This window comes from Lipophrys pholis (genome assembly GCF_963383615.2).
Source record: "Lipophrys pholis genome assembly, chromosome: 22".
In the NCBI taxonomy this organism is placed as follows: Eukaryota; Metazoa; Chordata; class Actinopteri; order Blenniiformes; family Blenniidae; genus Lipophrys; species Lipophrys pholis.
The window spans coordinates 19,850,281-19,905,369 of NC_137644.1; the positions used below are offsets into that span (position 1 = coordinate 19,850,281).

At 44.4% G+C, this 55,089-nt stretch overlaps 1 protein-coding gene across 1 annotated transcript; it reads right to left on the bottom strand.

Moving 5' to 3' along the window:
• Positions 1-2,966: 2,966 nt before the first annotated feature.
• Positions 2,967-45,168, bottom strand: arid2 (AT-rich interactive domain 2). Its single transcript, XM_080492045.1, has 21 exons — positions 43,444-45,168; positions 43,204-43,297; positions 42,245-42,342; positions 26,480-26,613; positions 18,545-18,763; positions 17,553-17,620; positions 16,407-16,476; positions 16,021-16,271; positions 14,440-14,536; positions 14,144-14,353; positions 13,900-14,064; positions 11,611-11,689; positions 11,365-11,499; positions 10,837-11,045; positions 8,242-10,568; positions 6,872-7,026; positions 6,634-6,772; positions 6,434-6,519; positions 5,064-5,187; positions 4,888-4,979; positions 2,967-4,591 (listed from the first exon to the last, which is right to left on the bottom strand). Exons 1-21 carry the CDS (start codon positions 43,533-43,535, stop codon positions 4,480-4,482), a joined length of 4,956 nt encoding a protein of 1,651 aa, XP_080348171.1. The 5' UTR covers positions 43,536-45,168; the 3' UTR covers positions 2,967-4,479.
• Between the last annotated feature and the right edge of the window lie 9,921 nt (positions 45,169-55,089).

Genomic DNA, 55,089 nt, shown 5'->3' on the forward strand with positions numbered 1-55,089 from the left:
TATTATATTAAGACATAGTGTGTGATGAAAACTTGGAAATAAATTTAAAAAATGTTGATAAAGAATATAGAATAAATATAATATTACGTTTTGACAGTATGTGTTGTTTTTTAATAAATATGAGTCAAATTTTCAACATTTACTTGAGTAAATGATCAACTGTGCGTGTAATTTGTACTTTTTGTGGCGATGTTTGATATTATTTCGTTTGGCAGCAAATGATTTGAAATTCGCTCCAAATCCCGCCACGATCCCGCCAAGCTGCTGCTCTCGCGAGACTCCTCACGTCGACAGCCGGATGTGAAATGACGTAACAGGAAGCGGCCGCTTCGCCCGTGTTCATAGTGCGGGATCTTTTGAAAACAATAACGAGTCGTCAAATTGTGTAAATAGGTCGAGTGAAACCAGCGTTTTGATGAATAATAATCTGTTGTTTTCCCACACAACGTGGTCGCGTTTGTTGCGCATTTACATTAAAATTCAGTGATTCTGTGTGAAAGTGCCGAGAAGAAACAAACAGCTGGACGTTTTTGAGAGGCGGACCAAGAGATAAACAACAACACGAAAAGTTAGTTCTGATCGATCTGTGACTTTTAGAGTTTCGATCACATCGATAGTGCGGTTTGTTTCGTCTGTAGTGACTTTCTGATATCTGCCTGTTAACAAGATATTTAAAAAACTAATTCTTATCTTGTGTTCTTTCAAATTAAAACCACGTGATAACCAAACTAATATATGAATAAAGGCTGGATGTGGAACATGTTTAATTCTCTGTGTCCACGTTGACCCTTGGCGGAGGTCAGATTGCTCATGTTGTTTTGTGTGTCACCAGTGCGGCGGCGCATGGATGTGGAGAACAGAGAACAGATGTAGGAGGATGAGGATGGTCCGGCTTTACTGTTATCAAAAGAAGAGGAGCGGCTTGTTACTCGGAGGAGCAGACGCCGCGGCCCGGACGCAAGGTCCAGGTCTCCTCTGGCTCGGGCAGCAGAACCAAACCTCTGCTGCAAGACCTGCAAGAAATAGGAGGAGGAGGAGGATGTCTTCCAGGGTGAAAAACCCTTTGTGAGAGAGGAAGATGTCCTCCAGGTTTCTGTGAAGGAAGAGGAGGACGTCTTCCAGGGTTCTGTGGTGAAAGAGGAGGACACTGACTCCGCCTACCAGGGTTCTGAGCCTCCACTCAGCGCTGAGCCCTGTATTAAAGAGGAAGAGGAGGATGTCCTCCAGATTTCTGTGAAGGAAGAGGAAGAGGAGGCTGTCCTCAAGGGTTCTATAGAGGAAGAGGAGGCTGTCCTCCAGGGTTCTGAGCCGACTGTGTCCCAGGCGTGACCAGACTCCAGCCACGGAGAACGCCGGCCGTCCACATCGATCCGTCCCCCCAACAGCCCAACATACGTTTTCCTCTTGTTCTTCAGCTCTGACTCGGTTGCAACGATCTGCAGAAACACCAACAGGAACGCTGCGAGACACGAAGGCGACTGGACGGACGTTGACGCGGAGGAGCTGCACAGGTTCCTTGGCCTCCTGTGCTACATGTCGCTGGTGTCGCTGCCGAGCCTCCAGGATTACTCGAGGGAGGATCACATCCTGTCCGTGTCTGTCCCCGCCGCCGTGATGAGCAGATGCCGCTTCCAGTCCATTCTTCTGAGCCTCCACCTCAGTGACCCCGAAGAGGCGGCAAAAAACAACCACGACGGACCGTTCCGACTGCGGTCGCTGTACGACGACATCCTGGCCGCCTGCCAGGCCAATCGGCGCCCGGCGAGGAACACCTGAAGGCCGGGAAAAGTAAAGGGGCTGAAACTTTGTGTGTCGACTGAGCCGAGCAGCGGCTACGTCGTCTCCTTCAACATCCACACGAGGAAGACGGTGCTGCCGCACTTCCTGGACTTCGCCACAACGAATGCTTTCGTCCTGCACCGGCGGGGGGGGCGAAGACAAGCCAATGACGCACAAACAGTTCATGGCGGAGCTGGTGTGTGACCTCTGAGGCCTGGACAAGGGGGGAATGCCCCAGCGCTACAGCATCGACCACGTTCCCGTCGCCAATCGCCAAGGAAACGCCCCGGAACTCCAACAAGGGCAGGCGGTGGTGTAAACACCGCCTGCGAGAGAACGGCGCCCGGCGAGACACATCCCGGAGGTGTCAGGACTGCGACACGCCGCTCGGCGTCATGGTGGACAGGAACTGCTTCTTAGAGTGGCACAAATAACCCACCTCACTGTAGGACTGAATACTTTACTGGATTTATGTTGAAATTTCAAGTTGTACTCTAAGTTATAATAAAATGACTTTTTCCTACTCAAATTGTTTCTTCTTAATTTTACCTCCAGTGTTCAAATGTGTAAATAATTGGAGAATCACACCGTTGTGCTGAAAAAAAAAAAAAGATGCCAAGCCAGGCCAGGTAAAAACTGAAATATAAAGTTAAACATTACAATTATTTATACTTTCAAAGCCCCCAGCTTACTTTTATAACAAAGCTGTAAGTTTTGCTTCTTTCTTATCGAATAAAATCCTTGAAACTGAATTTTTCAGTTTGTCATACTTGGTGGAAAAAACAAACTACAAGAGTCAAAGTAATACCATCTCGATGTTTTAGTTGGAACAGAAACTTGTTTTGCATGTAGTTACCACATGTGGCCACAAGAGGGCAGAACAGCTGTACATGGATTAAATCCAGGTTGTTTTTGTTCCCGTGAGCAGTTTGCACGTTCTACCTGATGTGAGGTTTATTCTGGAACAAAGTATGAAACTTGTTTTAGTCCAGTTCGATCCAGTCAGGCACCATAATGCAAATCCAAAACGCATCAACCACAGCATACTAGAGAAATACTTTATATTTAAATATTATAGTACTGTATTTTTCTACCTCTTGTGCAACATGGTGAGATTTAGTTCCCCTGAAAGTGAAAAGAACGAATGAAAAAAAACCAAAACAAGAAACGAGTATAAAACCAAAGCAAAATGTTCAGTGTTTTATTTAAAAACTATAAACAGTCACCAAAGTAAATAAAGCCAATCTCTAACAGACTGTTAGGTCTATGTATAGTCACACATCCTACTGACACCGCAGAAATGAGGATGGGTCGGATGCGAATACGACAGGCAGTCAGAAATGTTACACAACACACAGTGGAGGACAGTCTGAGGACGTGAGCCGGAATGTGGCATGGTATTAAGAATGAAAAAATAGTACAATAAAACTCCACACTATATTAAGATAGAAAAAAGTAGTGAAGAAAATATCATACCTGCACGTAAAGCAAAGAACACAGGAGAAAACCTGTATAAAAACTCCATGTATTTAAACCAATTTACAAATACAAAAAAATCTCGGTACGCGCACCGCGGCCGTACAATGACAGAACGCTTACAGTGGATATATGTTACTTGTGTGTGTGTTTGTGTGTGTGTGTGTGTGTGTGTTTGTGTGTGTTGGAGGGGGAGGATGTGCGCGGGAAGAGAGGAAGGGGAAGAGAATACCTTCAATATTTTTTTTTCTTCTTCTACAAAATGACATGAGATATATTATTCCATACTCTTTCAGCCAGCAAAATGAGTTCTACAAGGTATTATAATACAAAAAATGTCACAGTTCCACAAAAAACTGTTTCCCCCTCCCTAAGCTTTACAGCATCAGTACCTTTGCAGAATTATTTACAGGTTTTTAAGTACATTCATCCACTGCTGAGTATAGAATCACATTAGATACAAGTGACCAGGGATCATAGAAAAGCAAAAAAAACAAAAACACAAAGAAAAAAACAAGACTACTTTATTCAATCCTGCCAAAGTAATGCTTCTATTACTCCACAGAGCAAGTTCTCCAGTGGCTGCATCGGCATGAAAGAGGATCTTCTTTATATATATATTCACAAAGTATTTACAGGATTCTTTTTTATTAATTGTAATGGTATTCATTTCAATAATAAATAAGTGAAAATATATTGACTCAAGTAAGAAAACCAAGCTACCAAGTTTCTAAAGAAAAAAACACAAAAAAAACAAAAAGTCTCTGCCAGTTGCCGACTGAGTTTCCTCCTCTGACCCGGTGGGACGCCATCGCTGGCCCCGCCCACCCAGACTCTTCAGTCCAGCGCCACGCTCACCAACGCACACGTCTGTTCACGGGACTCCAGGGAAACAATAGAAGACTACAAAAAACAAAACAAAGGAAATGTGCTCGTGTTCGGGGTCTCGTTGTGGAGTCCCTCAGGGAAGCAGTCTGAGTGCTCCCCCTGGTGGGCAGCTGGTGGAAGACCCCATGGCAGTTTGTTTGTTTTTTTCTCTCCATCTTCCTCGAGTGTTGGTGGAGGAGCGTCAGGGGTTTGAACGCAGGTTGGCAAGGAGGCCGGCGGGGGATGGGCGTCCCGTTCCTCTGCTCCCCGCCGCCGAACCCGCTACGGCTCGCCGGCGGCTGGCTCCGCCCACGAAGAGGGACGGGGGCGCGGCTTCTCCAGGTTGTCCTTTTGGCGTTAAGCCTGGAGCGAGCGTGTCAGTTCGTAAAGGCATTTGGCGAGCGTGGTGGAGACCTCCATGTTACTGAGCGCCAGCACCGACAGGTGCGTCTCATGCCGCTTTACCAACCTGACGGGGGGAGAAGAGAGTCAACGTCCCGTTTCCATGACAACAAAAATGGGTGTAATCACAAAACTCTCTTCTCTTTTGGCGCTCGGATCCACTGCAGCCGAGACTTTTTCAAATATTCTATATCGATGTGTTCATCGTGACGACACGTTTCTGAAAGCCTCGGACATTTCTCCACAGTCAACATTTATTAACGTCTTATTGTCCATTTACTGGGAATGTCTGAACGGTAATACTGCATAAAATACTATCAGCAGACTAAACACCTTCGCCGGGAGCTCGGCGTGGATACTTACATGCGACCGCAGTCCGAGTGCTTGGCGACGTTCTTTAACGTTAAGGCAGCAGTTAGTCGTATGTGTTTGGTCACTGGTCCTTCTTTCTCGTCCTGGAAAACAAAAACCTTCGTCAATCACAGAGACACACCAGGCTGAAGTACCAGCTGAAGAACTGTGTGTGTGTGTGTGCTCACAGTGAAGTCCCTGAAGACCAGGTTTCGAGAGCCTCTGCGAAGAGCCATGAGAGCTGCGCTTGGATGATTGACGATTGCTTTCGGTGCTCGTGGTGCCGGAGTGCTGCCTGCCGCCGGCGGAGTCCTACAGACAGACAGACAGACAGACAGACAGACAGACAGACAGACAGACAGACAGACAGACAGACAGACAGACAGACAGACAGACAGACAGACAGACAGACAGACAGACAGACAGACAGACAGACAGACAGACAGACAGTTAGTTAATATCGGTGTGGAAACTGAAAATAAAGTGTAAAAGCATCGGTTTGTGTTTTTAAGAAAACTTTACACGGCTGCAGAGCAACAAGTCCAGGAGAACCAGGACCAGGACCTGGACCAGGACCAGGACCAGGACCAGGACCAGGTCAATGTTCAGAAAAGACGGTCGAAAAACCAGCGGACGTGTTTCTTAAAGCCTCTAAAACATAAAATGTCCATCTCTGCTTGTCATCCTCAAATTTTGCCTAAATTCATGTTTTTTTCTCCAAAATATAGTAAATTATTGTCTCAAGTAAACAACTCATGACTGACCTCCAGTTTGTATTACGTCCAGTAACGAGCAACGTGATTGGTCAATTCATACCATGCGGTCTAGACCTTTGGAAAGGCGGCTTCTGATTGGTTCATAATTCTGTGAGTCATACTGACACGGGAGGAATACTGAGGAATTATATTATTATAGAATATCTATTGATCTATGATCAATCGAACTTTTCATTTCCATAATGTGACACGTTTGATTAACTGCACAACATTCATGCTTTTCATTGAAGAATAAAATCTAATATTCTTTGGAAATGCTGATTCTGATATAAGTATTGACAAACCCCCCCGGACAGATTTCTGCCTAAAACCTGGAGGCAAACAAAGTTATTGTCCAGCGAACGAAGAACTAAAGGTACATTACAAAATAAAAGTCAGAATATGAAACTAATATTTCCTTGATCCATTACAGATCCAAATACATGAATATTTCAAGCCTTAATATTTCTTGAAATTTGGACGATTGTGGCTCAGATAACATTAAATTCACTCTCAAAGAAATTGACTATTGGATAAAGTCAACAACAAAAAATTATTTATATCGTCAATAATGGTGGTGTGGAGATGGTGGAGGAGTCCACGATCTGGAACATTTTCAAAAAGTGATTCTGACCAGAGTCGTGATGTAAACGGTAACAAAAGCTTGAATTTTAACTTGTGAACATCGTCGTGTGGACGAGGCCTCAGCTGAGTGGTGCAGCAGTATGGCGGTACGGCAGTATGGCGGTACGGCAGTATGGCGGTACGGCAGTATGGCGGTACGGCAGTATGGCGGTACGTACTGGGAAGAAGTGTGATTGGGACTCTGCGCCTGCTGCTCCTCCAGTTTGAGTCCAGCCAGCAAAGCCTCTCGAGAACAGTGCTTATCCTGAGAACACAAAGAGACCAAACTATTCAGACTGATCACAACGATGGACGATGTTTAAAACATTAATACCAGAAAGGTGATGGAGGGGGAGGGGGAGGGGGAGGGGGGGGTTACCTGTAGGTGTGTGATGAAGGACAGTCTCTGTCGGGGGAAAGGTTCACACCCCTCCCACTGACACTGGCCTCCGTACACCTCCTTCCCACCGTGCTGCGTCGCTGCGTGGTAGAACACCTGAGTCGGCGTCTCGAACCATCTGGGGGAGGGAGGGGGGGGGGGGGGGGGGGGGACTCCATGTGAGCTTGGCGTTGACACAGAAAGACGATGCGGTGGTGGCGGACGTGGCGTTCCTTACCGTTTACACGACTGCCACAGACACTTGAAGTTCTGCCCTGCTTTCCTGCTCTGCTCCGGCGCCGCGGTGGAGGTTTGCTGTGCTGGGGGGTGGGGGCTGCGGCTGCGGCTGCCCGCCAGCTGGGGGGCGGGCGGCGGGGACGGGGTAACAGTGGGCTGTGGAGGAGACGCAGAGCGATGTCAGGCGGCGGCGAGTGACGGCGGTACATTGACAGTCAGAGAAGTGATGAAGTTGTTGGCTGAGATGTAACTCAGGCCTGACTGCTGGCAGGAGCTGTTCTCTCAGCCGATTGGCTGTCGGAGGCAGGTATCGGCGAGAGCCAGATGGTCTGGACTGGCTCCACCTTCTTAACCTCCAAACTTCATCCCACACATTCAGGTTTAGGTTTGAGATGTTGCTTCATTTCACAATTCAACCGTTTCTCCTTCCACACACCGATTCTTTCCTGTTTCACAAGAACATTCTAATCTAAACTCGCTCAGGTGAGATCCGTCTGGTTTCCTCCCCTCGTTCTCAACCCTGGGGTTTGGGTTAGGGTTAACATAACCCCAACCCTTTCGTTAACTGGTTTTAACTTGCATTCATGAAAATCACCAACCACATTGCTTATTTAAATAAACTAGAGCTGCACTCGGTAGAGCGCAGACTTTCACTAACACCACATTTGGCGGAACCGAGTTACCTGCATGATAGCCATTAGCTCATATCGATGCTAACGAGCCTTTCAGGTAGCTACATCACTGTGAAAGACTAAGCAGGGAGCGTCTCCATGGCAACAGACGCTGATCTCCATTGACCTCCTCCATCAGAAGCCTCTCATCCACTTCGTATCAGTTTTTTGGGATTTATTCAGAAACAGTCGTTAACGTCCCAAAATCTAACGGATTGGTCCTCGGATGATGATAAATCACCCCTGAAGAGTTCATGCAATTCAGGTGAGTAGTTTTTGTGAAAAGTTGGTCAAATACATACATACAAAGCATTAAATACCCGCAGTGGAAACCGTGATGTATGTAACGACACAGTACAATGACGCGATGATGAACATGAGGATTCGCCTCTCATTGCTCCGGCAGAATGAACACAGACGTTAACGTAAAGCACTGAAACTGAGCTTCAGTCGGACGCACCAAAAGCTTTTTCAGTTCATGAACAAAATACTTTGCATCTCGTGTCAATTTGAGGATCTCAACCACAAAATGCAGTTTTACTTTTTTTAGTTTGCTTTTCGATCGTAGAAGACTTTGACCAACAGAAGAAACACAAAACGTCTCACACTGGTTCTGTAAATGCTTGTAAGATATTCCCTGGCAGACCCGACAAGTCGCACTACGAGTGGCCGGAGCGTCGGAAGGCGCTCAGTGACTCACCGTAGTTGCAGCTGCCTGTGTGGGCGAGCAGTTCCTCTGCTGAGCGGCGTTCTCTATTGCTACTTTGGCTACTGTGCTTGGGTCTGTTCCTGCCGGCACCGCCACCATGGTGGCGCTGCTGCCGGCGTTGTTGGGGTCGCTGATGGTGATGATCCGCACGCCCACCTTGTTGGGGATCCCCGAGGGCGCCGCAGACGAGCCGCGCTCTTCGCTCTCGGCCGGCCTCTTCAGGCCCCGCCCCTCGGAGGCGACCCCGTTGGCCGGAGAGGCGGCGGGACTCTGGGAGGTAACAGTAACGGTGGGGGGGCAGGGGGAGTTGGGGAGCAGTTGCTGTCTCAGCACAGGCGTGGCGTGGCCCGGCCCTAAAGGTCCGTTAGTTAGTTCCGAGGGAGGTCGGTTGCCTGCTGCCTGGGGTCCATTGGCCAGGCGCTCGGCCTGCTGGGCTTTGGCAGTGTCCTGCTGGGGAGGAGGGGGGCTCGGGAGGGGGGGGTCGAAGCTGCGGCTCCTCTCAGAAGGACCCACCTCCCCGTTCCCCAAGAACTGTTTGGAAGCAATGTGATTTGGAATGTTTTTGTTAAAGTTTCCACCGCTGTCGACCCGGTCAAAGTCACACACCCCGTTGACCAGAGTCTTTTTGGGGTCGGGGTTCACCTCCGCCGGGGCGTTGGCGCCTGGAGAGAGGGCCTGCTTCCCATTAGCAGGGTGACTCTCACTAGCTGGGCCATTGAGTGCTCCCTGGCTGTTCCCTGAGTGGTATGGAGGTAGATTAGACTCCATGCACTTCCGACCGTTTAGCAGCTTGGCCCCCGCCGCCACATCGCCGTTACTGGTTTTGCCGTTGGAGGAATCTCCATCTGCCAAGGAAGAGTTCTCCATCACCTCGATCTTCCTCTCGTGGATATGCAGCCCCGTGGCGTCCTTGGCCTCCTCCTCCTTTTGACAAATGATCTTGTCTCCTCGGAGGGGGGCTGGCAGTGGTGGAGGTGGAGGTGGTGGGGGAGGGGGGGCTGCCGGGGCGTGGTGGGGTACTGTCCCGGTAGAGAACGGAGGAGACACGGCTCCCTGACTGACCGCAGCCACAGCAGCCGTGGAGGAGGTGAAGCCAGTGTTGGGGACCACGGTGAAGGTGACCTGTCCCGACGCTACGGGGCTCTGGATGATGGTGGCGCCTCCCGGGCTACTGGTGGAGATGAGCTGGCCCGGCAGGAGCTGAACCGTCTGCAGCGCCGGGGCGGCTGCAGCCGGGAGCTGGCCTGGCACCAGCTGGACGTTGAGCTGTGGAGGCTGAGGGGAAGGGTTCTGGTTGGTGTAGCCCGTCTGGTAGATGACCTGTGGACTCTGGGGTATCGTGTTGTTTGGGGGGGGCACCTGGGGAGCCGGAAGGATGAGCTTTCCTCCCGGCGTTGAAGGCCCTCGCTTTGGAAGCAGTAGCTGTTTGATCAAGCTGGACTCGGTGGAGGTAGGCTGAGCGGGGGGAGGCTGGGACAGGAGCTGCAGCGGCGGCTGTTGGTGGCGTTTGATGGACAGAGCATGGCTGACAGTCTGGTTGGGCTGGACCTGCGTGCTGGAGTGAGAGGAAGGAGGCGGGCAGGGACTGGAAGCAGCTCCAGGCTGCCCCGCTATCTGGATAGTCTGGGCACCCGGCATGGCGGAAGGGTTGGCAAGAACGATCTGGTGTATGGCGGGGGAGTAGGCGGGGTTCTGCTGGGGGCTGGGACTGACGATGACCACACTCTGCGCCTGCTGCTGAGCCTGCTGGTTGGTCGGCGCTATTGTGGCTGCTGGGCCGCCTGACTGGCTTGGCGCTGGTTTGGGAGCGATATTCTGAAATGTGACACGCGACGACGCTTGGGGGTTGGGCGCCTGAGCGGAGGAGGATGGCGCAGACTCTGCCTGGGTGGCTCCAGACAGGGGCGGGGTTTGAGGCAGGGGCGGGTGCTGGGTGATTGGAGGGCACACCCCTTGTACCCTGGCGGTGAGGATGTGGCCCTGCGGTACCTGCTGAAATAGCGTGACAGGCGTCCCCATGGGGAGCATTGGGGAGTGCTGCTGCTGCGCCGCCGCCGGGTTCTGAGGGCTGTGGTTCTGCGTGGCCGCGGCAGATGTTGGAATCTGGACTATCGGACCAGTTCGGATCTGCTGCTGCTGCGCTGCTGCCAGAGGATTTGGTGATAACTGTGGAGACGCCTGTGGAGGCACCGGATGACGGGGAACAGTCTGGTGGCTGGCATGAGGAGGTTCCTGTGCAGTGGTGGAGGGGGAGGAGCCACCGGCGCCTGCAGGCCGGACGTACTGGGGTCCGAGAACAGGATGCCCGGGTGGCAGGCCTGGTGAGAGGGTGACACACAAACCCGGAGCAGCTTAGAAACAAGGTGCAGCTTGGAAAGAATGGATCTACCAAGAAAGTTTTTATGCTTTGAATTGAGGCTCCGTTCACACGACAACAATTCAGGTGAAAACGCAGGATTCTTCTAAAGCATTTAAGATGACGACACTCAGGTCTTCGTCTTAAACGACATTCTGATATTAAGATCAGCTTCTATGTGGAAATTCTCGCAGCAGAAATGCAAAGAGGAGGAAAGAAAAGCCACGTACCTGTTGGAGGAGCCTGAGGGTCTCCAGGTGCGTCGTGCCGAGCTGCTGGAGGCGGGGTGGCTGCTGCCGGGTTCTGCTGAGGCTGCTGGTAGTACAACTGGATGGGAAGGGGGATGGACCGCCGCCTCAGGCCCACCAGGAGGATGTGAACCTGGCTGCTGGCCTTCTGCTCATCGTGTCGTCGCATCGTGTGGTTGGGGAACACGGTTCTGTGGCGGCGGAGGAGGGAAAGAAGATTAGCACTGAGAGGAAACTACTGAGCAGGAGTGTTTACAAATCCAGGTTTACATGTCAACACATGCTTGTAGAGAGCAGAGGGTCTCTATTGAGGGACACAGATTTTCCCTGGTATAAACGCCTCAGGTATAATATATCAATTCAGTCTTTCATGTTTTCTAGTGTATCCAGGTAGAAACTGTCTAGAATTGTTCTGCAGGATCGTTATTGAAGAAACAGCAGCAGTGGTGGTTCTTCATGTGAAGGTACTGATGGTCTCTGTTGTGCCTGAAGACATAAGTATTGACTGACCGCAGACATTTGAGGAAGCCGGTAGAATTCAAGATGTTGCTCCGTCCCATCTTGCTGCATGTGGCCAGGTACTCTGAGTACATTTCTGAACGAGACACTGTGCCCTCGGGGTTCGTCTCGAAGTGTGCATTTAACCTGTTGGACGACACAGAAGAGAGGGAGGCGGTTGTTGTGACGCGAGGAGAAAAGATGGAGGAATATCAGTTTGTTTCTCATGGTACGTTATGATAAAGTCATCCCTCTTACCACTGCAGTGTGAATTTCTCCCCGTCCAGTTCCACGATACCAGGAGGAGGCGGAGCCGACTGAACCGGGACCCTCGTTACTGTGCAAACACAGAGAGAGAAAAGCACATGATGAATCTCCTCTATCCTCGAAATGGGTTTCAGCTTTGCGGTGCTACCGAGTCCGGCCACTAGGTGTCAGCAATCCAAAAAGTTTGCCTGAACTAATGTCAGAAGGGTTCAGTGCACAGAGGGGTCACCAGCTAATTTACACTCAGGAACAGGAAAGTCATAAATACACAGAATTACCCAGAATGATTCCCTCCATTTTCCAGAAGTAACAGTGACGTGCGTTTATCTTTCATTTCAACTTGAAATCATTAATATCATGAATTATTTAAAACAACCGTTTCATCAGAGGCAGATAAAGGTAAACTAGTCAGTTATGTCAAATTTCTTTAATATGCAATTGTCTTGTCACTAATCTTTTATTCCTCTGCTGTAACAATATCATGGTAACGAGAAATATATAAGAGAAAATCAAAATTCTTGAAAAACAAAACAAACAAAAAAAACAATCCACTATACTATTCACCAATATACTAATACTAATGATACAACTGTCCAATCAGAGACAAAATGCAGGAACTTTTTCAGTTTCGACAAAAACACATTTTCACTTATTTTACACGATTCTACAAATCTAAATAAATCAAAGTGTCGCAGTCATAAATAAGGTTTCAGTAGAATTAGCAGGTTAGAGACATGAAAAGAATCTATTCATGGAGGTTGTTTGTTGTGAGCAAGTCTGAAGAACTGCTGCAGCTTTGAGCGGCGCTGTTCACATCTCTCTCTCTCTGTGCATAGGAACAAATAAACAAATAAACGATGCCGACAGCAGCTGATATTTAATGTTTGTGGTCAAATCTGTTTGGTTTCTTGTTGGTTTGAAGTCGTTAAAAGCTCACGTCGCTCTCGCATACATACAAACAACTTTCACTGCCAACGCAGAGTCACCGACTGTCTTGTGACAATTTGCATTACCGGTGTTCTTAATGTTGTTTGCATACGAGCGCTCCAGCCTGGCAGGCTGGCTCTGCTGAGCGAGGTCAGCCCAGAGAAACACTCTTACATGACAATGTTTTAAAGAGGAAACTGTTTTTCTGTGCGAGGAGATCGACAACAGGAATGGAGATGCAGCTCACTCTTTTGAATTGAACAGTTTCCTCCGACAAAGTGTACAAACATCACATCACCTCCATGATCACCATTTTCACAGATGATACCGAGTTAACCTACATGATGAAGACACCTTTTAAAATTGCCTGAATATTTACTTCGTGATGTTCTTCTCATGCAAGCATGTGGTTGTAAACACACACATGCAGCAGCAAAGATCCACGTGAAAACACAGCACCTCCTAGAGGCCTAACATGCAAACTGCAGCATGTCTGGCTTTCCAAAGAATTTCCTTCTGAAAGTGAAACTATCCTGAAATGAAAATGGAAATACCTCCAGTCGATTATTGCCATTTAATCAAGGCGTATAACTTAAACCAACCGTTTCTGAATTCTACATTTTCCAGTTTCAATCTACGATACTCTGAAGAACCTGCATGTAGCAGTGAATAACAACCAAACGCTAAGCTGTTACATCTTCAGTGTATAAAGTAGCTGAGCAGGTTCTTCATCAATCCCAAGGTTGGTGGTTCAATCCCCGTTTCCACCTCCCCCTGTGCTCAAGTGCGCTCGGACAAGACACTGAACCCACGTTTCTTCCAATAGAAGTCAAACATCTTGTTTCATCTGGAGTGGACCGGACTGGTAAAATAGAGTCATGATAACCTTTAAATTTAATTTATTTTTAAAGTTATTCTTTGTTGTGGTGCAGAGTACACATGATGGAAATGTCTAAAAATCTAATAATTACTATGGAAAATGTCCACAATCTCACCACGAAGCCAATTTTAATGAAATCTTTTGCTGCAAAATAAACTAAAATGTCCCAGAACTTAGAAAATGTGTTTAAAAATATACATTTTCTTTGAAATCATCACAATTTGCTCGGTCGGCTGGATTGGTGTCTTGGGAGGCATGAGTTTTATGTTTTATTCACAAGCTGAGCAGCTATTTGTCAAATAAATTGACTCTTTTTACCTATTTAAACTACCTGCATATTCATGGATACTTAAAAAAAGATGCTTTATTCAACTAACTAATATTTTAGACAATCACTTTATCATCAAAAATGTTCATTTCCCCTTGAATTAAGAGTATAAAGTAGTGGACATGTCAGCTGCAGCGAGACTCACCCGGCGCCGGCGTTCCCTGTATGGCTGCAGGTACCTGCTCCACCAGCTGCGGTCGGACCTCCGCTGCCTGATCGGCGCTGGCCTGATGCTCGATCAACCGCACGGCGGTGAGGGCGTCGGGTCCGAACGTGTGAAGGTCAACAGATACTAACCGCACCAGGAGATCTGCAGGAAAGAGTGGAAATATAAAGTGTGAGCATTCTGCGTCACAGTTAATCCGCAGTTCACCAGCGCAAAACCATACCTATGCTGCGGTCCACAGAGGCTATTTTGCCACAGGGAATCTCCCCGAGCTGAGCCAGCAGGTAAAGGACCTCCAGGGAGGCCATGAGTAACATGAGGTCCGGCAGGGTGAGGAGCATCATGACCTCCCGGTACGAATCCTGGTCCACGTACTCACAGATTAGCATGCCATTGTCCTCCACTTTGCTGAGGTTACCCAGGATCTCCATGGCTAGAAGGAGATGCAATACAAGGGTCATTTCATCCCAGAGACTCGTCACTTACACTGTCAACAACAGGAACATCCATGGGTCTCACCTCTCATCTTAAGGAACCGGTCCCTGGACATCAAGCATTTGGTAATGGTGTGAAAGATCAGATGTGTCGTCCGAAAGTCAACAGGATCCAGCTGGAGCTGCAAGAAGGAACGAGATTTATACAACCAACAACATTCATCAAGACGTTACAGAGATCCTACTCATTACTGTGATTGTGGGTCAAAGGTCGCCCGTATCTGCATCATTACATGACCGATATATGTTCATGGTCATGACGTATACGACGGCAAAATGTGCTCCAGCATTCACATAATAGATTAAAAAAGGCGTTGCGGTGCGTTATCTGCATACCACCATTCAATTAATGACATCAAAGGCTTAGCTGATGATATCTGGACTCTACCGCCCGGCGTCCTAAAATAGAGCGCAGATACGACGAGCTCATCAACACGCGTCTGATATCAAGAAAAGTCACGTTAAAACTGAAGCGAGGTCCTGCAGTGAGTCCGCTGTGGATCCACTCTACGTTTCATTCCAAGTCTGTGTCGGCGAGGGAATAAGAGAATTCATCCCAAATGTGTGTGTGAATGTTATTCTATAAAGCAGACGGTTGGGAAGTGACAGGGAACGCCATCTGTACCTACAGCAGCAAATAGACTGACCCCACAGGACAGCATCGCTCACAAGTCCGTCTGATCCGAGATAAACCTCAGCAGTTTCCCCAGCTACTTCCTCAAACTGCTTCTGAAGACAGACAGCCTGGACTGCTTGTAATTTGACACTAGCTTCACATTTAGCTTGTTGCAGCAAATTAGATTTTTCGGTCTTAAAACTGCTTTGTCTGAATGTCACCGACCGCAGCGATGTCAGAGTGAACATGCTGGAGTTACTACTTCAGAAAGACGATTGGACACGCAGATCATCACACATTCACAGGTGGAAGAATAAAATATTAATTCTACACAAAGTACAGTCCAGATTGCACGGCCTGACAGGACGACAGGGACGATCAGATGAGCGTTTACACGACATTTCAAGTGAAAATGCATCATTTTCATGTTTTCCTTTCAGAAAGTTTCCGCGTTTGGACAACAGCGTTTGAAAACGACGTCCTTTTACACGGAAACAGCAGAAATGCAGAAAACAAAGTCATGAAACAACCAAGTGCCGGGAGTACCGGACTGAGAATCAAGACATTCCGGAGGCAAACTTTGCTATTGCCCAGCGACTGAACATGTGCAGAACAACTATTTACTGCAGCGATCAGAAAAGTTCCGTTTCCAAGGAGTCAAATCAGTTGTGTTTTCAGTGACTGCGAGCACTGTTGTCGTTTAAACGGACGCTCAAAATGCAACGAAAGTTTCCCTTTGTACATGAAAATGTCGTTGTGTAATCAAGGCCTTAGTCAATAACTGTAAACTCAGCGAATGAGACGATGCAGTTCAGTGACTTCACTTTAATATTAACTGAACTGACTGTTGTACTTCAGTTCAGGCTGCTTTAGAGTAAAAACGTTTTTTGCAGCATTAAGCAGTGAAGACGGCGCCCGATAGACTCAGCTGATATAAAACAACATCATATCTGCGTTTTGGAAGTGAAACCGCTCCACCGCCGGTCGTACCTCGGCAGCCACGTTGCCCAGCGTGTCGAGTCCGAGCTGTCGGAGTGAGATGAGGTTACAGTGGGCACAGAGCAAAAGGAAGCGCAGGCACGTTCGGTTTGCCGCTAGCAGCTTGACGTTGGCCTCCTCGAAGGAGAGGTTTCTCAGGATGACGGCGACCTGCAGCACCCGCTGGGCCTCCATGTCGCTGATGCCCGAGTTCCGCGGCGGGTGGAAGATGCTCTGCCAGCGCGTCGCACACGACGTACCATCTGCAACGAGAGGGATCAGTGCCGGGGGGTGGCAAGACTCTGTTGGAGGAACTGGTGGCATAATGCTTTGGGCTGCTCAAACGGGAGAAAAGAAGTATTATTATTATTATTATTATTAGCACTGAGCTTGGTTACCTTGTGGTGGGCTGTTCTTGTCCCAGATGAGCTCCCTGACTTCAGCGTCCTCCACCACCTCCTTCCAGAACTGCAGTAAAACAGAAGCAGTTTGTCAAAAACCAACTTCCTGCTGCAGTGCATCCATTCAGTCATGTCAACAGAGTGGCAGACGGCACACAACAGGCTTCATTAATCTCCGGTTACCACATTATGACTGTAGACAATAGAAATAAAATGAGGTGAGCGTGAGGTCAGGCTATGAATAAGACTGAAGGTTTAAAAATATAACCAGGAAGCTTCAAAATCACTGCAACGCCACCGATTCGGTGGATTTTTCCATTCACTCATTGGAAACAGATACTCCATTTCAAAATGAATAATGCATCTGTATTCAAACATCCGAGGTACAAGTACCAGCTACCATCTTTAGTCAGTAATATGGTTCCCAACCAGAGCTAAAGCTGTACTCCGTTTCTTTTACATGTTTGAAACAGCCAAATAAAAACCGGATGAGATAAATAGTGTGATGCAATCTACCTAAAAACATAATGTTTTTAACCCCTTCATACATATAGTGTGTATTTTAACATGTTAAATTGTCAAAAAAATTTCCATTTGCTCCCAAAACTACATGTGAATGTTAATGTGATGTGATTGCGAGCAGTCCAGGGTTTTACCGGCCTTTGATCGACACCGTCGGTATAAAAGAGGATGGATGTTGAGTCTGCTCATCAAACAACGTGAAAGGTTGTGGGGTTTATGTGCCATTCCATAACCAGCCACCAGGGGGCGACCAGCAAGGTTCTGGCTTGACTTTAATGGCGGTCAGCCCTCCACCAGAATAAACTGTTAAGTTGTCAAACCTGAAATCTACAGTGCAGCTTGAAATTAGGACTCATTTTACTCTAGAAGGGTCTCATGAAGCCTGGAGCCGAGGTGAGGCTCCGTACAGCTGGATGGTGAGCAATCTACTAGATAAACAGCCCAGAGTGACGACATCGTGTTAAGACAACCATGTGGCTTTTTATATTGAAGGGGAAAACTATGACGACTGCAAATATTATGTATGTAGTGACACTGTGATATGGACTCAGGTAGGGAGATGATTTCATCCCGATTGTAATTTCCACATCACGACTCGAAGATGTTGATTGAATGCGTTACCCTGACAAAGTCCCGAGAGGTTTTCTCCTTCCAGTCCATCCCGAACACCGCGGAGAAGCTGCCTAGTGCTGAAACAACACAGACGGAACATCACAAATACATTCTTCTTTGACCTTTGGCTTTTATTCCCCGCGACAAATTATATTTAGGAGGTGCTAAAGAGTCAACCTTTGATCCAAAACAGAAAAAGTGGAAGCCAGAGGCGTGCAGTGAATACAGAAAAAGAATAATCCGTCATCTGGAGGTTTCATAGAGTCCAGTGACGAGTGACGTCACACAGCGGACAGGTTTTTAATTTATGCCTTAATAGAGATTTTTCTGAGCAAACCAAAGCAGAGATACATAGTTATACATGTGATCTCATTTTAAATTCATTTACACACCAGTCATTTCCAAAAGGACAATTAACGGGCTAAAAAGAGCTTTAAGAAACGACTAAAATGAGAAAAAATGGCTAATTTATTTATGCATTTTTCCAAATTTATGGTGGTTTTAAACAAACCAAGAAAATGACAACCAAAAGAAAAAAACCTTTAAAATAAGGGGAATACGTGCTTAAGGGTTAGGGTTAGTATATAACCCTAGTAATAACTGCTTATTATAGAGCCAAACTAGTAAAAACAGCTCAAATGTCAAAGTTGTTTAAAAAAAGCCATTTAAAAAAGGGTAAAATGGCCAAAATCTGGTAAAAATAACCTGAAAATGTTGTGAAATGTTTCCCTTTGTAATTGAAGCTTCATGAATGCAAATTTTTGCAGGTAAACCAAAACTATACATGAAACTTATTACGTTTTTTTCACCAAATTTTAATGATAAATGTGATTTTGCGGCTCCACATAAAGGGACAAAAACGTCTCTTTTGGTGTTAAGGTCGCAGACCGCTGACCTAGAACAAGAAATCAATGGAACCTGAATATAATCGATCTTTACACAACTTCAATGTCTGACCATCTCGTTTCAACCACGCTGAGAAAGAGAGAGTGATGACGTACAGTCGTCGAAGACGCCAGCGTGCGCCAGCAGCAACGTGACCAGTTTGGGGTCCTTGTCCAGCTGCATGGCGTGCTTGCTCTCGTTGGAAAGCAGAGTGCAAACGTTGACGGCGAAGTCCACTTCATTTGGGAGGCCCGAGAGGAGAGACAGCACCAGTTTGTTGTAGTCGCACGGCGCAACGAAGTCCGTAGACAGTCCATAGCTTTGGCGAAGATAGTCTGAGAAGACAAGGGGGGAAAAAAGGGAACAAATTCAGACGTTCTAAAGTAGAGAACATCTTGTCACACAGATGTGTTAAGATATTCGGGAGCTAGACACAAATCAAGTGGCACAATTTCCCGTTGGATTCAGCAGCTGCTTTGAGATCCCAGAGGAACGGAGCAAGTTAGTTTCTACTATCAGACGAGACCTCGACCCTATCCGTTTAGAGTACGCCCGTTTTATAGTTCATCAATTTTTCATGCCATATTTACTTTGTTTCACGTGGGCAATACGTACGACATAAAGAGCATGCATGATTCAACACAAACCACAAAGGAACGCTGCACATTAAAAGCAGGAACCTTCCGCACCAGTTTTCTTCAATTCTTCAAAAACACTTGTAAAAAATATATTTAGCTGCAATTACTCCACCTGATATTTATTGTTGCTCTGCCGATCACTGAGAATGTATAGTGTTTAATCATAACACATGTTACACAAAGTGGATTTTCCTGCACGGTGTAAATCAGCTTCTAAACGGCACTTTGGGAAATTGGGAGATGACGTGCTCGTCTCTAACCCAGTGTGCTTTGACGGTACTTCCATCTACAAAATCAAACACAGGGTAGTAGGTACGCCGCGTCAGGGGGGAAAAAGTGGACTATAGACGGTGCAATGGAGCGATCCACAAGCACATTTAAATATTAAACTGCAGGGAAGCACAGTTGCTGCTGAAGAGAATGAAACGCTCTAACATGGAAGATGTTCATCCTGAGCCACAAAACATTTGGCCACACGAAGCTGGAGCTCAAAAATATAGTCAGATATATATATTTATCTTTAATGTACACATTTCTACATCTGTGTCCAAATCCTGACGGTGTGATAGTGCAAGCGGTTTCCTTTATTAAAGTATGGCAGAGTAAAATTGTACGTCTACTAAACTCTTATGAAAGAAAGGCGCTGCCCATTCAGCAAAACAGTTTTTAAAATGCATGTTCAGCAAATACATCTTAAGCACTTTCCTAAAAATCAACATGAAAACACAAACCAGAGACAACCCCCGAGGTTTTACCACACAAACAAACTCACACAGCACAGTAGGCTCTTTCTGACCAATCCCTCGTTCACATGACCACGTTTCAAATGAAAACTAAAAGCAGAACGTGGCCTGGGAGCCATGACAGTCTGGAGGCTACAAGTGGTGTTATTGTCCATCTACTATTTCAAAAAGCAGTCTTTTCTCCCATTTTCACAGAGACGGAACATTTAAGAAGTTCCGTTTTCAGCGATGAGTGCAGATCAGTGCAGATCGACGACTCCCGGAACGCTATGAAAGTTTCCCATAATCATTTGAATATGTACATTAACCTCGGCACTTGTTTATGCTTCATGTAAATATATGACATTTGACCTCCGCAGGTTATCGGGAGCCAGAATCAGACGCAGAGCGTCTTGATGTAATGATTGCAGCGTGTAAAGATGAGCAGAACCAGAGGAGAGTCTTTAAGCTCCCCCTGCACACCTTCACTCACTTTAGCCTCAGATTTATTCTGCCTTTAACGGACTTTTAAGCGAACCAAATGGGGCACTAAGCCGCTCAGTGGAAGCTATCTTTAGTTCAAATTAGCGTGATGAGCCGTGTCGTGTCTGACTGAAGGAAATTAATGTTCCACAACTTTTAATTGTGTTTGTGTTCGATTCAGTTCGCTTTAGTGATGGGCTTTTTTTTTTTTTTTATAATTAAAAGACTAATATGAAATTCTAACTGTATGGAGAAGTCATGTCTTGAATACTCTAAAATATACATGATTCTCTTTGTTGACAAAGTAATTATACTCTGACAAAGAGGCGAGAGGCCTCTCAGCAGCGTGGCTTGATTTTCTGCCATCCATTACTTTGTGTGCATTGGTGTCATTCCCGCGTACGCTGGGTATTTCAATTTGGTGCAGGGTCTTTGTAGACCGCCGCCTCTGGAAACCAATCATAACACCGAGCGCAGTCCTGCTGAGTGAATTTGATTTCCATGCTGAAAAGGTTTGTGCAGGGAAATGTAATTCAGCCGAGTTGCCATTGTAGCAGCAGCAGCTCGTGTCTGAGCTCGTCCTCCGGCACCTGCAGCGAGGTGCAGAGCGCCGCCGTGCGACGCCCCGCCTGACAGACGTGGCTTTATGAGCTGAATGAATCAACGCTTGTCGCAGGCCTCGGAGACAAACGGGCCGAACCAAAGCCGGGTGGGAGACTTCCAGAGCAATTGTCAAATAATTAGCCATGACTGAGCCTGCGAAGCCATAATAGCACAATTTCAGGCGAGGTGTCCCACTACATTACTGCTGCATTTAAAGCCAGAGGAAAGCATTTCTCTGAGGTTTGACGATACAGCCAAACCAAAAAACGGAGATATGAGCTGAATGCAGACGCATCCGCATCAGCGCGAGTCTACTACAGGGAGCCGTTTCCAGAAATCTGCCTGAGATCTCACGTCGAGTTGCCAGCTTCGCTTCATGCATTTTTAAATGCATTTATTTTATGTGTTTTCTCAGTTCTGCTCATCAAGTTGCTTTAATCCCTGCTCCATCACTGTGAGAGGAATAAGGACATTTCAGCAGAAGAGGGGAGGAGGGTCGATCCTCCTCCTGCTTACCGAGCACAGTATCCAAATACACACTTCATATTTTCCCACAGCAAGTTTTACAAAACAGACTAACCAAAGTTTTGATCACATCATGACACTTTATCCCCCTTATTTGCTCCGGGCTCATACATAGCAATCATCTTATTAGAATTGTAAGAAACTCAAAAACAACTTGTGCACATGCATATTTCTATCGAATCAGGGCAGTGAGATGTGACTTTATTGATTTCCGTCACACTTTTTTTCTTTAAAAGAAAATAGGAAAAGTCTTTCAACATCAAGCGGCCATAGAAACTATCCTCGGTCATTTCCTGTCCAGAAGCAGAGAGAAAGTCTCTGTATGAACTCACCTGGTCGACACGCATCCCAGGCTGAACCAGCAAACATTCAACTGTGGAGCAACATCTCCCAACCATCCATCACAAATCAATGTGGGCATTTAGAGAACCGATGCCCTGAACAAATGTATTTTCCTCTGGGATTAAAAATTCTATATCATCAATATTAGTCTTAATCCTGTAATCTAGTCAGCTCGATCTTAATCAACAAAGATTAACAAAATAACTGATCCCCAGTCATTGCTGTAGTTTAATCCTGTTAACACAACGCTGCTCGTAGACACTGAAAATGCAACTTTTAGAAAAATCTCTGAATCAGTCTCCAAGGAAATGGGAGGAGACTAAACTTTTCTGAAATGCTGCTCCTGCGAATGCACTCCGTGGCAGTAGTAAATCCTTCTTCTACACATGACCTCCAGGCTGTATTTTCCTGGGACTTTGTGGTTTTAAAGCTTAGAGTTGTAACAGCATTCCAACTTTGTCTTCTGTCCTTACAAATGACCGTGTCCACTCGATGCTAATGTTTATAGTGTATTGTTCTCTGCGTGTGTGTGGTTTCATTACAAAAACAACCAACACCACCCAGTAGTGGCCGGACATGCCAACTACACTGTTTTCAGAGCGTTGCTGTGTAAGTGTAAAACGGGACGTTTGAAGCTGAAAAACAACCCAATGAGCAGCGGGAGGAAACTGAAATTGGAAAGTTGTAGGGAGACACCAAAACAAAGAAGCACTTTAAAATCAGAAATATGTCCTAATTGATTCCTTTCACATCCATGATGTCATCGTAATGCGTTTCTTTAATCCTTTTACCCGCCTGCGTGTGTGTGCTTGTTCCAGAAATCCGACTCAAACCTTCCAAAGGTAAGTGGCTCTCCTCTGTGTGTGTGGGGGAAAAAGAAAAGAAGAAGCCATAGACGGAGTTCACCTCTGTATGTGGTGTGTTTTCCCTCAGCGGTCATCTTTTGGAGTGAATTAGCTCAGCAGGCAGTCTGATGATTGTTAGAGGCTGTGACTAAAAGGCTAATCTGAACCGAGGCAGAGGGAAAACTAACAAGTGCTTCGCTCTCCCCTTCATCAATAACTGCTGTCAGGACAGTCAATTACCCCAGGAAGCAGCCCAGCGGTCAACGCGACAACATGGCGAGTGTAATGGACGGCTCTCATTCACCGTGGCTGACCGGGTCCAACAGGACAGCCGAGAGGTCGGCCCCGAGCTCCACAACACGCCGTTCTACGCCGAGGCTTTTTATCACCACCAAAGCAGCTGCACACACTCAGCTTTAGAAAATTATTAGTCAATGGCCAAGTTTGAGTGGGCAACACACACACACACACACACACACACACACACACACACACACACACACACACACACACACACACACACACACACACACACACACACACACACACACACACACACACACACACACACACACACACACACACACACACACACACACACACACACACACACACACACACACACACACACACACACACACACACACACACACACACACACACACACACACACACACACACACACACACACACACACACACACACACACACACACACACACACACACACACACACAGAGAAGACAATTACTGCATGCTTCACAGCCTTGGTACAAACCCAGCAGTGCTGAGCAAGGTGAATCAGAAGAGTCACTGAGTAATAAAAGTGATGAATGTGAAGGACGATTATCAGACCTGGTAACGGGACAAACGGCCCAAAAGCTCAGCCATTTCAAGAGACCGAAAGTTTGATGAAACAATTTGGTAGGTTTTTTGAAGCCACTCCTGGACACACATTCACAGATTCACAGATAAAAAGAAATAAATTCTACAATAAGGAACTACGATACAAGTGAAAGACAGTCCAGATTGAACAACCCGACTGGATGATGATCACGTTTTTTGTGTTTTCATTTCGGCCAAGTTTCACGTTTACACAATTTTAAAATCATGTCTGACTCAACAATAAAACCACCAAGTCCCAGGAGAATACGGACTGGGAGTCGTGCCAATCTGGAGGAAATAGATTGTTCTTATCGTCCATCGACTCGCCCATGAGCAGAACAACTTTTTACTACGACTGCGGTGTGCAGCAGCAGCGTTTTAGGAAAGTTCTGTTTTCCCCTCCGTTTCCACGGAGACGGAGTGTTTTCAACAAGTTTCCAGTGGCTCTGAGCACCGTCATCGGGTAAACGTCCAAAATGCAATTTTCACTTGAAAACATTGTCGTCCACACGGGGCCTGAGAGTAAAATACGTCCCAAGATTGCAGAATTAAATCACAATTTGAACAATTCAAAAGGATCTAACAACAACAGAGACTTTCTCTTCCACACTCAGCATGGAGAGGATCCATTCTGGAAAATAAACTTGTTTGTTTACTCGCCGAAAGTGAAGTGAGCAAATCAATACCACCCGTGACTGCACTACCAATGTGAGGCTGGCATCAGTGGCCTGCGAGTATTCAAGATTTTAAAGAAGTGGATGTCTTGAACTGGTTCATCTGCATCGAGCAACACATCAAAAATTACGAGCACATATTGTGCAGCGTCGTGTTTCCTGAGCCCCGCAGAGCCGCAGGCATGGCGCGAAGGATCTCCCCCGTCTGGTGGACACGTCCCCTCTTCTGTTTTACCACCAGCTCCACTCACAGTCATTAAAACGTCCAATGAATATATTCTGACTGGACTGGAGCTGCAAACTCGCGTATTGAGAGCAAAACTCAACATTCTTGTTGACGGTGGGCATCTGGAGAACATTTTGGTTCTTTCACGGGTGATCGAAACCAAAAAGTAACGGACGCATTAGTAGATGTAGGCAAGTTAGAAGCTTGGCTTTGTCTTTATGTATAAAATTAAAAAACTTTATTGATCCCAGAGGGAAATTCTTTTATATAACGCTACAACTGGCATACATGTTACACTTTTTTAAAGAAAGTGCTGATCATTTGTATCATAGTTTGTCTTCATTACATTCAGTTTGAAAAATGACCTAATAAAATCAACATTTGTTTAAAACTCACTTTTTGTATCATGGCTTCTTTAAATGATTCAGTTTTTACTTCATACCGTATTTTCACGACTATAAGGCGCACATAAAAGTCTTAGATTTTCTTCAAAATGTGCGGCGCGCCCTATGGTGCAGTGCGCCCTATGTGTGTGTTGTTGTTGTAAAGCGGACGTAGTAGAGAACACCATGAGAACGTTAAAGGGGGAAGTGTGGGCGTGGATTGTATATAAATGAACGGGTATGTGCGTTATGCAGAACATCGTTGTTTTAACAACCCTGAAAATGGCGAAGAGACACGCTAATGAAGCAGTTTAACTTTAAACTGAAGGCCATCAGCTACGTGGAGGAACATGGAAATCGAGCAGCCGCGAGAGAATTTAAGATTAATGAATCGATGGTTCGCAAGTGGAGGAAGCTGGAAAACGAGCTCCGACAGGTGAAGAAGACGCAGCTGAGTTTCCGCGGACATAAGGCGAGGTGGCCCGAGTTGGAGGAAAGACTCGAGCAGTGGATCATCGCACAAAGAACGAGTGGGAGAAGCGTTTCGACGGTCACCATTCGACTAAAAGCAGTAACGCTAGCAGAAGAAATGAAAATTGAACATTTCCGCTGGACATCGGTGTGAACCGGCCGTTCAAAGTAAGGCTGCGAGCGGCGTGGGAGCGATGGATGACCGATGGAGACCACAGTTTCACTAAGAGTGGAAGGCAGCGCCGGGCGAGTTACGCCACAATTTGCAAATGGATTGTAGATGCTTGGGCTAGCGTGTCTGCTGGCACTGTTGTTCGAGCTTTCGCAAAAGCCGGCATCATTTCCAAGGAGCCGCACGGCACGGAAAGTGACTGACAGTGAAGAAAATGAACCTGGTATGTTTGATGGAGATTTAGCGCAGCTGTTCAATTCAGAAACAGAGGACGAGGAGTTCGATGGGTTTGATTGATGACGATTACAGGTAAAAAAAAATGTTAGTACTTTGTAATCAATACTTAAATAAAGCACAACCAAACTCAGTTTTGCTCCCGCTCTATTTTTAAATACGCACACTTGTATGCTTGTGTGCGTGTGTTGTTGTAATGCGGACACCATGAGAACGTTAAAGGGGGAAGTGTGGGCATGGAACCCGCGCCCTATGAGCAGGTGCGCCTTATGTGTGTTAAATGCAGTAATGGCACACATAACTGAGACTGCGCCTTTTGGGCGTGAAAATACGGTATATTCAGAAAATGTGGACAGATTTTAGAGTAAAAATTCATATTCCCTCAGTTAAAAGAAGCTATTTCTAATCTTAAACATAATAGATGTTATATGAACATAACTTAATGAATATTAATGTTTTTGATGTTGAAGTTTGAAATGTGGACGCTTGTTTAGAAAACGGATCCAAGTCTAAATGTTTAAACATCTTCTGTGAAGAGACGTATTGCTGTGAATAACACACGCTTGTCAAAATCCTTTTATATAGTCTGCAGACACAGAAACCAGTAAGAAAATTAGGCTGGTGCCAAATGACAAAGCGTGTTGTGAGCGTGTCACCTGAAATGTCTCAATGGACTATTTTAGGCACAGATTCAGGACAAAAGCTCTAAACGCAGCCGGCTTGATGCCAGAACATGAAAACCTGCCACCGCTCTGGACACACAGCTGAAACCAACCGGGACCTTTTCCCACCAGAGAGCAGGGAGATCAATCAACCTTCATCAATCCACCAATCAGAGCCGGCGCCTACCTGATACAACGTGTTGCTGGTAGTTGTACGAGCTAGGAATTGCACCGATTGGAAGAGAGGCTTTGGGGTTCCCCGGCTGCGCTTCGTCATCATCCTCGCCGAAGTGGTGGACTTTCTCATACTTCTCCAGGTATCTGCGAAGAGGCAGAAAAACACAGACGGTGAGTCGACACCTTCCTGCCATAAATTCTCATTTCTGTCCGATGGAAGCCTGGGGTGATGAAACAGGATCACATCGAGACTTATTTACTCCATAATTCACTTTGGACTGAGACTGTTTGACTGAGCAGGTTGCATCAGGCACAGAAGAGCTGTAGAGGAAAATGTACATGAGCCTCGCTTTGCAGAGTAAAAACCTCCAACTGGCAGCCATTGATAAAATATGTTATTGTGACAATAAACAAATTCCGCAGTTCAAGTTTTATCACACAAGTTTCAGCTCCTTTACTGCAGATTTTAAAATATGCTCATTTAATGTTGATGGATACTTTTGATTACTATGATGGCAGGATTGACTTAAGATTTGCAATTTTACTTTTGCATGTATGATTTCAAAGTTAAATCTGTTGGAATATGATGTAAAAATATGAGATTTCAACTGTCTTTTTCCACCTAGTTTAGAAAATGCTGCGCAGAAAACAAACAAAGTACCTGAAAACACATGTCACATACAAAAAACATTCGGTTTTAATAAAGAGTAAAAATAAGATAATAAAGTAATAAATAAGCTGTACTGACTGATTCCTCTGTGCAGCTTGTTGTGATGATCGAGACAAGAAACTGTCCTTCATAGATTAAGAAACTACAAACTACTCCAAATATTGATAAAAGTGATTATATATAATAAAGTTTGACAGTTTTCGTCCATGTTTGTGGAGGTTGGTTAACTCTGGTTATTAGATAAACAGTGATAATGTCGGATACACTCTGACCAGCCACTTTATAAGAAACCCTTAAGTAAAATATATCTACGTGTACATTTGTTATTAGTTTGAAGTTTTCTTGAGCCCCTCTACATCAATTAACCCGGGGATGTCACACAAAGATCTGTTCAGTTGCCACATACAGCCCAGTTTTATCTTCAGGGAGCCGAACCGGTAAAATACTGCCATCGTTTTTAAATTCTTACTCGTGGTGCAGAGTTTACCTGATGAAAATGTCAATATTTTCACAAAAATCAAGCAGTTGCTACAGAAAATGATTGCAATCGCAAAATAAAGCCAACTGTAATGAACCCTCTGGTGCAAAACACAGTGCAATGTCCTATACGGTGTCTCTGTGTCGTGTCCTCTACTCTGAAGAGATTTGTTTTTAAATATCAATGTTTTGACGTTTTTACAAGTTGCCGACCGGTTTCAGCCAGCGGGCCTTATGTTCAACACCCCTGAATTACAGTTTTTCTATTAGTCTGCCCACCCAATTAATAAAAATGGAGAGAACAAAATGCCTTTGAACACAGGTTTATTAGATCATTTCTATTCAGGAATAATTATTTTGATGGAGCAATTTTGTGGGTGAATGCACCTCCACTGAAAACGTTAACAGTTGGGAGTTGAATCCAGGGCTTGAATGTTGGCGATAAGCAGAGTGTGATTTGCCCCCCTCTGGTCCACACATCCATCTACTTTTTGATTATTTTAACAGCAGGAGGGACGACTGCATGGTGATTAAGATACTTCCCCAGCATGTGCAATAAAATCTGAGTAAAGCAGCCTGTCACCTCTCACACCGAGAGGGATAGTTACACTAACTCTAAACTCGTAATTCTGCATATTCAAAATCTCACCAACAGCAGCTCCAGAGTAATAAATGGCATTTTCTTGATGGGCGCTAGTTGGAAAGTAAACATAGTAAATCTTTGCAACACGTGAAAAGTTAATGATCATGCATTTTTAGTTTGCACTTCTTATACCAGTAGACGAGTTCAAAATGAACAGTTTTATTAATGCGAGACAAACACAGGATGTTGTGTCCATCGATCAGCCAACGGTGCAGCTCTGATCCCACTTTAATTGAGATTTGTCCATCATAAAGAACAACACGACTACGGCGCATGCTGTTCACTGTACTCATTTAAACAGCGTCGGGGTTCCCCCTAATTTAAAGCCGATAAAGCCTCTGGAGAGTCGTGCCACTTTGTAACGTACAATAAAACCCTGTTCGGCCGCGGCTCTGGACGGTTGGCGGGTGAGGAGAAGACAGATCTGGTGTTGTGAACACGGGCTGCTGAACAAACGGCAGACTTTGCTGACACGCTGCCAAGAGCTGGCAGAATAGTGGTGGACGATCTCCGGCAGCCTGAAACATTCCCTCCTGGCGTGGATCAGCTTGAGAGGACACGTTACATCACTTTATTTTCTATTTTTTTCTTCAAGGCTTGTGTTTGTGTGCATGTTATGGTCATTTGAGCTTTAACGTTACGACATACACACACATGCAGCAATCAAAGTGGCACGCAGCCTGAATGGAAACATTTCACATTTCACAACATGGGATGTCCAGATGGTCCCTACAAAAACATGGAAATAAACCAAATGCCAAAGAGTCGGGAGATGTGACCTGTAACTCGTATGAATGCAAAACACACATTTGAGCCATTTTGCCAAAACAATGCTTTCTTTGAGTATATGTGTGGATTCTGTTCTGTTTACACACCGAAGTATCTCGTAGATGTTTAGCGGCTTTGTTCAAAATGCTACTGCTGTGCATGTGCACCACTGGCGCAGTAAATACTACTTCTGCACGTGTACGAGTAGATAGACAATAACAAAGATGGCAGTGTCGAAAATGTCATGACTTCTAGTCATTGTTCTCCCGGCACTCTGTAGTTTTATAGTTGAGAATCACCTGTAATAGAAATCGCCTGTGTATCTGAATGTCTGTGTTCTTCCATTGTTAACGTTTATAGCGTATTGTTCTGTGTGCGTGTGTGTGTGGTTTCATTACAAATACAAACAGCCCCACGAGTGGCCCAACAACAAAACATTGTTTTCAAATGTTGCCGTGTAAACACAAAACTTTTTTGAATACGGAAACGAAAAAACGATGTATTTTAAGTTGAAACATTGTCGTCTAAACGAGGCTCAGACTCGGACAAAAACGCTGCATGCCGACGCCGTTACAGGTGAAACATCTTAAACATATAAACTAACATTCACTAATTGGAGAAAATCTCTTTCGATCTCTAAACAGCAAAATTAAGTTTCATCCCGAACACAACAGGAGACCTTCCTCAGAAAACAAGGACATTTAAATTGATCCTAGATAAAAACCAAAATTAAAACAGCGTTGAGCAGAGACAACCAACCAGACTACAGCGATAACACACCAACAACTGGTGGGAAAATAAAGAGTTCACAGCAACTCTCTGGCCATTTAGAAACACCACAGAAATCTAAAAATGTCACTTTTCTTCCACTCCACATCCAGTGTGAATCAGTTTAAAAGATGTTCAATGGCTGGCAGAGCCCCCGGCAGCTGCTTTCACCGGCGCCGTGAAGCTTTGAGACGGTGAATCAAAGCGTGAGCCGCTTCATAACAGAGGCTAAAAATGAGCACAACATGAGAAACCGATGTGTTTGCATGACTGAAGGCTGACAGTGGTTGGTGCATCAGCAGAGCAAACGCTCAGTGAAATGAATGAGGTGTGAAATAGCAGATATATAAAAAAAGAAAAGAAAAAAATCCACCTTTTTTCAAAGCAAAGTTTGTGAAGGAAAAACAAACTCAAGTCTGAATGAGCATGCGAATGCAGTTTCTTAGGTTGGATAAACACCTCGTAATAATGTGGAGAATCTGCCAGGCAAACAGAAACACACTCAAAATCGCGCTTCCACAGACACTCAGCAAAATACCTCGGCGGCAGCCGTGCAGTGAACCCGGCCTGTGTGGTCGTGAGTCACCCAGCAAGTGCCTGTTTCTGAATTAGGCCCCGCTTGTTCATCGTGGCCGAGGTAATCCCCCGTTCGCTGGCTGCCGGGTGACACGCCGGACTATAAATACACTCAGCCTTCATTTGTAGAGAGAGGCTGAGGGAAGGAGGGAGGGAGGGAGGGAGGGAGGGAGGGAGGGATAGGCCCTGGTCCCCACTGCAGCGTCATCAACCGCTGTCTGGGCTCCAGCGAGGAAGAAGCTGTGTGTAAAAGATGAGTAAAGGCACGAGATGAGGCAAGCGAGTCAACTGCAGCTGCTCTCGTTTGCGCTTCCTCTCAAAGAAAGAAGAAGAAAAAAAGCCCAACAGGAACACCTTCCTCCTCACACCAGCAGAAAACCACCCGAGCTGGATTTAATTTGACTACAACCGTTGAAGGAAGTGTGTGTGTGTTTTCCCTCCAAAATGGCAGGGCAAACTGTCACGAGTGTGTGTGTGTGTGTGTGTGTGTGTGTGTGTGTGTGTGTGTGTGTGTGTGTGTGTGTGTGTGTGTGTGTGTGTGTGTGTGTGTGTGTGTGTGTGTGTGTGTGTGTGTGTGTAAAAAGCCCATGATTAGTGCTGCATTATCTCCAGTGATCAGGCTCACACTCAGCTGCCCAGATGCCCTCGGTGTGTTGGTGTGAGCAGGACATGGTTGCCCCCTGCTGGACACGGGAACAGCCGGCCCAACACAAACACAAACACACACACACTCTCCCGTGCCAATTTCCTGCACTCCAAATGTTTGCCGGGGATTTGACGGGAGCGTCCGCCGGCCGGAGGCGGTTCACTTTGTCAATAATCACAGGGCCGTTTATTGATGCCTGTGAGCCAACTGAGAAAATAACGTACGGGCCGGATCACCAACCGTCTGACACATTTGTGCACCGGCGAGTGTCGTTAGGGATTCTTTTAATCAGTGTGCATGTTGCACGGACGTGGACACATGGTAACAGGTTAAATATCTGTGCCGACTAAACATTCCCCTGCGGAGCCACCCGTTGTCAACTTAACCTGGAGAACATTTTTCCTCCTGCTCCTGTAATTTCATACAGATGATCTCTAGCACGAGAACAAATACTGGACAGAAATGAAAAGCTTGAAGGGCCGTGGATAATAAATCCTCTATAATATGTGGTTTGTTTTGAGGAATCGTAATAAAACCAGTGTATGGATGATTAACTGATCAACATCTTCTTGGTTAAAGTTTCCAATTCTTGTTAGCTATGTGCCAACACTTTAATCACATGTCTTTGTGGCTCACTGAAATGAAATGGAGGATAATCAACACTGCCACCTAGTGACTGAAGAAAGTGACCAATATGTAATGTTTTTTCTCATGATCACAGTATGAATCAGTGGCGTCAAACACATTTCATCTCGACTGGCCTGGAGCTGTAAAATAGTCCCAAAATAACAATTAAGTTTAAAGTTTTTCCTTTGTTGTGGCTCAGAGTAGATCTGATGTAAAATGTCTGCATTTTATGAAAAACCCTAAGCCCCGCCCCCAAATGCAAACAAACCAATAGCATTCAACTACAAAACATAACATGAACAAGTGTCTTGTGTGGATGAACACACACAACTACAAATAAGTACGTCTAAGTTTGTTTCAAAGTAAGGCCATGTCTTATATAATTCTAACAATCTAGTCATAATAATAATCACACAACGCTAGCGGCGATGATCTTCCTTAAGCTAGCCACCTAGCTCACCTGATGTCACGGATATCAACTCCTCCAGCTAATAGGCTAGGTGGCCAAGCGCTAAATACGTGAATGTTGTTAACTCGGTAGGCAGCTGACTGCGTGTTTATATGTGAGCTGCCAACCGAGTTAACAACATTGACGAAAGGGGCGGGGCTTAGCCAAAGGTCAATTACTACCAAAACGACTACAATGTCAGTATGAAGCCAATTTTAATGAAATATTCTGGTGCAAAACAAAAAACATTCTCCTATAGCTGTTGCATTCTGGGTGTTTTTATAAACTCCCCCTGACAGCATGGTTTTGAGGTTAATGCTAGTTTGCCATCTTTCACGGTGGCATCGTGGGCCTTATGTTTGACATCCCTGGTTTGAAGCCTTATAACAAAGCAGTAAAGTATCAGTATCCTTGTACTTGTGATATTTATTGTATCGTCAGATCATTTCCAAAACACAAGTGAAGGGCTATCAGTATGAAATCACAATTTCTGAGGCAAAGCAACTGTCAAACAATTAATATAAGTCAGGACAAATTAGTTATGGGATGTTTTCTCTTTGAATCACTGAAAATTAGGTCCAGAGCCACATGATCCAACTCTACTATTGTAAATTGTGCATGAATGTCAAAATTCTTAAAGACAGAAACCAAATAGGGTAAATACAAGAGAATATGGGAAGTTAAAGCAACTTGAGTTTGAGGAATGCCCAATCAGACTGAAGACGGCTGTCTAGGATTTTATCTTCTGATTTTAAACATCAATACAGATGTTACATGCACAAAAACAACATTTTATGTTGCATGTATGAGTGTAATTAATAATCCGGTTTCAACTCTCTAAACAAAACATGTTCTGCTCTTTTCAGTCCACAAATCCAAACACAGGTCATCCAAAATATTAAATATATCCACCAAATCCAAGAATTTCAACAATACATAGAAATATTCTTTGACCATAAACTGTAGAGGAGATCAGAACATTGTCTGCTGATTCATAAAAATAAAAAGTGATTATTAGATGCAATATTTTTCCAAAGTTGCAGAGAGCGAGGGGCCGAGAACAATGGACTTTTCTTTCCTACAAGGTCACTGGAGAGAAAAGCCAAGGATTTCCTGGATCAAGGAGCAGCCGTTTCTCCATGTACAATCATTTTTAAACTAACTAAACTAATCATACTTTATTAATCCCCTTGGGGAAATTCCTTTTTTAACCTCTCACATTGAGCAATCCCATGCAGTGGTGCGGCCACATTACGGTGCTCCAGGGAGCTGATTGAGGTTAAGGGTCACGCTTGGGGTCCTACAGTGGCGACACATCAGCTGTGGGATTCAAACATGCAACTTCCCACTCCGCTTCTCTCACCTCTAGCCCACCACTGCCTCGTCTGAAGCATGAAACATGGAAAGTTTGTTTCAATTTGAAGACGAGACAAAATAAAAGCCAAATAAAGAGAAACCATGAGACGAAGGGTCCCATCGGGACGGTTAAAGCTCAAAGTGGAGAAACTGTGTTCCCCCTCAAAGCTCCTCCACACCCAAACAACTGGTGCAACTTCCAGGTTCCGAGCATTTCCACATCACTTATCAGTGTGGCCAATCGTGCAGGCAGCTGCGTGGTTTTACAGCAGAGGAGTTTCCACGGTTCTGTCTGCGCGCCGCAGGCTCCTTCTCAGGGAAAAGGGCGCGCTTTCAGACGCACGTGTGTTTGTGTTAGAACTGTGAGTGGAGGACGTTCTGACTGAGGACGGCTTCTCTTTGATTTTCAGTGTGAAGGGACATTGACTCACTGCGAACACGCCTTACGACCAATCACAGGGCATTTCGTGATCATGTATTCAGCTTCTTCTTCGTGGGTTGTGGTTAAGTCTGATCTGTGTTGTGGATTTAAACTGCTTCTTGTAATGGGTTATTCTTACGGACGGTTTTGCTTAATGTGTAAACTATTATGCCTCAAGCAACATTACCAAACACACACTCCCAGGAAGAGGTACGGCGCTTTCTTCCCTTCAAAGCAATGATTCCTGACATGCTTCCTGAGACAGACGTTGTAATAAAGAAAAATAAAAGCCTGATCAGAATTCTGAGTTTGTATTATTTGCTGGAGAGCAGTGATCATACCCAGACTCTGCTCTGCAGCTGTGTGAAGGTTCTCCCACACCCTCCACCTGATTTTTAAACAGGGTTGTTTAGTGGAGGCATCTGGTACCGACAGTACACATAACCTACTGCATTTCCAAGCAGGCATATTGATGACAGCCATGCAGATGGTGCCGATTGTTTTTTGTTGCTTCTTCTATATAGTCCTGACTCAGCTCACATCTATTCATTTTTATAAGCAGAAACAAGCATTTTCAAAGTGAAAACATTCTAAATATACATGGCAGTAAAAATTTTAAAAATTTCTTCAGATTTATGGGGTTTCTGTCAATCCCAACAGACTCTGGCTGCAGCTCATGTTATTGTAGTTTCTGTCTTTTTAAAAGGCGAAAGACATGACCAGAAAAACAACAATTAAAAACAAAAACATAAAAAAAAACAACAAATGTCTAAAGAAAGCGTTACTGAATGAACAAGTGTAACAAGTACAAGTAATGGACTGCAGGTGGAAATATATTTTAACCTAAGCGATAAAACACCCCAAAAACATTCTATTCAACAATAAACCTCAGCACACAGCATGGTTTTATGTAGGGATGCACGGAGTAACACTTTTTGAAAGAACAAGTAAAAGTAGGAGTACTCGCGTAAAAGCCATATTTATACTCCATATACACAAAAACTAAGCGAAGGCTACGTTTTGCCGCGAACCACCTCCGCAGAGCCTCAGTGTCGATGCTGCGCACAGCGTCCAGCCTGCAGTGCGCATGCGCATCTCCAAACAGTCCTCTTTTGTCACATGATACCCGCCGGGTTGAACCAGGGATCTTTTACAAGTGCGACATGCAGTATCTGCCCCAATATTGGTACCGGTATCAGTACATCCCTTCTGTGGCGGGTGAATTTGTGCAGTGATGAGACTTAATATGTTTTCGGTCTAATATCCGTCGTATACAGTGTTGTGAAGTGACATTGAAAATGGTTCAGCTTTTAAAGAATATCTTGAAGTGGACTCCTTTAATTTACAACATTTAAGAAAATGACTTTAAGGAAGTATCCAAAAGAAACTAAATTTTCACAATTACTCCACAATACTCTATTTCTTGAAGACTGCCACACTTATTTTGAGCTTACATTTCATCCGATGCTGAAAGATGAAATATGGATCAAAATTTCATCTAGAAATCTCTTCAATCACATGAAGGCCAGTGTTAAAAACATAATACTGTGGGTGAGCGAGCTGGATCTTATTCTCTACACGGTGTAGTACACAAACACACACTCTTGTGTTCCCAGCAACATGACAGAGTGACCGGAGACTTTACCCTCAGACTGCTTCAGACCGAGACACTTGGTTGTTGTTACTGTGGTTCAGATTATCACGGGAGAACAAACTTGCCACACTGCAGTTATGTGATTAAAAAATTACTGAAGAACTGCAGTCGGCCGAACGGGCTGAGCAGAAGTTTCATAAAGAGATGGCCCGATTCTAGTTCCACTGTCAAGTCCAAGGCAGATTGGCTCATCTGCTTGTTAGCAAGGAAACTGAAAGAAAGAGATTAGGCTATCAGTTGTGGCCAAAACTGCTGGAGGGCAGGTCAAATTACAGACAAACCAAGAAACACCGACTCTCCAGGGCCTTCAGATCTTATCTGTAATAGCAACTCTGCTCTTAATTCGCTAAAAGTCTCTTATTATTCCACGTAAGGAGCCAGCAGCAGGCACCCGTCCACTTCATCATCCTGGCAGCAGCTCAGATGGAGCGAGGGAATAATAAAAATACAGCTAATGCGAGCCAGATCAAAGGCTGCTGGGTCCAGATGTTTCAGATGAGCGGGAGAATCTTTTGGCATCTACTGGAAGCAGAGCGGGACCAACAGGCATGGTGCTACACGGAATCGTCTCATAAATAGCTGTGAAAATTAACACCCACTGAGCAAAAAAAGTGTGTCTAGTGGTGTGAGGCTGGGCAAGGGCTCAATGTTGTGTTTTCTTCTCTCCTGAACCAGCAGCATGACATCCGAGTGCAAATCAAGATCGACATTGTAATCGGCACACACTTAGGCACTATAGGAACAGATTCTCATTTGGCAACAGCGTCTGGTGACACTGCGCTCCGAGCGAGGTTCATTAGTGTGAATGCTGCCATCCAAAAACCTGATGTGCTCAACAAGTGGCTCAGGGTTGATTTAGGTAGGTCTCAAACGGTTTCTACTCTCTGGTGTGGTTTGACTGAGGTCCGACCACAGGACGGAGCAGACACCTTAAAGACCTGACATCTCGATGGAACACGTTCTAATAGTACCACTGACAATTCAACAATTGGAAGAATACTGACAACTGAGTGGCTTATTTCCTTTTTGGGTTCTTTGGCGGGAGGGCCAATATTTTGGACATTTGTCTGCATCATCAAATTAAAACACACAATCCAAAGACAGCATAGCTGAATCCAGTATCAAGTGTTTTGCAGCATTTTTCACACCATTTGACACTTGTTTTTAAGCATCGCCAGAGGCCGTTTGCACAGCCAAATATTTGCCAAATTATGCTGTTAAAAAAAACAAAAAAAAACATGCAGTAAGTGCATGGAATTTGTACACAGCCAGAACGAGAGCGTATGTGGAGGGTTAAAGACGGTACCATTTGCAGTTTGAACATATACATTTTTTGGGTTGTTTTTTTTAACAATTTAGGCAGTCTGTCAGTCAACACATGCTACAACTCCTCAATGCTCCTACAGACTGTGGGATTTTAGTTGTTTATTATGTGCTACAATACGAGACGTGAATTTCTTCAACATGCAATTCTTCTAGTTACGTCTGGGGGAAAAGCTTGGTAAGAAAATACTAAATGTGGATGTAATCCAGCATTTTTTCCTCATTGGTCATATGAAGCAATTTTTTTCCAGTGTTTCTTTGACTGACACCTAATTTTCTGATTCAATTGTGTCGGTTGACAATAGCTGTAGCTTTCAGGAGCAGTTACTGAGGTCTTCACCAGCGATCCTCGAATCCGTCTCATTGTCCGACATAAGACAACAGATTTAAAGCCATAATCAACAATATCACCATAATTTGTCATCATAATCAATCAAAAAGTGTAAAGTCAACTTCAACAAGGCTTCAGCGTCAAACAACCTGAGTTTTTGTTGGAGGGGTTTAAACATTGCCGACTATTTACGACAACAACATCCGAGTGAAAACAGAAAACTGTCGTGTTCTGGGTGTCGGTCTAAACAACAACGATGCCACAGAAGACAACTTTTTGAAAACCATTCCAGTTTTGAGAAAACGCGCCGACTGTAGACGGGGAAAATGTAACTTGGTGCACCACAGCCATAGTAAATAGTTCCTCTGCATGTGTAGATTGTAAGTCACTGTGTTGTGTAAAATGTCCATTAAGCAGTACTTTACATAAGACTTCTGCTTGCACCAAAGTTAAACGGTTCAACAGTGAAGCACACATGTGGCTTTACTTTAGTGTTTTCTCACTGTTAGTTGAAAACACAAGCCAGTTTCATACACAGATAAGAGTCACAAGACCCAAGATCCTCAGGACTGATGTTATTACATTCATTAAACATTCTCTCCTTTAAAAACAAAAAAAATAACCCACATTTGACGAGTAGTAAATGGCCTTAATTATAATCCACTTGGAACTCCTTTCATGGATTGAAAATAGAGGGGAAATTATGTCACGCTCACATGACTGCACCACTGGCTAATTGCTGGGGTCATGAGAAAAGTGGGGTCACACGCCAGAAAACTGTTGAGAAACAAAGCAGTGGTGTTTGGAGGGGAGTCATATTACACCAAAAAAAAAAAAAAAAAAAGCACACAGACACTGAACGAAAAAGAGGAACCTTGAGAACCTGATTGCACCTGTTCCTCTGCGCTGCAGACAGTTACAGGTTCAAAGTGTGGTGGGATCATTTCCCCCATATGAGAAGCAGCTTAGTGAACTCCAAAGACAGATTACGTGGTGGCGGTTGATTCAGCAGAAAGGGGCACAGTCGCAGGCCTGTGCTTCCCTCTGTATAATCACCACCACTGCTGAAAACTGTCCTTGGAAGTGGAGCTAAAAGCCAAACCTGCCTGTAACACGGCGCGGGTCAAAAGGTGAAATCTAATCTGTATTGATGAATGAGGATCCCCCAGACCGATCAGAGCCACATGTTCACCAAGCCCAACTTCAACAGAGTGAAAACAGCTACGTGACAACAGAGGGATTCGAAGGAGGTTTCAACAACACAAAATAAAGACGGATTCCTTCTCGTCAACCACAAGCTTCATTCACGGTTACACTTTAAGCCGAAGCAGAAATGAGTGTTCCTCGATGTCAGTGACTCACGGGCCTGATTTCCTCCCAGCAAGGAGCAGCGGCGAGGGCAAACAAAGGTTGAACCAGGGTATCCGTCACCTGACTTGGCTTCTGGGCAAAATACGCTGCGAAAGAAGTCCAAAGCAACACCGGAGGCTTTATTTCAAACGCCTTCCATTCACTCTCAAATTACGGAGCACGCCTGAACCCAATGGATGCTGCTTTACTTAGAAGCGGTTTGCACTGAACTGGCAGTCCTCATGGGAAAACAGAGTTCTTGTTTCTAACACATATGGAACCACTAATAGAAGAGCAAACTGGTCATGTAAAACCTGAGAACCGGCACAACGAGGCGAACCACACGAAACATCCGAGCAGAATTCAGCAGATTCAGAAATGGGTCTCACACCGACAAACTCACACACAATGAAGTATCACATCCCGGGAAATCCAGACAGTTTGGTAGCGTTTCAAAATGCTTAAGACTTCGTAATGTTCTGTTCAAAAGCAGTTAATGTGCAGTAGACAATCAATCACGTTCTAAATCTCGTCCTGAACCACCTCTCAATCAGGTTCCGTCCTCGCCCTCAGCGCTACTAATGAGGCGGACTGAAAACAGAGCTGCGCTTCAGCTGTGTCCTTAGCGTGTCCGTGTGTTTTGATGCCCAAGCTCTGATCCGGAGTGTGCACCCTTCCGCCCCCGAAGTCTAAATTAAATCAGCGCCACTGGTGGGATTCGATGTCAAAGCAGTGCTCCAACAGGTTGAAAACGAGCTGAGGAAAAAAAAAAAATGTTTCTGGCAAGAATCGCTCTCTTATTACCGAGTGACATTCAGATATCAAATAGACGGCGGCGGGAGCTGGCAACTGAACTTCAATGCTGCTTATTACTCTGCTCTGAGTGGGAAGTGCTGACCAGAGAGAGAGAGAGAGAGAGAGAGAGTGAGAGAGTGAGAGACCACATCATGATCATCCTTTTCATTCAGAGCGGAGGACTAGGTCAGCACAGAGTCACAAGTGTGATCCCTGAAAACATTCTGCATCCTTCACTCCTACCTGATGACTTGTTTCAGAGAAGTAAGGAATCAGCGGATCGTTGGACCTGGAAACGCTTCACGAAATTATCGCCCTCAAATCCCACAAGAAGAGATTATACTCTGAAAGCATTCAGGAGGATTTTCTCATGTTTGCATTCTGTCAGCAACATTTATATATGTTATCGTTACCTGTGACCAAGACTAGTCTGAGAATAAAACTGAAAATTCAAAGTATATTTTGCATATTAAGAACTATTTGTAAGCTTTAGTCACGATCTATAACAACTATTGTAAAAGCTACTAAAGTATGGCGAGGTTCGTACGCTGTCCCCGCTCAGTGTCGTCAAAATGTAAAGTACAACTTTGACTAAGTTAAGGCGTAGCATGAATTCTGATGCCAAGTCATCATAATCTGCATTATCGTCTCAGGTCCAGCAACATAAGAGCTTATAGGATGTCAGACTAGACTGAAGGTTTGTACTTGTGATGGGGTCAGTACGGGTCTACATGTGAATAGATGGTGTGGTTTTGTATCGCTCCAGTAGTGTTTATATGACCGTAAATTTCATGATCCAGCCTACATGCTCTGTACTTTTCAACATACCAGTTAAACAGCATGGATAAAACTTAAATCAGCCATTAGTTCTGGTGCCGACATTGAACCGCACGTATTAAAAAGTCTACACAATGAGGTAAACACAAATAAAATCAGTTTCTTTAGAGAATTGTTCGTGTTTCAGAACAGCTTTCAGAAAGTTAAAATTGCACAAACTGGCATTGGATTCCTATTGATCGCTTTATAAAGCAGGACAATAAGGCTGGTGTAAAATTACACTTTATTCATGCCAATTGACTATATTACGAAAGTTGACATCAGATGCGAGTTTACGTGAAGCGGTTGTTAAAGAGATGGAAATAAGGACTTGTTACTAGTGTTAACCTAAAGCAGTTCATTTCCAGACTATCAACAAATGAGAATGTGAGAATAACTCTTAAAACATCCAACAACCAAACAGCAAGCGATTACCAATGGTCACTCAACTACACAACCAAGGGTAATATTAGGAAACATCTACATGTCCTTGAGTGAGACATTTCCTCTGAACCAGCCCCAACGAGTACACATCAGCTGTGTACCTGCCTGTGACCTCTGACCCCCCGAGTGAGAGCCAAAGGAAAACCTCCACTGCAGAGATGACTGTTCACTCTCCTCTCTCAGGGGGAACTTCATTCACTCCAAGATTGACTAATTTCTCAGAAAATGAGCAGCACAAGCGAGGCGTAGATCATCTCTTTATTATCAGTGTCAGCTGAAGCAAGACAAGTGGAGCTGCCTGCTGCCTCTGACATCCGCTACGCCAGGCAGCCTGAGATAAACTTTACAAAGCAGCTCCAAAGGCTGTCGCAACACACAAGTGATATTCGGCAAGTTGCTTGACCCAGCTGCCAGGTCTCCTTTGCCCTACGTTTCATCTTCCAACCTAAAACATTTCCAGAGGTAATAATTCTAGTGACACAGCCGAGTAATGCAAGTCAAACTTCAGACAAAAAGATCTGAAGAAGCCCCACTGTTAATGGCTCAAAATAATTCCAGCTTCATCCTGCAATAAGGGAATCAAAACCCAGAGTTTGACAGGAGGCAGCAGATGCATATGCTGCTTTAACTTCCCTCCAATAAGACTCAGAAATCCCTGATCATCATTCTGTAACAGGTTCTTCTGATAAACTCAAACCTCAATCCAAAAGCAGATTTCTCATTGTTAGTGTTTCAGCACGGCTGTGAGGATAAGTACCCACATAAATCACATAACAGAAACTCAACACCTTTGCACTACAGCTGCCTCCACAGTAGAAAAGCACCTAAACGGCTGTCTTGAAGGCCGCCTGAGCTTCTAAGCAGACCATTATACCAAATTATGTGATCAATGCTTGAGGGGAAAAATGCATTACAATGTGTTCTGTCACTTACCATGAATATGGTTTGTGGCTACAGTGATACTCGGGGAGACCTCAGCTAACTCCAGCAGCGCTCTATGTCTACAAACGCATAAACTGTCCCTCCCTCGGAGCTGACACCAATGTTTATCTAGGAGCCTCATCAGCTATGCAGGTCACTAATAAAAACGGGCCGTTACAGTCACAACTTGCAGCAGCTTGCACCAAAAAAAAAAAAAGAGAAAAGAATATCCAACTTGTTGACAAAGCACAAACAATTATCTTCTGCTGTAAAGAATCCAGGAGTGGTTAGAAGCATCTCTCTACCACACAGGTGCATTCCCGGGCAGGCAGGTGCTGGGAACAATGGTTGCATGAGTTTAAGGGGCGAGAGAAGAAAAGGGCGTACAGCCACTGCAACAACACTACATGCAGAAAATGCCAGCTGTTGGGGGGAAGAACAGCATTGACACCAGAGTCCCATCACTGGCAGCTGACTTGGGGAGTCTGCATGAAATCCACATGGGAGTAGAAAGATCTGCTAAGTGGTGCATCAGAACCAGATGCCTTCTGGACACAGCATTTCCAATCGCCAGGTTCAAGACATTTCCCTCCTATAGGAGTTAGAGGAATCAGTGAAAGCACAGGGTGTGTGGACTGGCTGTGGCGGTATGGCAGCAGGCTGGATCCTGCTGACTGCATCTTAACTTTTGTAAACACATCCCACATGCTACCTGCCAGGAGGAGAAGCTGCTCCACTTACCGAAGGTAGTATTGTTTTAAAGCAAATGCAGCGTTGGAACAACTCTTGGGAAAGTTAAACTCCTCTCCAAGTTCAATCCATTGGTTTTTGTCAGAGACCTGAAAAGAAGAGAGGAGAGAGAGAGAGAAGAGGAGGAATTTCATTAGATTTATTGAGAGAAAGCAAAGAAAAAGAGCGGTTCCACTGCAGCCATCTGCTACAGGTTCCTCCAATCAAGCAATACTGTGATCACTAATCAATAACTTTGTCAAACTGATGAAAACGTGTGAAAACACAAGTGGAGATCAAACCCGGCGGGACGCGGTTGAGAAGTCCAAACCGACGTTTGTTTGTTTGTCATCATATTTACATTTGACACACGAGCGGGTCGGACTGTTCGTCTTCCCCTCCAGCTCGCTACTGTAGCGGCTAGTTAGCTCCGAGGCTAACGGGCTAACTCGCTCCGAGCCGCGATAAAAGCTTCCCCCGGCGGGGGAACTTCCAGCAAAGTGTGCGAATCGGTAACCCGCCGGCGGCCGCGAGCCGTGTCGTTTAACCGGCGGCTTTCTGGAGCCTCCACCGGATCCACTACACGGGCCTGTGAGGCCTACATTTCGCGAGCAGCCATGAAGAAAGATGGCTATGGCAAGAAAAGAGCTTTTTTTTTTTCTTTCCCTCCCGGCTGCCGACAAAGTGCCGGCGAGCGGCGGGCTCCGGGCCGGTAATCGATGCCTTAAACGTGCCCGCTAATTTGGAGCCGCTCCGGCTGTCCGCTCCGACTCCGAGTCTCGACTCACACAACAAACACAAGAAGCAGCAGCACATTGCATAGAGATGCATGGAGACACAACTAGCACAAGGCCGACACTTTCTCCACGTCTTCCCCGGGGGGCTCTGCACTTGTCCCGCACGGAGTTCAGCCGTGTCCACGGGAGTGCACAAATAAAACACTTTTTTTTTTTTTGGGTTCTCAAACTCACCTTAGCAAAGCCCCCTAAAGAGACGACTCTGATGTAGAGAGCGCTGAGATCCAGCTCTCTCCCACCCACGATAGGAATCTTCCTGAACGGCGATCTGCGGGGAAAACACAAGAAATCAACGCGCACATGTTTAAAGGAAAGAAAAAAGAACACCCCAGGCTGAGTCGCACTGGCGTGCAATGCGGATTTAAAGTTGCATTTCTCGGGAAAGGGGGTGAAAAAAGACGCCCCGAATCTCACCCTCTGCTCTGGTGAAATTGCCGCAGCTCGTCCAGGAAAGCCTGTCCTTTCCTCCGCTGATCTGGTAGATTTTTCCCCGTCGAATTTGCCATTGTTTTTGCATGCGAAAAACGGTCGGAGCCCACTCGAGTCGCTTCCTAAGACGCCAAGGATCCCATACTCCGCCGGCGCTCGGTCATCCGCCGAGCTGAGTGTTTAAAAAAGTTGAAGAAATCGCTGATAGCAAGAAGAGCGGCGGCTCGCTAATAAAGACTGATGCACACAGAAACGCGAGCCCCGCTCACAAGCCCGCACCAAGTTCCCGCGAACAGTCGCAAATACGACCGATTTACCGGCAGCTCGGCCGCGCCATGGCCGACGGTGCTGGATTAATGCTTTTGGGTCGCGGCCGTGTTCGTTTGGACTGGTTTGACAGTGTGTTACGGACGCAGCTCCGAGGCTATCGCACACACTGTAGAGCGGCGGAGGATCCACTTCTCAGACAAAAAGACGTGAAGGCCGCGGAGCGCCGGCCTGCCATGCGCGCAGCGCCCTCTGCGGCCAGCGGCGGCACTGCAGCGGCCGGAGCCGCCGAGCCGCTGTTGGAACAATAGAGACTGTTTTCTTTTTTAGGGACCGTCTGACAAGTGCAGCCCCTCCGGAGGGTGGAAAACGGGTCAGGAGCTGCTGGGAAACGTCCCGTGGGGGGAGGGGAGAACACTAATTAACATAGTTCCCTTATTACCCCGGCCAGGCGTGAGGTGGAGGGCAACCCTGCCCCTCAGTGATGGAGTGTAAGTTTTAAAAACAATAGACTCCAGGACACATATTCAAAGAAATAACGAGTAGTTAGGGTTGCATTTTTAACTGCATTAGTAGATTAATAAGCAAATTAGAAATATTTATTTATACTAGAATAGACTCCAATAGAAATACTTTCTAGAAAGTTAAGTTTCAAATAAGAGAAGATAAAAATATGGAATTTCAAATATTAATAGCTTAACACTGACTCATATAAGCACAGAAATGATGACATTAACCTAAACACAGCAAACACTATTTACAAGAGGAGTTATAGAGTCTTTTGACTCTGCATTGCACTTTGGTGAGAAGAAGTTTCTCAGGTTTTTCAATAAGATTGTAATCCAATCCAGATTACGACTTGATTATGTTGTAGAATAGACTAGAATATACTTGCTAAATTCCTTCAAATTTTATTATTTTGTACTTTTCAGAGATTGTTTCACCTCAATAACATAATCTTGATCCTAGTCTGCTAAAGTGTGATATATATTTACTAATCAAGGTTATTATTAGTTTAGAAATAATCTTCCTGATTCCTATCATTTTTGAGAAATCCCAGTTTATTTACTCACTATTTTGTAGTTTTTAAAACAACTCATGACAATAATCTAATTTTAATCCTAGTCTATTAAATTGTGTTATCTTTAATATAAGAGGTTTTTATTAGTTTGGAACATCATTTTCCTGATGCTGCACTGTGTCGAAGACATTTCATTTATTTTTGATATTCTTGCAATCCTTCTTTCTATTCTTAGTTTTTCTCTCGATTTCATTCTTTCCATGCTTGTATGAGTCACAGTTAAGTCTTGTACATATTAATATTCAACGTGACTTGTTTAATTATGTTATATTTTAACTTTCTATTCTATTTATTATCTTCTATTCTGTGTAGCACAACGCTGTGAAGAATTTCCAACTGGGATTAATAAAGTGTTTCTCTTCTATTGCAAATTGTTTGTATTTGTACGTGGAATCCCATTTTTCTAACTCAAATGTGGTGCATTGTTTCAAGTAATCTTAATCTTAGACATTTATTTTCTATTGTTTAGAATATAATCTTTCTAATTCTTGTACTTTCTGCACTGTGCTAGAGACATTTTATATATTTGATGACGTGATCTAATTTCTCTTTTGATATATGGATTAAGACAGGATTTTTTGATGTATTGTTGGTGGGATTAGATAGAGAGTTCATATATTTTTGATATTGGCATGATCCACATCTGTACCACAAGAAATTAGAAAACCTTCACATTAAACTAAACTTGTGGTACAGGTCATGTCAATATCATCAAAACTAGAATGGGCCCTTGGTAGAGCACAGACCTTCACCAATGCCACATTTGTTTGCTGAACCAAGTTACCATCACTTGCATGATAGCCGTTAGCTCATATGAATGCTAACTAGGTAGCTCAGGTGGCTACAGGTGACAGGTGATTTGTCGCTATGGAAACGACTCAGCTACTAGGTTAAGGAAAGGCTGCAAAGCTTTCTGGGATATGTACTAGTCCTATTATTACTAGACATTTCTAAAGCAATCAAAGGAAATTGAGTCTGATGAGATAATAAGGACATTCTTTCTCATTTTCATATTTTAGGGGGGGACTGGTTCGCCGGTAACGTCCCAAAATCTAATGTATTGATCCTTGGATGATGATGAATCATCTCCGAAAATGTCATGCAATTTGGGTGAGTGGTTTTTGTGAAAAGTTAGTAAAATACACACATACATAGACACATAGATACATTCATTCATACATACATACAAACCAATAAATAAATACTGCACACTGATGAATACATAACATTCTCAGCCAACTTTGTTGGCGAAGGTAAATATACAACATTTATCCATGTAATCCCACCAAACAATGTGTTTAAACCCCGTTTTAGTTCAATAATAACAAGATACAGACTTTTGGGGTCTATTTTTGATCATATTGACATGATCATTACTACAAAGCTTGGTTATATGAGAAAACAACAATTTGTCTCTGATGTATGGATTAAGACAGGGTTTAAACATATTGATTGATGGGACTAAACAGATTCCATATAGTTTTATATTAATTTTGATATTATCTGCGCCATAAGGCTTGTTTTAGTTGTTTTTTCTGAGAAAACTTCTGCTATATTGATTAAGACAGGGTTTAAACATATTGATTGATGGGATTAGATAGATTCTACCTATTTTCTATAATAATTTTGACATTATCTGCACTACAAGGCTTGTTTTTAGTTTAGTTATTTTTTTTCGTGAAAACTTCTGATGTATGGATTAAGACAGGATTTAAACACACTGTTTGGTGAGATTTGGTGTAAATGGGATTATTTATGTTTCCAGTGCTGCCAAACAAACTTTGTGGTTCCCTTCTCCCCTGCGGTGGCTGCAGCCTGCTGCCCGGTCGCAGTGAGCCGCTGCGGCTGGAAGGAAGGCTCCCTCCGTCCCCGCGCTGACCGCTCCAAAAAGCGGGCAGATCTCCCGGGACGCCTGGGAAATTGCCCCTGATCCCTCCGCCGCGCGGCTCAGCTGCCAGGCGGATCTCCTCTTGATGGGGTTACATTCAACCATTACACGTACCCCTCTGCTCAATGAAAAACCTGTCACAAAATGGCGGAGACGTACGTTCGCAGACCCCATTTTGAGGAATTGACACCAGACAGCGGAAAAAGTGCGCGTCGCTGCCCGTGGTTCCGTCCGTTTTTCCCACACACACACCGCGGCGCACCGGAGCGTCGCCTCCCGCCTGGTTCGGACTCCCCACCCGGCGACCGAATTCGGGGCTCGCCGCTCCGCTCGCTCGCCGCCTTAGTTTAGCGCACGTCCGCAAAATTACCCTTTTGCCCAACAAAGACCTTCTCAACACGGCTCATCTTTATTTTTATAACCTAGTCGCTTGTCTTTTTTCACTATTTTATCTCGTTACTTGTTACTAATATTCGCTATTTTCGTGTAAAGTCAACCGTTCGGAGTTAATCCGCGTTAGCATCCCCGCTAACGCTGCTAACACGGTTACCTGCTCGATCTGACGCTTCACTCCTGGATTAAGCACGAAACAAACACGTCGGATGATTTTATCTAAACGTAAATTTAAAGATTAAACTCCTTTACATGGGATTTATGCGCGGAATGGTTGTAAAACCGTCGTTTGCCGGTGTAGCTCGAGCCAGCGGCCTTACCTCCGCCGCTTCTCATTTTGACGGTTAAAGTTACTGTTAGTCATTAAACTAACTCTTTTATTGAGGTACTATGGTGAAGTTTTTGTACTAAACTCCTCAAATGACTGGATTGTTGTCGCTACTTAACCGGTGATAACATTTAATCCGCCTTTCTGCGCACGGATCATACTGTAATCTTCATAAATAGGAAATCAATAATGTTTTAATGTAGTCATAAGTCTAATTTATCGTACTATTAACGATAGATTAATCAATAGATACATGTTATCTATACCTTAATGTGGTTTTAAGATGGATCTGACATTGTATTATGATTATAATTCCATAATAGTCAAATATATATAGGAGATATTCACTTATTTACACTAAATCAAATGCTAATTTTCACGTAATGCATTAAATGAGTCGTGTCAGATTGAGTAAAGCTTTGTATTTCATCCAGTAATGGTGCACATGTCTCTATTTGAAGAGCTGCAGTTTTATCTATTGTCTTGTTCTATCTACCTTTTGGGTTCGTGATGCAATACGTTACATAATGAAGCTTCAGGTCTTTGTTTGAGTCTCTACACATGGTGAGAAAAGCACCTGTTTTGGTTTATTGTCAGGTTGGTCGTTGGATGGGGGGGGTTGTGCTTTAACCCAAAAATAGGATTTCATTGGAGAGGATTTGAAGTTGTGGGATTAGCTTTTTCTTTTTTTTTTTTAAAAACCAAGTATGATTATTCTAATGCAAAGAATTATAATAATTTGCTGAATTCGTGCCATTATTTCTAAGCAATAAGGGAACTCTGGTTCTGGACTGTTAACACAAAGCAAATGAAATGTCAAACTTCTCCCCTTCAGCCTTTCACACTACATTTATGGAGTGATGAATGGTGTGATGAATGGAGTGATGAATGGAGTGATGAATGGTGTGCAGCCACTGAATGTGCACTTGGGAGCTCCGCAGTCAGTTATGCCGTCACGTCCAGGTCCTCATCTGATGTGACAGCCAGGCCTCTAGTGGCATATGGCGCAAATGGGGCCAGTAAAGCCCAAGCTGCCTCCAAGCACCCAGACAAAAGATCCCAGTGGGACGTTAACCGCATGTAACGTCCTTACGCCTCCCTCCCTCCCTGCAGCCTGCAGCCTCACTTTTCATGCTCCAAGTGTGGGCGTTGACTGATTCGCAGGGAGAGGGCTCCATCTCCTGGCAGCCGGGCTCCTGAGTCTAACTGATGGTATGGATTCACCTCATTGCCTTAGGAACATATTGTACTTGGAGGGATCAGTTGAGAGATTTTTAAAGTGGATACAGTCACAGTCGAGGCGAAATGCATGCTGGGAGATCAGGGGAGGCTGCGGGTGGAGTGGGGGGGGGGGGGGGGGGGGGGGGGGTGATCCCGACACAGATTGTCACCCAGTTTGTCAGACTTGATGTTTGTGTGGTCGGGGTTTACTTTTCCTAAATTGAAGAAAGGAGTGGATTCAAATCCCAGCCGGGCCTTTGGAGTGGAGTTTGCATGTTCTTTCCATGTGTGTGTTTCATTACTCCGTTTTCCTCCCACAGTCCGAATACATCCCCGTGAGGTTAACTGGTGACCAGAAGTGCTCCTTGGTGTGAATGTGAGTGTGTGTGGTCGTCTGTTCCTCGGTGTGTTTGACCTATGGTGGACTGGCGAGCCACAGTCCGCTGTGATGCCAGGGCGGGAACCACTGCACCACCATGCCATAACGGGAGGGCGACATGGAACCGGAGCAGCTCTAGTGACCTGTTCACACTGAATGTGTTTCTTTCTTAAACCACTGGGAATTACCTGCCGTCCAAATTCTGCTCTGTCAGTAAATTCTCCTCGTCTCACTGTTGCTCTGTGTCACTTTGTTTTTCAGTCTTTGCCTGGAAATCGTGAGTGTATTTTTCTCATTTTTGGGTTCAGTACATAAGTAAATAAAAAGCTTATTTTTTTTCATTAACAGTCTTTTGTTTGTGAAACGCTAATATAGTGAGTTAATAAGTGCTACTCAAGGTGCCAGATCCAACCAATAATGTAATAATGGCCAATAAACCTGAACAATATCACAGTTTTAGACGCAGTAAAGCCAATAACAACAGTACATTTCATTAGATTGATCCCTGAGGGCCGGTCTGACTGAGCGAAAGGGCCACATATGGCCCCGAGGCCTTATGGCTCCCTGGTCTGGGATTACATGTTCTTTCTGTTTTCTAAAGGGAAATTAAATCCAAAATGGAAACTCATGCCCTAAATTAAAAACCATGCTTGGAATGAAGAAGTTTTGTCTCGACCGTAACACCAATTGTAGAATTCTGAAGTTCTGTTGTAAAGTTTTGTAATGTTTCTAATAGAAAGTAGTTTTTAGTGTTTTTCTCCGGTGGGAATCGTTCCCAAATGTATGATCTAACTGGTATGAGTTCCAGGTATCGATGGACACGATGTTCTGAAGTGGAAAGCAGACGAACAGGGACGCCCCTCCAGTCTGAGCAGCCGAGGAACTGAATGTTCTTCATTAGAGGAAAGTTGGAGATGAGGTGGTGAAAGTTACTGCACTGAACTCGTAACTATTTCCATTCTGATAAAAATCAATAATCCTTAATGGAAGTCATACAATAAACTGTTTTAATGAGACGTGGCTGAAGAAAACAGATTCTTCTTGTAAATAACATTTGAGCACATTTGGATATTTAAAGTAGTATTACACACGATTCTGATCAGATTTTATTGATGGGATATCAGTTTCATTAACTCCAGATTTCACTTAATTCTTCCAGGAACAAAGACCATAAGATTCCTTATTATGTCCTGCAGCAATGGCCATTGATGACTGTCTTAAATAAAGATATGGAATATTTATACTGTGCAATATTAGGCTACATAATGTGTTTGTTTGGAGTTGTGAAGCGGGAGTACTAACCACTACACAACTCAGTTTATGTTAAATATGTGTCAAATAGAGCCTCTGAAACTGGTCCCAGTGTTTCACTGCATTTATTATAGTTGTAACCCACTAAGCTGTTCTCTGGGGTTTTTTTTCGCCCTGGAGCATCAGTCTTCAGAAATAACCATAAAAAAGAGAGAAAGATTATGAAAAATGAAATAGAAAGAAAAGTCTTGTGTCATAGTAGTTTGTATAATAACGTTACACGCTGATTCAGCGTCATGCCGACTTAATCACACCTCAGGCCACGTTTGAAATCCTGGCATGTGCCGCATGTCAAATGCTGCATTTTTGCAACAAATCCTGTTGGTCCTGGAACCAATTTAACCAATATGAATGCAGCCGGCGCAGGATCAGCAGAGAATGTTTTTTTGTTTACATTTATATATTCCTAGACAGCCAGTAGATTACCTGTGTTCCTGCTGCATCTTCAGGAGGAGGTAGATATTGAAGTTTTGAGCCAATCACAGTGGACTATCAGCAAAGACAGGGTCAATTTGATTGGGTGGGGAATGAAGAAACACTTATAGTCCTGGTTCTCATCAATAGTCTCTCTGCAGTGTTTTAAATGAATTGAAGATTTCTTAAGCAGTTATTGTTTCACCCTGATAATGCAGTTAGAATGGTCTCCTCTGGAAGTAACAGAGGCAGGGATTACTTTTTCAGCGTCACTCCGAGTCAACAAGTTGCTGAGTGTAGAGACGTTCAGGAGAAGGAAAGTTGTCCTGCAGGTTTGCTTGATGTGGGAATTGAAGGTTAAGTCCTGGTCAAAAGTAACTCCAGGTTCCTCACGGTGGTACTGGAGGTCAAAGTAATACCATCCTGTGATACTATATGTTTAGATCATTTCTCCCTCAGACGTTTTGGGCCAAAATATAATAACTTATTTTTTATCTGACTACAGAAGCGGCTCATCCAGGATTTATATCTTGCAGACAAGCTTCTAGTTTACATTAATCAGTTTCATATATAGATTTTTGTATCATCAGTAATGGAAGTTTCCTGGAAATATTCCCTTCAGGGAGCATGTATAATGTGAAAAGTATAGGTCCTAATACAGAACCCTGTGGAACTCCACAGTCTGTGGTGAAGAAGTCACCAGGTTATCACAGGACAAACACAGAGACAACCACACAAATGTAGTTATAATATTACCAATTGACCTCAGCCACATGTTTTGGGACCATGGGTGGAAAAGTATCTAAAGAAAACCCACGTACATGGAAAAGATGACCTACAGCCCCTGAGATCAGGACTCAAACCAAGATAATCCTGGTGTGAAGGCAGACAGCGAACCACTACACCACCCTGTCATATTTACAAATCCTTGTTTGGACGCAAACAAACCAGTTCCTTCATCGAATACTGAAGAAAACTTCACATTTGTGGATTAGCAATTGTCTTAAAAAAGCAATGAAATAAAACAGATTTCAGAACTAATATTTGATGTTCGGCAGACATGAGTGTCACAAACTGTGCGTTGATGCTTGGACGCTAGGTGGCGCCTGTGCGTCATGGTTTAGTTATTACAGAACTCCGTCTCCCTTTAAATCACTGGTCCCGTTTGGTTCAAATTCCACAAACAAAGAAACTCTCACGCCAAGATTACACGTTGGGAAACAAATTAAATATCTAAGTGACTGCATTCCCTCTCACCACTAGGTGGCAGTGTAAGCAAACTAAAGGTATTTTTGTTCTTGCTCAGGGGTAATTGATGTGAGAAGATGATGAACATGTGTGCTCATAGTGTTCGGCCTGTGACGGGTGTAATTGTATTCTTTATAAAAAACCTTATTGATAATAAGCCCTTGGTCCTTGAACCGTTTCCCACACGTTTCACAGCAATACGGCTTCTCACCTGTGTGAGGCCTCGTGGCTTGTTGAACTTCCACTGTGACTGAACTGTTTATCACATATCTGAGAAATAATTCTTCCTGAATCGACACGAGTTCCTTTGTGTTTGTGACTCACAGGCGGTTCAGGGTCATCAGGTGAAGCTCGTCATCGTCTGGTTTAGAGTTTCTCCAGAGCTGCTCCTCAGAAACGACGTCCTCTTCATCACAAACATGCTGCTGTTGGAGGTTGAAGACAAAAGAGAGAAATGCTTTTAATGTGATTATTAAAAAGACAATAGTTTATAAGAATGATTGACAAGGCTTGAAAGACATTAGACTTTGCTGTTGAACATTAAAGGGTCGTATTCTGCAGAATCCACTTCCTGAAGGTTCTCCAGCAGTACTACTCGTCCCCATACCTGGACTGACGTCCCAGAAGTGAAGACAGTCTGTCCTCTCTCTCCCTGGCTTGTTTCAGGATTTAAAAAGTGTGTTGCTCCAAGCAGCCAATCAGAAATCAAACCCTATATAGTGTCATCAGGGGTTTAGCCAATCCCAATCAAGGTAGGCCCTCCCTTTGACTCCTCCCACAATTAGGCAGCTCTGCTCTGGCACATGGCACCACCAGAGGAAGTACTTCCTCCTCTTCCCAAGATGGGCATGTGTGGGCGGAGCCAGTCCAGCTCACACAGACACAGCAGATTCTGAATGTAGCTCCTATGATCCAATATTCAAATGAGGAAAATCAAGGAGGAGCTAGAAATACTTAGAATACTGAAGGTTTCTGGACCGACCAGACCAGGAGGAGGAGAACAGGAGGAGGAGGAGGAGAACAGGAGGAGGAGGAGGAGGAGGAGAACAGGAGGAGGAGGAGGAGGTGAACAGGAGGAGGAGGAGAACAGGAGGAGGAGAACAGGAGGAGAAGAACAGGAGGAGGAGGAGGAGAACAGGAGGAGGAGGAGAACAGGAGGAGGAGAACAGGAGGAGGAGAAGAACAGGAGGAGGAGGAGGAGAACAGGAGGAGGAGGAGAACAGGAGGAGGAGGAGGAGGAGAACAGGAGGAGGAGGTGAAAAGCTTTATGATAGAACTTTAAAATCAAATTTTAAATGTAATCATTATTTTATTTTTATTTATGTTCGAAATTAAATAAAAAGAACAAACAAACACTGTGTCTGTTCGGCTCAATTATAGAAGAATCAGTTTATTTCTTTTATATTATAATCACACTAAATGTTTGTTCATGCTGACATGCTTTAGCCTCCACAGTAGAACAGAGGAACAGTCATTGATAAGTCTGTCACCGCTCTATCGGGGGTGATCACACTTCATTCAGAAGATTCACACCAACATTTTCAATCCTTCCATTTCTGCAGCAGTTTGTTTCTCCTCAATAAAAGAGGATCCAGTTTCAGGAGCTTTAGTTGGGTCATCTGGCTGACGGAGAGCGAGGGAGGCCCAGCAGCTGGAAGGCTGCTTCCTGAAGTATTTATAACAAAAAAAGAAAAAAGGTTGTAGTGGAGACGGTCATGCGCTCCACAATAGCAAGGGCGCGGCTGAAACTCAACACAAGCCGGTAATCCTCCCCCCTCCACAGTCATGATCGTCTGGTCCTCCTCATTGTTCACTATTAAACAGGTTAGTTTGTTTTTTCCACCTGGAGGCAGATTGTTTATAAGGAGACACTGACAGGAATATATCCTGAAACTCATCCCAGTTCAGCTCAGCCTCGTTCCTTCTCCACTTTCCACAACGACTCAAATACTCTCAAGAAAAATGTTCAAACTGTTTGTTTGTTCTGCTCCTTTGTGTTTGTTTACATTTCTTAGTCATTTTAGCTTCTTTCTTTTACTTTTCTTTCCCCCCATTGTCTTAGTCCTGCAACTCTTATGATCAGACGAGCAGCTTCAGCAATTTTAAACCAAATAGAATTTGTCTGGTGAATTCTCTCAAATGGAGAAAAAGCGTCTTTAAACAATCACTACACAAACCAACATGTGGGTTTAATTCTTAAAGTATCATAGCTACAATTTACAAAAATATAAATACATTTTTATTATTAATACATCGTTCTGCATTTTTAAAATGGATTGTCTGGCTTTAGCTATTTTCTGCATCTTGGTTATTTGAGTTATTTAACTATTTAGAGCCGCCGTACGTTTCCTGGCAGTTAAAGCAATATTCTTTCTGTTTCCACTCTTTTTTCCAACGTTTTTTTTTCTTTCCTTCTTTCCTCTCCTTTACTTTCTTTCATTGTTTTTGGGGTCGTAGAGCAGTCGGAAGGTTGCAGGTTAGATTCCCCATCTCCATCTTGTCCACATGTCCAAAGTGTCCTTGAGCAAGACACTGAACCACAGAATTGCAGCCAAAGGATGAACTGGGCCTCTTGCATGGCGGCTGCATCCATTTCTGTGATTAATGGGTTAAAGCTCAAGCAGTTGAATATATTTACATTTTATTGCTGCTGTTTGGCTTCTGACCAACATGATTGTGTTTTAGGGCAAACGTTTGAGTTTTATCTCGATGTTGTTCTGTTCTGGTTTGTTTTGATGCTACAGAAACATGGTCGAGCTGAGTTCAGTCAATCAGTTGCAGGAAACAGAACAAGTCTGGAAAAGTGGAATCATAATGAAAAAAAATCTCAATAATAAATCTTTCATAATAATAATATAAACATAATATATAAATATATACAGCATGTCACAAAAGTGAGTACACCCCTCACCTGTCTCCAAGCATTTTATTATAGCTTTTCAATGGACAACACTGAAGAAGTGACACTTTGCTATACTGTGAAGTAGTCAGTGTACAGCTTGTATAACCGTGTAAATTTACTGTATCCTCAAAATAATTCAATACACAGCCATTAATGTCTAAATCGCTGACAACAGAAGTGAATACACTCCAATCGAAAA

Coding starts and splice junctions, on each gene's coding strand:
- arid2 (XM_080492045.1), bottom strand. CDS start 43,535: ATGGCAAATTCGACGGGGAAAAATCTACCAGATCAGCGGAGGAAAGGA. Junction 43,298..43,443: donor CAATTTCACCAGAGCAGAGG/GTGAGATTCGGG, acceptor TTTTCCCCGCAG/ATCGCCGTTCAGGAAGATTC. Junction 16,272..16,406: donor CAAGAACAGCCCACCACAAG/GTAACCAAGCTC, acceptor CTCTCGTTGCAG/ATGGTACGTCGTGTGCGACG.